We start from the raw sequence: 70,100 nt of genomic DNA, 5'->3' as shown, positions 1-70,100 counted from the left end.
AAAACTCTAACTGTTTTTCCAAAGAAGGGGATCCCCCATCCCAGGAATTGGGAAATCTCCCAATCCTAGGAACCCAAGAGCAGGAGCTTTGTACAGCCTGACCCAGCGAAACCCTCTCATCCCCAAGGACAGAATTCCTGTTGTGTGGGTTCTCTGATGTGCTGGGTGCCCTCACTACGCTTCTGGCCAGAATGTCTGCTGAGGGCAGCCAGGCTGCTGCAGGGGCAGTGACCTCACAGCCATCACCATGGCAGCCCTGTCCCCTGGGCCTGGCTCTGCCCTTTCCTCTGCCCCTGCCTTGTCTCTGCTGGCATGAAGAGTTTTCTCATTCATATCTTGTCCCCAAGGTGCTGGGGCCAATGGCTTCCCAGGCAGGCTCCTGGAGCAGAAGTGGCTTTTCAGAGCCCAGGCAGAAATGAGCCCTGAGGCAGCAGCTCTGCAGTGCTGGCCACCAGGCCAGGCTGCCAAGGGAGGCTTCTGGCCATGCCCTGCAAGCAGCTGCTGCTGCCAAGGTGCCTTTGGTGCCTCAGGCTCTGCCTGGCACAGCTCCCAGCACGGCACTCTGCCCTTGTGCCCGAGCCCTTCCCTGTGCTGGGGCTGGCCTGGGGCTTTTCCTGCAGCGGGACCTGCCCTGCTCCTGGCACAGGAAAGGCAGTTCCTGCTGGAGCAGGAGGCTCTGTCTGCCATGGGCTCCAACAACTCCAGCCTGGCCCTCTTGACTTCAAAATTGCTTCCTAGAGCACCATATTCCAATAATTGTTATAATTCCAGTACTATGGTGAAATAACTGTGGTTAAGATCTTTCTGACTAGTCATGATCACAATCCATCAGGGCTGTATTTAGGTAAATTTATCTGTCATTCCATCAGTAATCCTGTGGGACAAATTGCATTAAGGTTCAATTCCACCTGTCCAATCTTTACACCTTTGACAAAGTTTGGGGCTGGGATGGGATCCAACCACTCCCAGTCTCTTGTATTAAAAGGAATTTTAGAAGTCTAGGGGCCCTGCAGGGGTATGAGAATCCATGGTGGCTGTTGGGGGTCATTTCTCCACCTCATGTCTCAACAGAAATTTCTCCAATAAAGAAATAAAGCTTTTGCCTGAAGCTCCTACTCTGCCCATGACAGGAACCCCTGTGAGTGTCTGGGACATCCTGGCTCTTTGGCAGCCTGGGGACTCCTGGGATGTCACCGTGGAGCTCCAGTGCGTGCCTGTGACAGATCGGTGCCTTTGCAGCCCATGGTACCCTGGGATGTCACCATGGAATGGCTGTGACTGCCTCTGACCACACAGCTCTTTACCAACCCCAGAAACCCCTGGGAGGTGTCCATGGAGCCCCTGTGTCTGCCTGTGGCATTCCAGCTCTTGAACAGCCTGGAGACTCTTGGAAAGTCCCCATGGAACCCCTCTGAGGGCCTGTGACAAATCTGATCCTTAGTGGGCAACCATCACCAGCCCCCTGTTGCTATGGTCAGTTTTCATGGCAACCATCACCAGGCCCCTGTTCCCCCAGATCCACAGAACTGGCTGAGCTGGGAGGGACTCATCAGGATCCTGGAGTCCAACTGCTGGCCCTGCACAGCACACCCCAACAATGCCAGCCTGGGCCTGTGTCGTGGTTTGGCCCGGAAATGTGTTTTTGGAAAGGTCTAAGTCGGGCCAATCAGTGGCCAAATTCAAAATTGGCATGTAATGTAGCCACTGAGGATCTGGATACGCCTCTGAGAACACACGGGGGTTAAAAGCAAGAGATTCCCAGAGAACTTCCTCTTTGGGAATCCGGCGTTGGTGAGTAGAGTCTGGCCTCTCCCCTGCCCAGCTGCGTCTGGGTGGGGGAGGGGGAGGCCATGACAGGGAGGATGCCGGGAGCCCCAGAAGGTGCAGAGGTGGAGGAGAACATGCAGGGGTGGATGAGAATTGAGATGTCTGGGCAGCCCCCCCGGAGAGAGGGACAGAGATTGTGCTGGCAACTCAGCCGGCCAGAAGCGGGGGATGCATCGAGAGAGGTGCCCGGCAGATGCGGGAGTCCTTGGGCAGGCAGAAGTGAAGATTTTAACCCCTTTGTAGACTAATAGAAACCTTACAAATACTGAATCCTCCTGAATCAGGATGAGGTGAGAGAGAGATGAGAGATGGGCAAGCGTGAGGAAAGCTGGAAGAGGAGAGAAGAATCCTGAGTGGAAGAGATGATGGAGTGGCCTTGGGCTGGACTCTTTCTTGTATAGCCATGGACAGACCCGTGTTTTTTCCCTGTGACCCAGAGACTGTATTTAGGGGGAGGCAACACCCGGGAGTCAAGAGTGAAGCAGCGGCGTGAACAGAGATGGCTGAAGGGGGTGTGAGATGCCCTCTGTCTCCACAGAGAGGAAGATCTCTGTTCATGAGGCCCCTCGGCCCCAGGGGGTGAAATTTGGGGGGGACTGGTGTCCCAAAGTTGAGAGACTGCTGTTTCTGGAAGTGAGTGGAGCATCTTTAAACGGAGAGCCCTAAAGGCAGTCCTGGCCCGTGTCCAGTGGTGAGAGCACTGGACATGGGGGGGGGGAGAAGTCACGAGGGCTGATGTTCTCTGAGTGGGGCCATGGGTGACATGGAAGCACAGGAGGTTTTAATTGTGCTTCCGGGGGAGGCCTATGAGGCAAGGGGGGACTCCTCTCTCCCTGATGGATTTGAGGGTTGATAATTTGAGGGGTGGTGAATCTGTGGAGAAAAGGGAGGGGGAGGAGGAAGGTATCTGGAAGGTTTTTATTTTTAGCTTGGTATGTGTTCCTTTCTAGATTTGTATGAATAAAGTGTTGTGTTTTTCCCTCCATCCCGAATGGGAGCCTGCTTTGTTCTGTTCCCGGGTCACATCTCACAGCAACCATTTTGGAAATATACCCTTCATGGGGGCCCTGGCATTGTGCCAGGGTCAAACCATGACAGCCTGGCAGCGCTGGCCAAACGCTGCTGGAGTTCAGAGAGCCCTGGAGCTGGGAGCCTTCCCTGGGGAGCCTGGGCACTGCCCCAGCAGCCTCTGGGGAAAAACCTTTTCCTGAGATCCAACCTCAGCCTGCCCCGACTCAGCTGCAGCCGTTCCCTCCAGTCCTGTCCCTGGGCACCAGAGGGAAGAGGTTCCCACAGCCCCAGCCAGGGACCCGCACCCAAGGCTGTTGCCATGGCCACTGTGATGGGAATACGACCTTTTTGTTCACTAAAAACAGGAGGGAATATATTGTAAATAAGTAACTGTCAGTTGGAATGTGATAACTGTGAGGGGAACACGACCTTGTTGTTCACTAGAAACAGGGGGGAATATAGTGTAAATAAGTAACTGCCAGTTAGAATGTGATAACTAGCTTACGAACTTGAGAAACCGCAAAAGACAAACACTGTTGAGCTAATCAACCACAAGTTGTTCCAAGTCTTAGGCTCAAGGACTTCATCAGCGACCACCAGAAGGCAGGAGAAGACCCCCTGGCAGCAAGGCGAACATGCGCGGAGAGAGACACCGGAAGGAGGAAGGATGGGGGCATAAAAGGAGAACGGAACGACCCTCAGCGCGGTAGTTGGTGGAGCGAGGACTCCCCTGCCGCCCAGCGCTGCATTTTGCTTTCTCTTTTCTGTAATAATAAATTGGCTTTTAATTGGCTCCGATAGCCTGTTGTGCTCATTTATAACAGCTTGGTGCCGTGACTCGGATCGGAGGCTGCGGGGGATTCTCAGTCGCTGGGGGGGCGCCCCACCAGCTTGGTGGCCCCAGTGGCTGAAGAGTTCAGCCTCGGCCCCGACCGACGAACCCCGAAAAGAAGGAAAAGAGAAAGCAAAGGGAGATTAAGGGCCCAGGAAACCCCTTAAAAGTTTTGTGCACAAAGTCCGGACGAAGACGCGGGACGCGTAAGTATTACGGGATCCGTCCGGGTGGGGTTGGGATCCCGGAGTGCGGCGAGTGTGTGGTGTGTGAGAGGAGAGCTGGCAGCCGGACTCTCCAAGCGAGTGTGGACCCCCAGTAGTGCGGTTCCCACAGATCCGCGAGGGCTTGGGCCACGAATCAGGGGAAGCGAAAGTTGATTGTGTGAAAGAAGGCACTCCGGAAGAATGGGACAGGGGAAGAGTAAGCCCCCTGTCGATGTAAAACTCCCTCCGATTCCTAGGGAGAGTCCTTTAGGATTTTTAATAGAAAACTGGCAACATTTTCCAGGCACACAAGGCAAGGATAAGGCTAAAATGATTCACTACTGTGTTGAAGTATGAGGAGGAAAGGATATTTCAAAAAGTGTATTTTGGCCTATATTCGGATCCTCAGAGGATTGGGTAAGGCAAATCCTGAATATTTGGGTAAACAGCAAAAGACCCCCCTGTACTGAAGAAGAAAGTGATTATGCAAAGGTATGGGTGGAAAAACCAGAAGTGTTTCTTTTTAAACTCTCTGAAGTGCCAAAAGGGAAAAAGAGCAGGAAAAAGGGAAGTAGACCAGAAGAAACCCTAGTGCCTCCCCCACCCTATGTACCCCCACCCCATGTACCCCCACCCCAGGAACAGGAAGTAGCAGCCCCTCCGAATGCACCGACAGGGACAGACTCAGATTCGGATGGACCTGAGTATACAGGACCAGCGACCCGAAGTCGAATCAAAAAGGGTTTATACCCCTTAAGGGAGATGCCTATGGGGGGACCACAGGCAGGTATAGGGTTTGTGTCGGTGCCCCTGAGCTCGGGAGATGTCAGGGAATTTAAGAAAGAAATGGGACACCTCTTGGAGGATCCGCTTGGGGTTGCTGAACGGGTAGACCAATTTTTAGGGCCCAACATGTATACCTGGGAAGAATTACAATCTATACTGAACATTTTATTTACGGCAGAAGAGAAAAATATGATTAGAAGGGAAGGGATGCGCATTTGGGATACGCAGCATGCACAGGGGCCGGCAGCAGACATAAAATGGCCATTACAAAACCCCAATTGGGACCATCAAAACCCGGCCCATAGGGTCCACATGCAGGATCTCAGAACGATAATCGTGCAAGGAATCAGGGAATCTGTTCCGAGAGGGCAGAATATTAACAAAGCCTTTAATGAAAGACAAAAGAAGGATGAGACCCCCACCGAATGGCTGGAGAGACTGAGAAAGAACTTTCAGTTATACTCAGGAATGGATCCGGATGGGCAGATGGGGCAGGCAGTATTAAAAGTACATTTCGTTTCCAAATCCTGGGAGGACATCAGAAAGAAAATACAAAAGTTGGAAGATTGGCAAGATAGAGGATTAGATGAGCTGTTAAGGGAAGCTCAGAAAGTGTACGTGAGGAGGGAAGACGAAAGAGATAGGAGGCAGGCTCGAATAATGGTGGCAGCAGTGCGCGAAAGCCAGGGGTTAGATAGGAGATTCGAGCAGAGCAGAAGGGAACCGAGATGGAACGAACCATCCCCAGGGGGGTGGAAAGGTCCAAGGGAAAAGCAGGAGTTAAAGGTGTGCTTTTACTGCGGGAGAAGAGGACACTTTAAGAGGGAGTGCCGGATGCGGATCCGAGATGAGAAGGAGTTCAAGGAGGATTAGGGGAGTCAGGGGCTCTACCTCTTGGGGACCCAGAAACATCAAAGGGAGCCCTTGATAAAATTGAAGGTGGGTCTCCAGGGCCAGGAAGTTATCTTCCTGGTCGACACTGGAGCTGAGAGATCTACGCTCCAGTCGTTACCCAAAGGGTGTAAATTATCAAAAGAAACTGCCACGGTAGTGGGAGCAAAAGGGGAACCTTTTGAAGTTAAGATAATAAAGGAAGTACCGGTGGAATCAGATTCCAAGATGGGTATTGGAAACTTTTTATTAGTACCAGAATCAGACTATAACCTATTAGGTAGAGACATGATTGTAGAATTAGGCATTCAAATCGAAGTGGTAGAACAGGAGATTCGGATCAAGTTGTGCCCCTTAAGATTAGAGGATGAGAAGAAGATTAACCCTGAAGTATGGTATAGTCCTGACAGTGCCAGAAGACTGGAAATTACTCCCTTTAAAGTAACAATTAGAAATCCAGAGATTCCAGTAAGAATAAAACAGTACCCGATGTCCTTGGAAGGGAGAAAAGGGTTGAAACCAGAGATTGACCGACTAATCAGTCAAGGATTGTTGGAACCTTGCATGTCTCCTTATAATACTCCAATTCTCCCTGTAAAGAAACCAAACGGGTCCTATCGCCTAGTACATGACCTGAGGGAAATAAATAAGAGAACAATAGCTAGATTTCCGGTGGTAGCAAACCCTTATACATTATTGAGTAAACTAAGCCCGGACAACCACTAGTATAGTGTAATAGACCTAAAGGATGCCTTTTGGACTTGTCCCTTGGATGAGGCAAGTAGAGATTACTTTGCCTTTGAATGGGAAGATCCAGAAACTGGAAGGAAACAACAACTCAGATGGACAGTATTACCCCAAGGATTTACAGAATCCCCGAACTTATTTGGACAAGCCTTAGAACAAATTCTAGAGAATTACCAGACAGATGCTGGAGTAACCCTGATACAATATGTAGATGATTTATTATTAGCAGGAAAAGAAGAGGAAGAAGTAAGAAGAGAAAGTATAAGGCTTTTAAATTTCCTGGGACTTAAGGTTTAAAGGTTTCAAGGGCTAAATTACAGTTTGTGGAAGAAGAAGTAAAGTATTTAGGGCACTATTTGAGACGGGGTGAGAAAAGAATAGACCCAGAAAGGGTACAGGCTATTTTATCATTACCAATACCCAAGAATAAGAGACAAATCAGGCAAATCTTGGGGTTAACAGGGTACTGTAGACAGTGGATTGAAAACTACAGTAGCAAGGCCAGATTCTTGTATCAAAAATTGACTCAGGATGGATTGATGAAATGGACTCAAGAGGATACTGAAAATTTGAAGGAACTGAAGGAAAGTTTAGTACATGCCCCTGTTTTAAGCCTCCCTGATTTAAAAAGACCCTTTTATTTATTTGTTAATATAGAGGGAGGAGTTGCCTTCGGGGTACTTACCCAAGAATGGGCAGACAAAAAGAAACCTGTAGCGTATTTATCAAAACTTTTGGACCCCGTAAGCAGAGGATGGCCCACATGTTTACAAATATTGGCTGGGTGCGCCTTACTAGTTGAAGAAGCTAAGAAAATTACCTTCAACAGTAGCCTTAAGGTTTACTCTCCCCATAATATCAGGAGTGTAATGCAACAGAAAGCAGACAAATGGATATCCGATGCTAGGCTCCTAAAATATGAAGGGATTTTACTAGAAGCACCAAATTTTACCCTAGAAACAACTGCAATTCAAAATCCAGCTACCTTTTTGTTCGGGGGCATAGAGCAAGAACCTTTAACACACAATTGCTTGATAACTATTGAGGAACAAACCAAGATCAGGCCTGATCTGGAAGAAGAAGAATTAGATAAAGGAGAAAGGTTGTTTGTAGATGGATCCTCCCGAGTGGTAGAAGGAAAACGGCAATCAGGGTACGCCATCATTGGGGGCAAAGGCTTGCAAGTAGTGGAATCAGGGGCCTTGGATAAATCTTGGTCAGCACAAGCCTGTGAACTGTACGCCATCCTTCGGGCTTTAAAACTTTTAAAAGGAAAAGAGGGAACAATATATACTGATTCTAAATATGGGTTTAGGGTAGTACATACCTTCGGAAAATTATGGGAAGAAAGGGGACTAATCAACTCACAAGGGAAGGGATTAGTTCACCAGCAATTAATAGCTGGAGTGTTGCAAGCCCTGAGGGGGCCAAAAAGGATAGCTGTAGTACATCTGAAAGGCCACCAAACAGGGACAGACCTCAAGACTAGGGGTAATAATGCAGCAGACCAGGAGGCAAAACGGGCAGCAGCAAGGGAAATGGTTTTAAGGGAAAACTCAGGAGAGCAAGATAGACTAAGGGCAAATACGGAATTAGTCTTCACCCCCAAAGAGGAGGATAAGTTAAAAAAACTAGAATTGTCCAAGGATAATGGGAAATGGGTAACCCAAGATGGGCGGGAAATATTGCCCAAAGCAGTAGCCCAACGAATTCTGTATAAATTGCACCAAAGCACACACTGGGGAGCCCAAGGGTTAGCAGACCATTTCGCAACTAAGTACATGACTATTGGGTTACACGACATTGCTAAGTATATCACCAAGAGCTGTCCCACTTGTTTACGGGTTAATCGAAGTAACTTGAGGAAATTACCTCCTGGAGGGCGACCTTTAGCAAAAAGGCCATTTTCGAGTATACAAATTGATTTTACAAAACTACCTAAAGTGGGGCGAATCAGATACCTTTTGGTGATAGTAGACCACCTTACACACTATGTAGAGGCGTTCCCAACTACTAGAGAAACTGCCCAAACTGTAGTAAAAACCTTGCTAGAAGAAATAGTACCAAGGTATGGGGTACCTGAGACTATAGATTCAGATAAAGGGCCACATTTTACCTCAAAGGTAACACAAGATTTGGCTAATGCACTGGGAATAAAATGGGAACAACATACCCCCTATCATCCTCAAAGCTCGGGACGGGTGGAGAAAATGAACGGGGAAATAAAAAAGCAATTAACCAAATTAGTATTAGAGACCAAGTTGTCGTGGGTAAAATGTATACCGCTGGCCCTGCTGAATGTTAGGACACAGCCACGAGCAGATATGGGCCTATCTCCTTTTGAAATGTTGTATGGGATGCCTTATAACCTAGAAAAGGTACAGTCAAATCCCAATATAAGTGATCAGAATTTGAACCACTACTTAACTATTTTGACAAAGTACAGAAAAAGTTTGTGGGAAAAAGGAATGTGGGCCCAGAGACCTCCTCTAAATCTTGTATTACACCAGGTTCAGCCAGGAGACTGGGTGTTAATCAAGAGCTGGAAAGAAAACCCTTTAACCCCAAAGTGGGAAGGCCCATATCTCACCCTGCTTACCACAGACACTGCTGTACGGACAGCCGAAAGAGGGTGAACTCACGCCAGCAGAATAAAAGGACCAGTGAACCCTTCCAACTTCCCTGAGCATCCACAGAATCCTCAGTGGAAAATAAAAGGACCCCCAGACGGCCTAAAACTAACTCTCACTAAAACCCCAGAAATGGGACATCACCCTGATGACTGAGCAATGGGAAAGACTGGGACGGGCTGACCAAAGGAGAGTCCAACAGAAACTGTCATTAATTCTGCAGCCATATTTACTAAGTTTAGCACGCTTTAATTCGGCAGCTCGAGAGGCCATAACGAACCCCCCGGACAACTGGGTTTAGTAAATTGAGACTTATAAATATCAGGAAGAACCTTCGTTCCGACCCCTTAGACGCAGTCCATGTTGTAATTGCGGCAAGGAGTGCTGCGAAGCATGGGTAGCGTTCAGGTGCGGGGGTTGCCATAAAGTGTATTGGACATTACAAAGGGTATTGAATGAATTGCGGTGTGGGCAATGTCGGAGTAGAGACCTCAGAGAAGACGACTGGAGTCTTGCACTAGAGCAGGAAAATAGAGTACCCTATTCTCAATTTAGGGCAGTTTATGAAACCCCAGAACAATTGTTATTAGCCTGGGCTCGATGGGAAATCAAAGGATGGCTGCGTAAGTGTTCAGAGATAGCTCACTCTCTCATAGTGAGTACTAAGTGTTTATATACGGTTCCCTCCCTGAGAACTTCAGTAATAGAACCTATCCCAGAAGGCAAGACTCCAGAGGATGCTTTAGCAGACCGGGTTGCGAAATTATACTTATAGCTGATAACTGTAAACTTAGTTGTAAGGAGAAGTGGTAGATTCACTGCCAGAGGGGGAGGGGTTCCCCGAGGTGTACACCGACCCTGTCGGGAATAATAGAGGGATCTAACCAACCGGGGTTTTGAAATATAAAGTAGCCACCTGGGAATTAAGAAAGAGACCCCTTGCGGGGCGGAAAATTTATCCTAAAGAAATGGATCCAGAGCTTTACTGTTATCACCCTATCGAGCCCTTTATTCTGCCTGCTGTCGATATTTTAGAGACCAAGTGCCGGAAAGAAAGTGGGAGAGAAGAGTTGAACCCATCCCCGAAGAAAATTCTTGCTGCCGAGAAGATGAGTTACCCCGTAGCTCGAAGCAACCGGGTTGACGGGTTAGGCAGAGGAATGATCCATGGGGAAGAGCGACTCTTACACGGCACCAGAAATAAAGACCACAATATGACGATGGCGAAACTGGGTGAGGGGAATAACAGAGGAAAGAAGGCAAAACAGAAAACTAATAGAATGAACCACTCTGGCAGTAGGTCCTTCCATTTTTCCAGGTGGGGCTGGAACGTGTGGATAATGCTAATGATGTCTGGGGCAAAAGCCAGCGTGTCGCACGAGCCCTTTAAATGGTCTCTAGTTAGATGGGAAGATCAGAAAGTAATCAAGAACCTTACCCAACCAAGAGCCCTGGCCTTTTGTGTTTACTTAACTGAATTGCTCACCATATGGCCCGGAGATGTTCCAACAAGCCCCCACAACCCCCAGAGACGATATAAAGCCTTTTACATGTGTCCAACCTCGAATCCCAGGAAGTCTTATTGTAATTACCCTGGATATAATTATTGTGCATATTGGAGATGTGAGACTATAGCACTGGGATTCTCCCCCGGAGGAGGGCCAGATAGATACTTAAGGGTGAACCGTGGGCCCCCAGGATGTCAGGACCCACGTTATGGGTATGATGAAATAATAAAGGGAGGAAACTCGCGGTAGTGCCAATATATATGTTTAAATGTAACACAACCTGAAGATTCTAGTTGGTTCATAGGGAGAACATGGGGTCTACAACTCTGGAAACCAGGAAGGGATAGAGGAGGGATGATTTTGATAAAAAAGAAGGCAGCACCAGTAGATAGTCGAGCGGTGGGGCCTAATAGCTTAATAACTGAAGGAATACAGAATATACAGAATGCAAACACTTCCGAGGTAGAAAATTCCACCGCGGGATCAAGTGAGTGGCCACTAACTGACCAAACTACCCAAGAGCATAGCGGGTTATGGAAAGTAATGCAAGCAGCATTTAGAGTTTTAAACCATACAAACCCAAATTTGACAAAGGAATGTTGGTTGTGCTTTGCTGTTGCTCCTCCCTTCTACGAGGCTATAGGTACTACAGCAGAGCTTCGCAGAATTAATGGATCTAATCCACGAGAATGTTATTGGAAAAAGGGAACAGATAAAACTCCAGGTATATCAGTAGCTCAAGTAACAGAGAAAGGGAAATGTATAGGGAAGATCCCCAAGGACAAACAACATTTGTGTAACATCATAGCAGACACCAGAAAAGAAAAAGGACAACCCGCTCAATGGCTCCTCCCGGCAGAGAATGCCAAATGGGTGTGTAATACTTTGGGAATAACTCCATGCATATCCATACCTCATTTTAACGAATCTTCCGAGTACTGCATACAGGCGGTGATACTCCCCCGGGTTATATATCACCCAAAGGAGTACGTATACGAACATCAGACCGTGTCCGAATATCATTTGATGAAAAAGGAGCCCTTCACAGCCTCAGCTCTCACGCTAGCTATATTGCTAGGGATAGGAGGAGCAGGAGTAAAAACAGGGGCAGCCGCTCTAGTAAACCAGCAGAAGGAAATGAGGGACCTAAATGTGTCAGTAGATGAGGATTTAAGTAGAATTGAAAAGGCCATAGATGGACTAGTAAAATCAGTAAGATCATTATCAGAAGTAGTGCTCCAGAATAGACGAGGGTTAGACTTACTGTTTTTGCAACAGGGAGGGCTGTGTGTAGCATTACGAGAGGAATGTTGCATGTATGCAGATCACACTGGAATAGTAATAGATACCATGGCCGAGCTCAGGAAGCAATTGGAAAAACGTAAAAAGGAAAGGGAAGCGCAGCAAAGCTGGTATGAATCATGGTTCAACCACTCTCCTTGGCTCACAACACTCTTGTCCACTATAGCAAGACCTCTAATATTATTCATCTTAACATTGACCTTTGGGCCCTGTATTTTCAACAAACTAATTAACATAGTAAAAGGAAGATTAGAGGCTGCCCATCTCATGCTCATTAGGGCGAAATATGAACCTTTGAATGAAGAGAAGACAGAGGATTACCTGGAACTCAGCAGAAGGGAGCTTGCCAGATTCAGTGAACAAAAAGAGTAAAATAGAAGAAGGGGGGATTGTGATGGGAATATGACCTTTTTGTTCACTGAAAACAGGAGGGAATATATTGTAAATAAGTAACTGTCAGTTGGAATGTGATAACTGTGAGGGGAACATGACCTTGTTGTTCACTAGAAACCGGGGGGAATATAGTGTAAATAAGTAACTGCCAGTTAGAATGTGATAACTAGCTTACGAACTTGAGAAACCGCAAAAGACAAACACTGCCGAGCTAATCAACCACAAGTTGTTCCAAGTCTTAGGCTCAAGGACTTCATCAGCGACCACCAGAAGGCAGGAGAAGAACCCCTGGCAGCAAAGCGAACATGCGCAGAGAGAGACACCGGAAGGAGGAAGGATGGGGGCATAAAAGGAGAACGGAACAACCCTCAGCGCGGTAGTTGGTGGAGCGAGGACTCCCCTGCCGCCCAGCGCTGCATTTTGCTTTCTCTTTTCTGTAATAATAAATTGGCTTTGAATTGGCTCCGATAGCCTGTTGTACTCATTTATAACAGGAATTTCCCTCCCAGAGCAAGGCTGTGGTGCAACACATCCCCCAGAAGAAGCCTGGAGCAGCACAAGGCTGTGTGTGGGCAGGCAGAGGCAGGCAGGAGGCAGAGCTGTCAGCAAAGGAAGGGGCCAGCCAGGTGGGGCAGCCAGGGGATGACGACAGCCTGCAGGGACAGAGGCAGAGGTTTGCTCAGCTTCAGAGACACTTTTCCCTCGCTTGACCCCACCTGTCATCACTGCTACCAGTGTTCTGCTCTACCTGGAACATGGGGATACTTTTTCAGACCTGTCCCTCAAAAGGATCTATTTTAAGTATGAGAAACATCAGTGTTTCACTCCCTTTTGAGTCCCTGAGAAGTTCTCTGAGCACACTCTGAGGGACTGAGTCTGATGCAAAGAGCACCCAAGCCCCAGAGGGTCATTCAAGTCCTTGTGCTGTGTCTGTGCTGCTGAGCTGGGCTGGGCTCCTGGCCCAGAGGCAGCTCCTGGCAAGGGCAGCGCTGCAGAGAGACAGCTCTGGCCAGGAGCAGCTCCTGTGCACAGCCCAGCAGGGCTGGGGCACTGCCAGGGCAGCTCAGGGACACCAGCAGGGCACAGACAGAGCTGACAGGGGCTCAGCACTGGCAGGGGCTGGGGGATGTCCCAGAGGGGGCTGTGTCACAGCAGCACCTCTGTGGCTGTGTCCTAGAGGCACAGAGCAGCTGTGATGTCAGCAAGGGGCTGTGTGAGGTCACAGGTTGGGCTATGACATCACAGAGTTTTTGTGTGAGGTCATTGAGGAGTTGCACCATCATAGAGGGGACTATGTGACATCAAAGAGCAGGCTGTATGACATCATGGCATGGCTGTATGGCATCACAGAGCAGGCTGTGATGTCAAAGTGCGTGCTGTGATATTACAGAGTGGAAGTAGAACCACAGAGAGGGATTTGTGACATCACTGAGGGAGTTGTGACATCACAGAGCTGGCGGTGACATCATGGAGTAGGATGTGAGGCCATGGAGCAAACTCTGCCATCACAGAGGGTGGCTGTGTGACATTAGAGAGTGGGTTGTGACATCACTGGGTGACTGTGTAGCATCATAGAGCAGGTGGCTGTGTAGCATCACAGAAGAGACTGTGATGTCACAGGGTGACTTTGTGACATCACAGAGTCTTCTGAGATCTCACAGCACAACTGTAGGACATCACAGGGTGGCATCACAGTGTTGGCACTGTGACATTACAAAGGTGCTGTGTGATGTCCAAGAGTGGGCTGTGACATTACTGGGAGGCTGTGTGACATCACTGGGAGTCTTTGACATCACAGGGTGACTGTTGCATCACATACGGCTGTGTGACTTCACAGAGATGTCTGTGTGACATCACAAAGGGGCTGTGTGACATCACAGGGGCTGTGTGAAGTCACTGGGGAGGTCACTCTGCCCCAGCCCCCCTCACAGTTCCCCCAGAGCAGTCCAATGCTGCTCGTGCACAGCGGGGTCCCCTGTCCCCCCGGGTCCCCCCGCCCCCGGCACCGCAGCCTCCCCCAGAGGATGTTCCACGAGATCGACCCCAGAGCCTGACACGGGGACGGGGGGCCGGGGCTCTGGGGGTGGGACAGGGGACAGGGACACCCCTGCAGCGTCTCTGTGTCCCCCAGGGCCAGAGCCTGGGCCAGTGCTCCTTCACCCTGTTACGATCGGGGGCTTGAGAACGCTGAAAAAATCCCCGGCAAGAGATCAGCAACAACCAGATTTAATATTAAGTGACAGCACCACAAAGTTCTTTGGCAAGAGTCACTCTGTTCCGGACTGGACACTTCAGGCACACCAAAGAAACAAAGCAACAAGAAAACCAAACCAAATCAAGGCAAATAAAGCAGAAATGAACCAAGAACTGTCCTTGTGTGACACAAGGACAGTGAGGACAAGGATAAAAGGAATATGATCTAAAAGCTGAAAGGAGCTCAAACTTAACAGGACTTAACTTATACCTTAACCTTAACTGATACCTTCAACTTCACAATTTAGCAAAAGTACAACACTTAACAGTCTTTAACCTCATTTATAACCTATGACTAAATAATTTAACAGTGAAATAAAACTTAACAATAATCATCTTAGCTAATAACGTAAATTAAATTAACAAATTAGCAAAAGAGCAACTCTTAGAAGCAATTAACTTAGACCTTGTAACTTAACCACACTTACAGGCCTGACTTGACTCAGCTATCCAAGGCACTCCAACCCCTCAGAGAGCAGCATTTCTGCCCCATTTCCCCAGCACAGGCACTCCTGTGTGCACACAGACACAAAGAGTCAGTGCAAGGCACCTGTGACAAATTCCCCTGAGGGCAGGAAATGCTCCCTGTGGATGCTTTGGCATCTCCCCAGCGGGTGAAGGGTTGAGCCTGGAGGAGTGGGGGGATCGGCCCAGGCTCTGTCCTTGTTCAGGGATCCCCGAGTGCAGCAAACGGGAGAGTTCCCGGCTGGGAGAGGCCCCACTCAGAGGGAGTCGCTGGCCCAGGAGAGCTCCAAGGGGCTCCTTTTGCAGCGCTGTTTGTAGGGCCCCAAGAGAGGGGCTGCAGTCACAGCAATGGTTCATCCTGGCTGCACTTGGCATCAACAGCTTTCTTTGGCAGTGTGAGAACAGGGATGTTGTGCCACTGAGGGAACAAAAGCAGTTCCCAGGGCTGCTCCTCCAGAAACCAGCAGCTGGTTGGGCAGCAGCAGTGCCTGGAGCATACAGTGTTTGTGCTGAGCTGCAGAGGAGCTGAGCCCAGGGGCTGTTGGCCAAGGCTGAGGCCCAAGGAGCATTTCTGAGCTGGCAGGGCGGCCTGAGAAGGGGAGGGGGGAATGCAGCAGCACAGGGCCCATGGAAGCAAGGGACCATGGTGACACTGTGAGGCCCTGTGACACCATGGGACCATTGTGACACAGTGGGGCTTCATGGAAGCAAGGGGATCATACTGATGCTGTGTGATTCCATGGAATGTTGGGATCATTGTGACACTGAGAGGCCCCATCAAACCAAGGGTTCATTGTGACATCGTGAAGCCTTCTGGAACTGTGGAGACCATTATGATGCTTTGGGGTGTCATGGGACCAAGAGGCCATTGTGACACTCTGGGACCCCATGGAGACAAAGGTCCATTGTGACATTGCAAGGCCTCGTGGAACCATGGAGGCACCATTAAGTGACTTTACAGCCTCATGGAACCATGGGGCCGCTGTGACAAGGAGGGGACTCATGGAATCATGAAGATACTATGGGGCCCTATGGAATAAGCAAAGCATTTTGATACTGTGAGGCCTTGTGGAACCAGTAAGACCATTGTGACCCTGGGGGTCCCCACAGAACCAAGAGGACCATTGTGATACTGTGGGGCCTTGTGAAACCAAGAGGTCTTTGTGACACTGCAGGGTTGGAACCAAAGTTCCATTGTGACATTGCAGGGCTTCATCGCATCAGTGCTCCATTGTGACACTGGGCAACCAAAGGAGACAATTGTGACACTCCAGGGCTGCATGGAACCAAAGCTCCAGGTCGACACAGAGGGGCCTCCTGTCATCAATGGTCCATTGTGACACCGTGGAGCCAAAGGAGACCATTGTGACACTGCAAACCCCCAGGGTCCAAAGTCCATTTTGACATTGCAGTGCTCATGGAACAGAGGAGTCACATGTCATTGTGGGGCCTAGGGAACCACAGAGACCATTGTGACAATGCAAGGCTTCATGGAACCCAGGCATCGTTGTGACATTATGAGACACCATAAAACTAAGGGAACACGGAACAAGTCTGGCTGGTTTGGCCTTCCGGGCCCCCTGAATGGTCCAGCTGAGCTTGGTATGTTGAGAGTCTCCTGTTACCTCCTACTGAAACACTGGGGCTCCGTGCTTTCCTTCCTATGGAAAAGAACTCTCCTTCTCCTCCAGGCACACATGCCCAGAATTCGGATTTCATCTCCAAATTTCCTTATATCAAGGAATTCTTTCCACAGGAATATTGCCAGGACAAGTCTGCCTGGCAGTGGTTTCATGGTCACTTCCCATCTGTCCCCAAAAGCTTGGTGAAGGCTCTGTGCTTTCCTTCCTATGGGAAAGAACTGTCCTGCTTCTCCAGGCACCCATGGCCAAGACTGGGGCTCCATCTCTAAAATTCCCTAAATCCAAAGAGAGCTCCCAGACAAAATCTGACATTCCTGAAACTCTGCTGGCCTTGGCCTAGTGAGGCTCTCACCTGCCTTCCAAACACTGCGGCTCTATGCTTTCCTTCCTATGGAAAAGAACTGTCCTTCTTGTCCAGGTGCCCATGGCCAGAATTGGGACTTCACCTCCAACATTCCCTATTGTGACAGTCTGGAGGAGATTGTTGGCTGGAAACATTTTGTGTGTTGGGGAGGAATGGGCACGTCCAGCCTTGCCCTGCCATGGAACTCCAGTCCCCCCAGATCCTCTATCCCAGCCCAGCAGTGGCTGCCAGTCCCTGGCACAGCACAGGCAATGCTCCACAGCCACCTCTGGAGCCCCCAGCCCAGCTCCTGAATGACCAAATGACCCCAAGTCTCACCTGGCGGAAGGGCCCAAGAAGACCAATGGGTATTGAAGGCTGACCACAAGGCAAGCACACATCTTGACCCTACCTCCTCTTGGAATTTCCATCTGAACAGTGCTGGAATCCAGGAGTTGGTAGTTTTGTGTTTGCTCCTCTGTATCTTTTTTGTATTTCTCCCTTTCTGTCTTCTCTTTCCATTTCCATCCACTACTAAGCTTTTTGCCAAAGCTTTTCTGATTTTCTGAAGTTGCCAGTAAAGGCTGTTTTGTTGTTTTGAGCTCCTGAGGATCTCTCGTTGGTATTTCTCCAGTGCATCCAATTCAAAGTACACAAATAACTGTAATTCCTTTTAAATGTCACCTTGAGAGAGTTTTTTAGTGGATGGGAGTCAGGGCTTGTCTGTCCTGCTTGGCACAGCCCAGGCAGGGCTTTCCCAGCCACATTCCACGCTCCATTTCCCAGCTGGAGCCGCTGCTGCCTCTGAGTTCTGCTGGCCCAGTCCCAGGGACGCTCTCCTTGTCTGCCCATTCCCCCACAGTCTCTGGGCAGGGATGGCCTCAGTGGGGGCAGCTGACATCCTCATCAACTTGGAGGCTGCTGCTGCATTTCACTGCTCCAGAGGCTTGTTCAGCCTTCAGCTCTTCAGTGCAGGAATTCAGGGCTCATTAACATTCAGAATACCTTAACAAACCCAGTATCAGGGGAAAATTTGATTTCAGATTTCAAATCATTTGTGGCTAATTAGACAGATTTCAGTAGTGTATTTAAACTGAATATATTCTATTTAAAAAGATAAGGAAAAAATGTTTTTTAGGTCCTGTTAGTGGTTTTTTTTTCCTGATCATAAATGGATATGTGCAATCTCCAACTGATATTGAATCCAAGTACCTCCTTATGAAGTTTGAATAGATATGAAAATCAAGAGCCTTCATGGCTGACAATCAATCAGACTCTGTCCCTACCCCCACCCCACCATTTCCCCCATCCAAGCCCTGGCACTCAGAGCAGCCTTGTGCAAATCTCAGCTCCCTCCAGCCCAGGCTGCACCTGCAGCTTTCAGCTCCTTGGCTCCAACTCCCACCTGCTTTCCTTGGAGAAGGAGCTGCCTGAGACACATAGGGATGTTCACTGATTGTCAGCCAACAAAGCCAAGGGAAGGCACAGCTCCATCAAATGCAAAAGTCATTCTTCTCCCTGGCTCTGCCCTGCCCCTGATCCCCACAGCCTGTCCTGTTTCCTTCATCCCTCCTTTGCCAGGCACTTTCTGGGACAAGGGCGCTCTGCTCTGGCTATGGAGGGAGGTCCAAGTGCAGCCACTGGAGTGGGAACCAGAAGTCATCAGGTTTGTGTCTTTTGAGGGACCAGGAACCGGTGAGACTCAGAGGCACAGAAGGGTTTTTCTTCATGGCCAATATAATAAATGTGAACATGATAAAATTTATTAAATTTAATAAACATTGAAATGCTTCCCTGTGCTCCCTGTGACAGCAACATCTGACATGTCCACCATCCACAAGGGATTGCCATATGGGAAGGAGTTTAGACAAAGACATAGGAAGAGGTGATATAAAAGATAAAAACACAACTAAGATGCTGACTAAGAAGGTATTTAAAGTTTTGAAAATTTGGGCAACTCCCTGATGCTCAGAGCATGGAGCCAATCGAAGGACACACATTGGAATAACCTGAGAACTGCTGCAGGAAGAAATCTGGGAGCAAGGGGAAGGACATAGATCCAGCTGCTCTAAATGAAGAGATGTCCTTAGACATGGCCATTTAACCAGGAGAGCTGGAAACAGCTAAAGGAAGAGGGCCGTGAAATACTAGACTGAATGTTGCTGGCAAATGTAGAGGGGAAGATCAGTATTTTTTTCTCCTGCCATCAGGAGAAGAATCCATGAGATCCAGAAAACTCCTGTTCCTGGTGGGAAAACTTTGCCATTTTTTATAAGTACTCAAGTAATCCAGATAAAAAATATTTTCTGGTATATTATGAAACTAACAGGTGTTAAAACCTGTGCCCCTTTCCAGGCAGACATCAGCTGTGTGCCCATGAACAGGCAGTGCCACTTGTGCCCTGAGGTGCCCAGCTGGGATTGGATCTCTCTGAGAGCACCTGAGGGAGAGCAGAGCACCTTGCAAGCTGCAGGTCCCTGCCAGCCCTGCAGGGCTCCTGTCCCATCAACATCTGCTCTGCTGCCAATCACAGCTGGGATAGCACTGCCCCTGCTGTGTGATTGACAGCTCTGCCAGGGCTGGGGGCGGGGCTCTGTCCCACCACAAACCAAGGCCTGACCCGGCCCTGGCCCCACACGGGCATTCCCAGCATCCCGAGGTGTCTCGGGACATCGATCTCATCCAGCCTCTGACAGCGACCACAGTGACACTCCGGAACCTCATGGAATCAAGGGTCACTGTGACAATGCGGGTCCAAGGAAACTATGGTGGGACTGTGGAACTTCATGGAATCAAGGAAACCATTGTGCAGTTCAGGGGCCCTGTGGAAGCAAGGGTCAATGATCAAACTGTGGGGCCCATAGAAACAAGGAGCCATTGTGACACAGCAGGGCCGCATGGAGCCAAGGGACCACTGTGACTCTGTGGGGGCTCATGAAACCAAGAAGCCATTGTGACATTGCGAGACTTCATGGAATCAAGGAGACCATTGTGATGGTGTGGGGACCCATGATATCAGCGGAACATGGAACATGGAACAGGTCTGCCTGCTTTGGCCTCCTGGGGCCTGTCTGACAGGTCCCGCTGAATTTGACATGTCAAGGGCCACTTCCCATCTGACTGTGAAGCACTGGGGCTCCGTGCTTTCCTTCCTATGGAAAAGAACTATCTTTCTTGTCTAGGCTCCCATGGCTGAAATTAGGATTCCACCTTTAAAATTCCCTATATCCAAGGCTTTCTCCCAGACAAAATCTGCCAATACAGTCAAGTCTGGCTGGCCTTGGCCTCTGGTGACTGCCTCTCATCTGCCCCTGGGGCTCGGCTGTTTTCTTCCTGTGGAGACCACTGAGACACCGTGGGACGTTGTGGAGCCAAAGGGCGTTGTTACACTGTAGGAACTTATGGAACCAAGGGGATCATTGTGACACTGTGGGATCTTGAGGAACCATGGGATCATTGTGACACTGTGGGATCTTGAGGAACCATGGGATCATTGTGACACTTTGGGGTCTTGTGAAATTCAGGGGCATTGTGACACTGCAGAGCACCATGGATCCAAGGGACCATTGTGACACTCAGGAGCCTCACAGAACCAAGGACATCACTGTGGTTCTGTTGAGCTGCATGGTCCCAAGGGGCCAGTGTGAAGCAGCAGGGCTTTGTGGAACCAAGAGGCCATTGTTGCATTTCAGGGCCTCATGGAGCCAAAGGGCCATTGTGATCCTGTGGGGCACCATGGATCCATGGAGACCATTGTGGCACTGCAAGGCCCCATGGAATCATTGTGACACTCTGGGGCCCCACAGAACCAAAGAGCCATTGTGACCCTGCAGGGCCTCAAGGAGGGAAGGGGTCATTGTGACACTGTGGGAAGTTGTGGAACCATTGTTGCACTACTGGGCCCCAACAGAACCAAGGGCCATGGTGACACAGCAGGGCTTCATGGAACACAAAGACCATTATCACACTGTGGGGCCTTTGGGAACCATGGAAACTATTAAGATCCTTAAGGACTTGTGTAACCAAGGGGCCATTATGATGCCACAGGACATCATGGAAGCAAGAGAACCACTGTGATGTTGCAAGACTTCATGGAAGCATAGAGCCATTGTGACAATGCAGGGCCCTATGGAACCAAGAGAACACAAAATAGGTCTGGCTGCCTTGACCTCCCAGGAGTCACCTGACAGGTCTGGCAGACCTTGGAATGTGGAAGGCCACTCCCATCTGCCCCTGAAACACTGGGGCTTTGGGCTTTCCTTTGTATGGAAAAGAACTGTCCATCTTTTCCAGGTATCCATGGCCAAAATTAGGATTCCACCTCCAAATTTCTGTGTATCCAAGGATTGCTGCCAGAGAAAAGCTGCCAGGACAGACAGGTCTGGCTGGTCTTTAACTCCCGAGTGCCAGCACTGACCTGTTTTCCAAACACTGGAAAGGGCTCTATGCTTTTCTTTTTATGGAAAAAATCCTCCTTCTGCAGGCACATATGTCTGAAATTAGGATTCCACATTCATAATTTTGAATATCCAAGGGTTGCTCCCAGACAAACCTGCCAGGACAGACAGGTCAGGTTTGCCTTGGCCTCTGGTGGCTGCCGTTCATCTGCTCCTGAAACATGGGGGTTCTGTGGTTTCCTTCTTATGAAGACCAATGTGACACTTTGTGGCCTTGTGAAATGAAGGGGCCATTGTGACACTGCAGAGCACTATGGATCCAAGGGACCATTGTGACACTCTGGAGCCTCGTGGAACCAAGGACATCACTGTGGCTCTGTTGGGCCCCATGGTCCCAAGGGTCCAGTGCAAAGCAGCAGTGTGGGAGTTAGCCCGGCTGTAACTCAGAGTCAGCCAGATTTTGTCCTGGAAGAACCAGGAATGAGTTTTAAGCCCTGGGAATCATTTATTTAACTTAGGATGAGCTTGGGAGATCTCCCATAAGCCTTTAGTGTTGTTATGCTAAGTTGTCCAAGTTCTGCTTCCCTACTGGTTACTCGTTTCCCCTATATGGGTATTGTTCTAGAGTGTTCTACCCCCAGGTGTATATATTGTTGCTTTGTCTCAGGTCTTTGGATCCTGCCCCTCATATTGGGCTTGACTTCCCCATGCTTTTTGTTGTTCACCCCATTATTGAATTTCTTTTTGGGCAACTCCATTGAACCTGCTCCTTTTCATTTTTGCCACCCATGCCCTGATGTCAGGGAACCAGAGAGGTTTGTCGCAGCCACCCTCACTGTGACATCTGGCCCCTGAGCAGGGACCCTGACATTCAGTTGCGTCAGCTGGGGTTAGCTGAGAGATAGGCCAGGGCCCCCTGGGATTGTGGATTGTGCCTGGCCCGGTGGATTTCCCATCACTTCAATGACCTGAGCCAGCATTAGTGGGGATGATGACGGTTTCCTCCTGTGGAAGATTGCAGGTGGGTTTGGGAAAATGCAGGACATTTATCACCCATTTTGCCACCGTGTTTTTAAAATATGGATCCACATCCCATAATTGATTTTGTGATTCTGTGGGATTTAAATTGTAAACCTTTTGATCAAAAGGGACCCCACTGTACCCCGCATGCTCCCCTTCTTCTACACCATCCTTGAGACCCACCAGCAAGCTGCGTGTTAAAAACTTGATCCATCAGTCACTCCTAACCCGGGACCTCCCCTGAAACCTGCCTTTCTTGGACTTTCCATGATGGTCCAAGATGGCAATGGCCACGCTGTCTTGGAGCATTGTGCCCTGGAGACCCAAGATGGAAGAAGCCCGAATGTGGCTCGGGAGCCTGACCATCCTCCCTCCATCTTGGCTCCTCCACTTCCTGCTACCACAACCTTTTCTTCCACTCTGAACGAACTTCCAGACTCCACCCCTGTGCCTGCAGGTCACGCCTCCACTGTCATTCATTCCACCCCCACCCTGGGCCACAGCTCCAGAAAATGACAAAATGGCAGCGCCTTTTACTCACCCTCCGGCAACAATAGAAACCCCATGGTCAAGGATATTAAGACAAACTGTCACACTATTTCTAATCCAAGTGTTTCTGCTCCCAGTTATTCTTCCTCCCCAGAAGACAGTTTGGATTCCCCAGAGCCACCTCTTCCCTCAACCCTAGAAGATCCCTGGGAAAGGATCTGGAAGGAACCAGTTAAGGAAGGAGACTGGCAAATAGTCTTGAAACTCCTCATTGCCCCAGGACATTATGAAAGAAGGGAGCAGAATCCCAGGTATCAGCCATTGATTTACGGGGAAATCAAGGAGCTGTGCAGGGCAGCTAAAGACTAGAGGCAGGACTCACCTTGTTTTAATGGCCTAATGAGGGCCATGTTTACAGCACATGTAACCCCCTATGATTTAAAATATATTATGACCATGTTTTTATCACCTACAGAATGCACCCTGTGGGAAAGGGGGATGGAAGTGTTTACTAAATCAATTAATAGCAGACTATGCTAATAATGAGGCAAGGGCTCAATTGACAATCAGCCATCTAGCTGGAGAAGGACAACACAGCCTGCCAGATGATCAAGCAGCAGGTATCCCCAGAGAAGTATTGGATGATAGAAAAGAGATGGCTTTGAAAGGTTTAATCCAGGTACCGGATGGTAGCAGCCCCAGTTTGGACTATGTAAACATAAGACAAGAACCCGGAGAGCCCTGCATGAAATTGATTGATTGCCTTAAACAGGCACTAGAGAAACAAGTCCAGGATGAAAAGACTCAAAATGAATTACTAAACTCATTGGGGGTAGCCAGTGCCAACCTGGAATGTAAGAAAGGGCTGCGTGCCCTTCCACTAGAGATGGAACCCACACTCCTGCAGATGACTGAGGCTGTAATTGCCTCAGGACAGCAGAACACGTAGCGGCCGTACAAGCCCAGGCCATTGGGCAAGGAGTTGCAGAGGCCCTAGTGGCCATGCCATTCCCCTTTAAGGCGCCCCAGCAACAATTACAGGGCCCAAAAATATGTTTCCGGTGAGGTCAACAAGGACATTTTAGAAAATATTGTCTCTGGGGTTGGGGGGCATCCGGTCCCTAACAGAAATCAACATCAAACTAGGCAGAATTTCTCATTTTGCAATGGCCCAGTGCAGTTTGGGATGATGATCCACCCTCACAGCTGGCCCAGGGCAGGCTGGGAGTGGCCTTGGTGACACCTGGGTGACACCTTGGGCTTGGCACAGCCTTGAGGATGGTCTATGTTTTCAACAGAGACACTCAAGAGTTTTAGATTGCTTCAAAGAATTAAAAAGACAAAACCCCTCTTTGGCTGTATGCAGTCAGATCTCCAAGCAAAGCAGATGCCAGGTGAGTGAGGAGAGACAGGATGGGGATGGGGAATGTGGAGCAAGGTTGTTGACACTGGGTCAGAGCTCAAGGCACAGCTTCTCTGACCAGGCCAGACCTCCTTAGGAGAGTCCCTGGATCAGTATCAGTCACTGAATGCTTCAATCACCTCTTGTGTAATAAGAAAAAAAAAATATATCCTTGAAAATAGGAATACATATTTACTAGAAAATCTTTCAAATATTTCTCCAAGAGGAAGACTTCCTGATGAACAGCACTAGAGCAGAGGGAAATCAAGGCAGAGCCATGGTTTGTCAGCACTTGCTTGATGCTAATAAGCCCCATGGTACATTTGGAGCTGAGCCCTGGAACCTCAGGGCCTGAGAGGAGATTGTACAAACCTGTCCAGGAGTCCAAGCCAGAAGAAAACCCAAAGTGTGTCAAGACATGAATGGGCCCAATGAGGTCCATCCCCAACACAGGCTCCTCATGGACTCCTTGGAGGAGAGAATTGGAGGCCAGGATGCCACAAAAACCTCTCAGAGACTCAGTGTGAAAAGGAAAATCCAAAGTACTTTAAAAACCTTGAGTATCTCAAAGTATTAATGAGCCTCACTAAGTGTCAGTGCAAAGCTCTCAAGGGAGTCATTAAAGCAGATAATTGGGGCCATGATTGCAGAAACCTCTCCCAAAGTCTGTATCAAAAGGGAAACCCCAAGTACCTTAAAATAACTGAAGTACCTTGAAGCATTAATGAGCCCCACTGAGTGTTGTTACTGACAAAGGCTCTCCAGGGACTAATTACAGCAGATAATTGGAGGCCATGATTGCACAAACCTCTCAGAAAGTCAAGGTAAAAGCCAAAGCCTAAGTCCTTTGAAAAACCTGCAGTCCCTGGGAGCATTTGGGAGCCCCCAGGGCCATTGGTGAGCAAGGCTCCCCAGGGACTCCTTCCAGCAGATCCTTGAGGCCACTGGGATGTGGGCTAGGGGGGGATGCTGAGGGCAGGACAAGGGGCTGACAGTGCCCAGCCTGGCTGGGGCTGTGCCAGGAGGCCCCAGGGCCTCAGGACAAGGTGTCTCCTCCCAGCCCTTGCTGGCACAGACCCTGCTGCTGTGCCCCAGGACACCAAGACTTGGCTTCTCTTTGTCCCCACCTGGCATCAGTGCCTCCAGTTCTCTGCTCTGCCTGGGGCCTGGGGACACTTTCTCAGTCGTGTCCCTCAGTGGGACCCATTAAAAGTCCAAGAAACCTTGGAGTTGGATTCTGCCTTGGAGTTCTGGAGAGGTTTCTTCAGCTGCCTCTCAGGGACTGATGTTCAGGGCCTGAGCACAAAGCCCCAGAGGGTCATTAAAGTCCTGATGCTGTGTCTGTGCTGCTGAGCTGGGCTGGGCTCCTGGCCCAGAGGCAGCTCCTGGTAAGCAAGAAGAGCTTCAAAAGCACATTTCTCTTGCTGAGCAGCTCTTCTGCCAGCCCAGCAGGGCTGGGGCACTGCCTGCAGCCCGTGCGGGCACAGCCCAGAGGCACAGAGAGCTTCAATCAGTCAGGGCTGGGAAGGTGCTGAGAAGTGCCTGGGGCAGAATCACTGCCAGCCCTTGGCACAGGAACCTCTGGCTGCAGGACAATGCAGCTGCAGCTCCTGGAGCCATCTCCTAAAGCTGGAACATCACAATGCCTACAGACTCTGTGAGTACATTCTCTGATTTTCTCTGGTGCAGAGCAGCCAGGGGTGCCCAGGGCTGTCCTGCAGAGCAGGCTCCTGCAGCCCAGGGCACTGTGCTGGTGCAGGGACTCTGCTGCCTGCCAGGGACAGCTCTCAGCCAGCCCGGGGAGCTGCTCCCAGCACTAGAGGACAAGATCTGGGAGGAAGGAGACAGCTGGTAAGGCTTTGAAGTGTTCTCCTTGTGTGGTGAGGATGCTGCATTGGTCAGGATTGCTCCCAGCATAACATTTAACTGCCGAACATCTACAAGTAGATTATACAGCTAACACAGCTAGTCAGGGGCTGGATAAAAGGGAAAATCCTGCTTTTTAAATCTACTGCTGTTGGTTGCCTGGATCGGAAATTCCATATAGATGTTAATCTCAGTTCAGGTGAAGAAAAATAAAAACAATTTTCTCAAATCTGAACAAACCAGGCAGTGACAGCAATCACCACAGTTCACTTTAAAGGCAGCATCAGTGTCACTTTTCCAGCCTGCTCAGGGTTGCTCTGATGTTGGCATCAGAGCCTGCAGAACCAGAGCTGCCCCTGGGCAGTGCCAGAGCTGGGAGGGGTCTGCAGGGCAGAGCTGAGCCCCCAGGGCTGGGCTGGGCTCTGGCAGCACTGGCAGGACCCAGCCCTGGGCACAGGGAAGCAGCTGCTGGCAGGGACAGCTCCAGGCAGCAGAGCCCTGGGCAGGCAGCGGGGGGAAAGTATCCCCACCCCGTGCTGGGATATTTAAAATCCTCTCCTAATGCAACTATTCTATGATTAATTTTTATACAGATCCCCATGCCAAGGCACCACAAATGTCCAACAGCAGCTCCATCAGCCACTTCCTCCTGCTGGCATTGGCAGACACGCGGCAGCTGCAGCTCCTGCACTTCTGCCTCTTGCTGGGCATCTCCCTGGCTGCCCTCCTGGGCAACGGCCTCATCATCAGCGCCGTAGCCTGCGGCCACCACCTGCACACGCCCATGTTCTTCTTCCTGCTCAACCTGGCCCTCAGCGACCTGGGCTCCATCTGCACCACTGTCCCCAAAGCCATGCACAATTCCCTCTGGAACACCACCACCATCTCCTACACAGGATGTGCTGCTCAGGTTTTTCTGCTTATCTTCTTCCTTGGATCAGAGCTTGCCCTCCTGACCATCCTGTGCTATGACCGCTACGTGTCCATCTGCAAACCCCTGCACTACGGGACCCTCCTGGGCAGCAGAGCTTGTGCCCACATGGCAGCAGCTGCCTGGGCCAGTGCCTTCCTCTATTCACTGCTGCACTCGGCCAATACATTTTCCCTGCCCCTGTGCCATGGCAGTGCCCTGGGCCAGTTCTTCTGTGAAATCCCCCAGATCCTCAAGATCTCCTGCTCACAATCAAACCTTAGGGAAATCTGGCTTCTTGCTTTTAGTTCCTGTTTAGGATTTGGTTGTTTTGTGTTCATTGTTTTCTCCTATGTGCAGATCTTCAGGGCTGTGCTGAGGATCCCCTCTGAGCAGGGACGCCACAAAGCCTTTTCCACCTGCCTCCCTCACCTGGTTGTGGTCTCCCTGTTCCTCAGCACTGCCATATTTGCCCACCTGAAGCCTCCCTCCATCTCCTCCCCATCCCTGGATCTGGCCCTGTCAGTTCTGTACTCAGTGGTGCCTCCAGCCCTGAACCCCCTCATCTACAGCCTGAGGAACCAGGAGCTCAAGGCTGCAGTATGGAGACTGATGACTGGATGGTTTCAGAAACATTAAACTGCTGGCCAGTGTCTGCAAATCACATCTAATAAAGTCATCTTTGATACTTCTTATTGGTATAGTTGTTGGGATTTTTTCCTTTGTTTTATATTTTTCACATTGACTACAAATAAATGTCATTGTCTGTGCCATTTCACATTTTGTTTCTCTCCATCTCCCCTGTGGCATTGACACAGACTGTGTCAATGACAGGCTGCATTCCTGGTGGCTATAATGGAAATAAAAGATCTCCCAGCAGAGTTTTCTGCAGAGATGCCCTTTTGTTGCCTTCTCTGGAGCTGCAGCAGCAATGTCTGTGTGCAGAGCTGGGGCAGATCAGTGCTGGCACAGCAGCTGTGCCCAGCAGCAGCAGCAGCAGCACTTGGTGTTGGCAGTGCTGCTGCCGTGGCCCTGCCCCGCTGCCCTGGTGGCCCTGGTGTTGCTGCAGGGCCTGAGTGCTCTCGGGGCCGGGCACAGTCCTGGGGGTGGCAGTGCTGAGGCTGCAGCAGGGACAGGCCATGGGCACTGCTGGGGCAGCGCTGACGCCTCAGGCCAGGCCCTGGGGGCTGCAGGCTCCTTGCCCAGGCTCTCTCAAGAACACGGCCAGGCCAATGCTCAGCACAGAAAAGCCCCAGGGTGAGCAGCCCCAGGCTGGCCGTGGGCAGGCTGGGGGCAAACAGCATGGCTGGGGCTCTACAAGGGCCCTGGGGGAGACGGGAAGGAGCAGCAGACCAGGGGCTGATCCATCCCCAGTGCGCTGCACAGCCCAGGGCAGCGTCTCAGGGCATTCTCATGGAGCTGCCAACAACATCCCCCCTCTGCAGCCCTGGCCTCTTCCCCAGCTCACACAGGTGCCGCATCCTTGCAGGCACAGCCACGGCAGCACTGGCTCAGGAGCCCCTGTTTGCATTGCACAGAGCAGGCGGGAGCACCCCCATGCTGCTGCTGTGGGGACATGAACCTGAGGGAGCACAAATGCCATCAGGCCCTGGGGCCAGCAAGGGCTGGGGAACACCAGGGAAACCACTCAGCTTTGTCCTGGCCTCTGCAGTCAGCAAGAAACTTTGTTCCCATCAGCTGGGAGTTTCCTGTGCCACTGCAGGCGCTGTTGCTCAGAGCAGGGCTGCCTGACAGCCACCCCCAAACTGCCCTCAGGATTTCCTTTGCTTCACTTTTTCTTCTTTACTCCTAGCAGTACAAATTTCTTCCTATTACTCATCCCTGTCCCCTCCTCTGCAAACAGCCCATCCCTGTTTGCCCTTTCCTCTTTGGCCCCACTCCCCATTTCAGTTCCTGACTTGGCACCATGGGTAGAATCACTGCCCTGCTCCTGCTGGCCTCACCATTCCTGATCCAGGCCAGGAGCCACTGGCCTTCTTGGCCACCTGGACACACTGCTGGCCCATGTCCAGCCTGCTGTCCATCAGTCCCTGCAGGTCCCTTTCTGCCTGGCTGCTGTCCAGCCACTCTGTCCTCAGCCTGTAGTGCTTCAGGGGTTGTTGTGGCCAAAGTGCAGGACCCGGCACTTGGACTTGTTAAACCTCACCTTGTTGGATTTGGGCCCTGGATCCAGCCTGTCCAGGACCCTGTGCAGAGCCCTCCTCCCCTCCAGCAGATCCACAGTCACACCCAGATGGTGTCATCTGCAAATTTGCTGATGCTGGACTCAATTCCCTCACCCAGATCATCAGTGCAGATATTGAAATCCACCCTGGCTGGCTCTGATCCCTCGGCTATCCTGTGGGTGCCCTGTGATGGCTCTCAAGGTGATCTGTTCCATAACCTTGCCAGGCACCCAGGTCAGGCTGACAGACCTGGAGTTCCCCAGATCCTCCTTCCAGCCCTTCTTGGGGATGGGCTCACACCGACACCTCCAGTCCTCTGGAACCTCCCTGCTGAGCCAGGACTGATAGTAAATGATGGAGAGCAGTTTGGGGAGCTCATCCACCAGCTCCCTCATCCCCCTGGGATGGATCCCATCTATTCCCAGAGACACCTGTGAGCACCTGAGTGGCTCAGCAGGTCCCCATCTGCTTCCTCCTGGATTCCAGGGGCTGTTCTGCTCCCTGTGCCCATTTACCAGCTCAGGAGAACACTTGTCCTGAGGATGGCCTGTCTTATTGTTGAAAACTGAGGCAAAGAAGGGGTGAAGTACCTCAGCCCATTATTCATCTTTGGTAACCATATCCCTCACAATAAGAAATGCAGGTTATCCTTACCCCTCCTTTTGCCATTAATGTGCTTATAAATACATAATAATTATCCTTCACAGAAGTATCCAAGTTAAGTCCTAATTGATCTTTCACCTCTCTAATTTTTCTTTCTGCACAAACTAACAACATCCTTAAACTTTTCTTGATTTACCTACCCCTGTGTCCAAAGGTGCTGCACCCTCTTTTTAACCCCTAAATTCCTGCAAAACCTCTATGCCCAGCCAGGCCAGTCATCTCCCCCTCTGGGTCATCTTTCTGCACAAAGGGACAGCCTACTCTTGCTCCATCAAGGTTTCTTTGCTGAAGTGTGTCCATCCTTCCTGGAACCCTGTGTTTTTACGGGCTGTTTCCCTTAAAAGAATCAGTTCCTGATTTGGTACTCCCCAAATCTGCATCCTTAATAGGCCAAAGTCTGCCCTTAAAAGTCCAGTGTAGAAGATTTATTGATGCCCCTCCTTCTTTCATGGAATATTTAAAAACTCAATAATTTCATGGTCTTCATGGTCACTGTACCCCAAATAGCCTCTGACCAGCACTTCTCTCACCAGCCCTTCTCTATTTGTGAGCAGCAGGAGACAGAGCTTTCCTTGGGAGTGGGAATTTCAGGAAACCTCCCCAAAGTGCAGCTTGGAAGGTTCAGGCTGGAGCTGAGGAGAAAGCAAAGTCCCTGCCAGGGTAGAATTGTGGTGCTCGAGGTGTGGCAGCGTGAGGCTGGGCCATGGCCAGCTCTGTGTGCCAGGAGCCGGCAGCGCTGGGTGCAGGGAGCACAGGGAGGGCACAGAAACGCTGGCTGAGAAATGCTGGGGCACAGCGAGAGGGGCGAGTGCAGCCGGCCAGGGCACAGGAGCAGCACGCACAGGGGGCACAGCCTGCAGGACAGACGGCCAAGGGCTGGGCAGGGCTGGCAGGGCCACAGGCACCCAGGCCTTTGTGCCCTGGGCTCGGGCAGTGCCTCTGGAGGCCCCACAGCAGGAACTTTCCTGGCAGGGGCTGCACTTTGGCTCTCCCTCGGCCTCCCTGGCCAGGCTGGCAGGGGCTGCAGGTTGATGGCATTTGTCCTTGCTGCCCCTCACATCCCCCTGCCCCACAGAGAGCCCCGAGCCACCCGTGAGGGACAGGCCCTGCTGGCCCAGGCTGGGCTCAGGGCTTGGCCTTTCTGCTTCTCCCAGCCAGCCCAGGCCTTGCTCAGCATTGCAGTTCCCTGCCCAGAGCCTTGGGCTCCCCGCACTCCTGGCCTCAAGGATCTGCTCTCAGCAGTCCCTGGGGAGCCTTTGGCTCTCCCTGCCCTCACTGGGGCCCAGCCATGCTCCAAGGCACTTGGAGTTTTGCTGCTGACTCCTTGAGCAGCTTCTTCATCCTTCCCTCAGTACCTGAGGCTCCTGGACCCAGCTCCAAATCCACCGTGGGGCTGATTAAAACACAGAAAGCCCTCAGGAGCTCTTTGTCTCCCTTCAATTGTCTTCAAGTCTCCAGGGCTTGTGCAGTGATTGGAGTCAGTTTGGAGTTCTGTTAAGGAGGAAAATGTCGAAGTGCACCAAACACATGATGTTTGGATTTAATCATATGGGTGGTTTTCTATTTATCAGTTCAGAAAAGAGGTGATAGAAACATTCCTGAAGTGATCTTGATGCTGAATGTCTCCTTAGGAGGTCTGGGCATGGAGAAGAACAAGCCCCTTTTGGGCTGACCCTGTTTGTACAGCCTGCTGCTCACCCCAGCCTCACCATGTCTGACATGGCCCACCTGGGACTGACATCCTAAAACATGCAAAAATGTTGCTGCAATTTTTTATTTTATTTTATTCTGTATCAAATTATTTTGTGTTATTATTTAACTATGTATATATTTATTATATTCATTTCTATTTATAATAATAACATTGTTTTTTCTTACCTAGTTTTTATGTTGTGAAATACAAAGCTATGTTTTGTGTCAGGTACATACAGGCAACCTGTGTACCTGTGATTGGGATATGTGTGGAAACTGATCATGGGACAGTTACAAAGACAATTCCAATAAATAACTGAGGAAGTAAAGCATGGAAGAAGGCCTTTGAACCTATCCTTTGTTCGCAATTAACCTTTATAATTCTTCAGTTGATTTAGGACCATTCAAATTAAAGCTTTAAGGATGTTGCTGCTTGACAGGAACTTTCTGCTTCTAGCTAAAATGAGTTTTGCAATAATAACCTTTTGAAGTATCATTTTAGAATATTGCTTGTAGTAAGGATCTTTGGAACTGTAGCTTTAGAATATATCAAAAGGAAACATGCTTATCTCGACACCTTAACAAAACAGTGAAAAGCAGCTGGAGAAAGGAAGATGAACATCAACTCTATCAAGGACTGATAGTTTCAACAAAGGGAAGCTGGACATCACTGTTATGAGATTTACAGTCCTTGCAATTAAATGTGGACCCACATCTGGAATCTGGACCTCACCAGCTGGGAGACTTCTTTCTTCTTTCGGAAGCTGGACCCCACCATACGGGGATACTCTTTTCTGGGATACATCCTGAGAAAAACTAAATCACAATAGTGTATAGAATTGTGACATAAAAATTGGGAACAGAAACTGCTGAGAAAGCTTATGAGTACCCCTACAAATATCTGTAAGCCCCAACTATCGGCGTGCAGTTGGAGGGAAAATTTCCCCCACTGTACCCAGTGCTGTATTGCTCATACTTTACCATATTAATTAATAAATTGATTGCTCCTTGAATATTGGCCTAGTCAAGCTTCTCATTTATAACATTTCACATCCTTTTCTCTTGGATGCAGTTGGCAAACTTTCTCATGCTGGCTGCCCAAGGGCAGTGTGCTTCTGCTATCAGGCACGTACACAGAGTTCTGTACACTATTATGATTCTATACACCGGCGCATCCACACCAGGGAGAGGCCCTACGAGTGTCCCCAGTGTGGGAAGAGCTTCTCCCAGAGCTCTCACTTGACCCGACACCAACGGAGGCACCGGTGAGGGAAGCCCTGCGAGTGCCCCGAGTGCGGGAAGAGCTTCGTGCGCTGCTCCAGCTCCATCCAGCTCATAAATGTATGAGAAATTCTAGTGGTGCTGGGTTTTGTGTTTAGTATGTTTGTAATACAAATTGTTTTACTAAGGAGTGTTAGATTGTATGTTAGTTTTATCTCTAGTACATTAGTTATTGAGTTAAAACTTTCAACAAGTATTTCCTGGTATATTATTTGCTTATTTATATTTATGGATAATGGGATACTAATAGTTGTTGATTTAGGTTGACTCATTATTGGAGTATTGTAAGTAAGAGTCAAAATTATAATATTTCATTTTAATTATAATTTATTTCTTTTTAATGATATTTTGTTGATTTAGAATTGTAATCTAATTTATTGATAGAATAGGAAGGAAATTCAAGGACAAGAACAGTTTTTCTTAGCTGGGAATTGGAATTCCAGACACTGGGTATGGGTGCAGGACCACACAGCCTGGGATCAAACATGGACTGGGATCAAATATGGACTGGGACCGTATGGAATGGGACCATAGAGATCAGGATGATACAGACTGGGATAAACTGGGTTGAGATTACATGGACTGGGGTTGCACACGCTGGGGTTGCACACACCGGGGTTGCACACACTGGGGTTGCACACGCTGGGGTTGCACACACCGGGGTTGCACACACTGGGATGGCACACGCTGGGGTTGCACACACTGGGGTTGCTCACACTGGGGTTGCACACGCTGGGGTTGCACACACCGGGGTTGCACACACTGGGATCAGACGGGCTGGAAAAGCATTGGCTGCCTTTGGCTGCCTTTGGCTCCATCCACGTCTAAAGGCGGCCACATCAAGTTGGCTTCATCCTGTTTGGGGGTCCCATCCCCCTCTTTTCCGCGCGCTCCCGTCCCTTCCCCATCGTTCCCCCCATCCCCAATCCCCTCCCCCGTGTTTGGGTTTGGGGGTTCCAGCCCCTCCTGCTCCGTTTGGGGGTCCCGACCCCCCTCTGGTTTAATTTGGGGCCCCGCCCCCCTTCTCCCCGCGCCCCCCGCTCCCCCCGCGGCCGGGGGCGCTGCCAGCACCACCAGTGCCACCAGTGCGGCCCCGGCTGTCCCGGCACGCCCCATCCCCATGCCCAGGGTCACCTCCCCCCTCCCCAAATTCCGCTGCCGGGGAGCGCTGGGCGCTGCGGCTCTGCCCGGCAACCGATGAGTCACAGCCGCGCCGGGCGCTGATTGGCTGCACATCGCCGGGCGGGGCCCAAGCGCCGAGCTCCCGCCCGGCAACTGGATCGGCACCAGCGCCGCGCGCTCTGATTGGCCAGCATCTCTTTGGGGCTGGGGGCGGCAGGAGCTGGGCACCCCCAGGAGCCCCTCGGCTTTGGGGCTCTCGATCCCCGCTCGGCCCTCGGGCCGGCCCTGGGGCCACCCCAACACCCCCGCCATGGGCAGGCTCCCCGCAGCCCTTCGGAACCGCCAGCAATGGGCTGCGAGCGGCAGCAGCCGCCCCGAAAAGGGATTGAAGGGGCCGGGCCGGCGATGGGGGAGGCTCTGGCCATGGCTCCGCTCCGGCCTGCGCCGGGCTGCCATTGAGGGAGGCTCCGTTCAGCGCCTGCCGAGGGGCTGGCACTGCGGCAGGGGCTGGCACTGCGGAGGGGCCGCGGTTGTGGCCATGGGGCCGTGCCGGGACTGCGGCGGGGTCTCTCCCTGCCACTGGGCTCCGCCACTGGCTCAGGGTCTCTCCCCTTCCCGGTCCCGATCCCATTCCTGTTCCCCATCCCGATCCCGCCGCTGTTTCCAGGGAATGGCTCCGATCTCAACCCCGACCCCAAAGCCGGGGGCGTCAAACATTGGGGTCAAACACCCCAAATCCTGGGGTCAACTGCCCCCGACCCCAAATCCTGGGGGTTCAAACACTGGGGGGATCAAACACCCCCAAAAGCAAACTCTGGGATCTCAGCCTCCCCCCCCCAGCCCGAACCCCAAATTTTAGGATCAAACCCTCCAAATCCCAGATCCTGGGGTGTCAAACACTCCCCAGTTCCCAAAAGCTGGGGTTAAATCCCCCTGACCCCAAATCCTGGGGTTTGAAACATCCGGGGTGTCCAACTGCCCTGATCCTGAATTCTGGGGTCAGTCCCCCCAAATCCCAAACCCTGGAGTGTCAAACCGCCCCAAACTCCAAATTTTAGGATCAAACCTCCCCCAGTGCCCAACGTTTGGAGTTATGACCCCCCCAACTCCTACCTCCCCCAAACCCACTCCAGTCCCGAGGCACAGTGGGGTTTGTTTGGGGTTATTTGGGGTTTATTTGGGGCAGCTCCAGGTGCAATGTCTGCAGAGAGACCCTGGGTACAATGCTGGGAAGAAAAGGGGGGCTGGGGTGGGAACTGGGGGATTCAGGATGGGGAAAGATTCTGGGTGGGAAAAGGGGATTTGGGTGGGCAGGGAAGGAGTTGGGGCGGTGGGACAGAGTGTAGATGTTGCAGAGCAGGAATCCATTTCGGTGCAGGGGCAGTGCACATCTCTGGGTGCAGGCTGCAGCCCGCACACACAGCTGTGTGCTCCGAGCGCCGCTCTCGCACCGAGCCTTTGCTCGGAGAAACTGCTGCAGCCAGGGACACAGATACGGGGCTGAACTCTGCAGCAGCGGAGAGGCTGCTGCGGGAAAACAGAGCAGAACAACCCAGGAACCCCTGCTAATAAAAAACACGAGCAGCAAACGTCAGGCGAAATCCGTGGAACGAATATGTACGAACCCGCGGCGCCATTGCACACACGCGCATTCGAGAGGGAGACAGAAAGGGCTCTGGGGTTGCCGGAGGCACGCGTGTCACTCCCAGGGAGCGGCTCCCGGCGGCGCTGTCACAAACCCAGCGGCGGTGCAGCTTTCCCGAAGCGCGGAGTTTGTTCGTGCCGCGGATCCCCCGCGCTCCCCGCGCCGCCCGCGGGACCCGCCCGGCCCCGGCCCGGCCCCGGCCCGGAGGGGCTCGCTGCTCATTGGCTGCCGCGGCGCGGGGAGGCGGGCGGCGCTGAGGGGAGCCGCGCCCTCATTGGCTGGGGCGGGGCGGGGCGCGCCGCTATTGGCTGGGGGAGCCGGCGCGCGCGGCGGAGGCGGGAGATGGTGAGGGGAGGGCGGGGCAGGAGGGAGCTGAGGGGGGGCCGGGGGAAACCGGGGGGGTTTGGGGCGGGTCTGAGGCGGGCCTGGGGCGGCCTGAGGACAAACGGGGGATTTGGGGGGATGGACGGGAAACAGGGGGTGTGCGGGGGGTTTGGGGGCGTGAGGGGGTCTGAGGGGGCTTTGGTGGGTCTGAGGGGGCTTTGGGGAGCTTTGGGGGAGCTCGAGAGGGTCTGGAGCGTTCTCAGGTGGGTTTAGGGGGATCTGAGGGGAATTGCAGGCGTCTGAGGGGATTCTGGGGATTGTGAGAGGAACTGGGGGGAATTTGGGGGAGTGTGAGGGGATTTCCCGGGGTCTGGGGGGGATTGAGGGGTCTGAGGGGGATTTGGGGCAGTCTGATGGGATTTGGGGGGTTTCAGGTGAGTCTGGGATCAATTTTGTGGGGAACTGGGGGGTCTGAGGGTAATTGGGGGGGTTCAGGTGGGTCTGGGGTGATTTGGGGTCTGGGGACACCTGAAGGGGGGTGTCAGGGGGTGAAGGGGTCGCAGCCCCCCCGGCGCCCCCTGAAGCCCCCCTGTCCCCACAGAGGGGTCCCGGCCATGGCGGGGCAGGACCCCCGGCCCGAGCACAGCATCTGCACCAACAGCCTGGAGGAGAAGAGCCAGAAGGACGCTGGGGGGCTGAGAGTGTCCCTGGGTGTCCCCAGGGGCTCAGGCTGTGCCCTGTGTGTCCCCAGAGCTGCAGCGCTCTCTGTCCCCATTGTCACCTGTCCCTGTGCCAGCTGTCCCCGTGTCCCCAGAGCTGGAGCTGTTCCTGTTCCCGCTGGCACCTGTCCCTGTGTCCCCTGTGTCCCCAGAGCTGGAGCAGTGTCTGTCTGTGTTGTCACCTGTCCCTGTGTCCCCAGAGCTGGAGCAGTGTCTGTCTCTGTTGTCACCTGTCCCTGTGTCCCCAGAGCTGGAGCAGTGTCTGTCTGTGTTGTCACCTATCCCTGTGTCCCCAGAGCTGGAGCAGTGTCTGTCTGTGTTGTCACCTGTCCCTGTGTCCCCAGAGCTGGAGCAGTGTCTGTCTCTGTTGTCACCTGTCCCTGTGTCCCCAGAGCTGGAGCAGTGTCTGTCTGTGTTGTCACCTGTCCCTGTGTCCCCAGAGCTGGAGCAGTGTCTGTGTTGTCACCTGTCCCTGTGTCCCCAGAGCTGGAGCAGTGTCTGTCTGTGTTGTCACCTGTCCCCGTGTCCCCAGAGCTGGAGCAGTGTCTGTCTGTGTTGTCACCTGTCCCTGTGTCCCCAGAGCTGGAGCAGTGTCTGTCTCTGTTGTCACCTGTCCCTGTGTCCCCAGAGCTGGAGCAGTGTCTGTCTGTGTTGTCCCCTGTCCTTGTCCCCAGAGCTGGAGCAGTGTCTGTCTGTGTTGTCACCTGTCCCTGTGTCCCCAGAGCTGGAGCAGTGTCTGTCTCTGTTGTCACCTGTCCCTGTGTCCCCAGAGCTGGAGCAGTGTCTGTCTGTGTTGTCACCTGTCCCTGTCCCCAGAGCTGGAGCAGTGTCTGTCCCCTCGCTCTGTCCCTGTGTCCCCAGAGCTGGAGCTGTCCCTGTGCCCGTTGTAAACCTGTCCCCGTTGCTGCCAGAGCTGGAGCAGTTCCTGTCCCTGCTGTCCCTGTCGCTGTCCCCATTCTCACGGTGTCCCCAGAGCTGGAGCAGTCCCTCTGGGCCGTGTTCTCCCAGTCTGGGTGGAGTTTGGACATTTTGGCGTGGCTGTCCCCAGTGTCCCTGTGGTGTCCCGTGTCCCCGGTGTCACTGTGTTTCCTCTGTCCCCAGAGCTGCAGCAGTCCCTGGGCGCCATTTTCTGGCCCTTTGGGCAGATTTTGGACATTTTGGTGCGGCGCAGTCTCCGCCTGCGGGGCCAGGCCTTCGTCCCCTCCGAGGAGATGAGCAGCGGCACCAACGCCCCGCGCTCCCTGCAGGGCTTCCCCTTCCACGGCAGCCCACGGGAGACAGAGACTGGGGCAGTTCGGGCATCTTGGGAAAGAACGGGAATTCTGGGGAAAACCGCCCAAATCTGCCCTCAGATATCCCCAAACCCAACTTGAAATCCCTCCAAACTCACCCTGAACACCCCAAAGCTTTCCCTGCTACGACAAGCCCATGGTGAGACAGAAATCCTGGGAAAATCCTGGAATTCTGGGAAAAAACCCAAAATCCTGAGGGAAAAAAAACAACCCAGAATTCCCCTCAAACCCCATCAGGAATCCCTGAAATCTAATTTGACACACTCCCAAAATCCAACCAGGAACCCCCAAAGCTTCCCCTTCTATGACAAGCCCATGGTGAGACAGAAATTCTGGGGGGAAAAACTCAAAGTAAGGGAAAGATCCCCAAATTTGGGGGAAAAAAACTAAATTCCTGGGAAAAAACCAAAATCCAGCCTCAGATATCCCCAAATTAAACCAGAAACCACCTGAATTCACTCAAAATCCACCAAAACTTCCCCTTCTATGACAAGCCCATGGTCAGAGAGAATCCAAGGAGAAGTCCTGAAATTTTGGGGACAATCCTGAACTTCTGATTGAAAAAATCCCTACAATTCCTGTTAAAACCCCAAATCCAGCCTCAAGTATCCCTGAAATCCACACTAGAACTCTCCCCTAAGCTTCCTCTTCTGGGATAAACTCATGGTGAGAGCAGAATCTTGGATAAAATACCCAAATTTTGGAAAAAAATCCTAAAATTCTGGGGGAAAAAACCCCCACAATTCAGTTGGGAATCCACCCAAAATCTCGTGGAAAACAACCAAATCCAGCCAGGAACACCCCCCGGAATTCACCCTGAATCTCCCAAACCTTCCCCTTCTACTCTACAGTGAGACCCAAACCCAGGGACAAATCCACAGATTCTTGAAAAAACATGAAATTTTGGGCAAAAGCATGAAATCCAGGGAAGAAATGGAAATGCAGCCAGAAATCCACCCCCAATCCCCTGGGAACGACACCAAATCCTTGTTTGAACCTCCCAAATTCCTCTGAATTCCCCCCAAATCCCTCTGAAATTCCCCAAATTCCTTCTAGGACTTGCCAAAATCCCTCAGAAACGTCCCTAATTGCTCTTGGGACTGCCCCAAATCCTGTCTGGAACCTCCCCAAATCCCTCAGAAAGCCCCAAATCCCCTCTGGAACCTCTCCCAGATCCCCCCAAAATCCTCGGGAACAGCCCAAAACCCCCTGAACCATCCCCAAATCCCCCTAGAGCGACCCCAAATCCCCTGGAACCACCCCCCAGATCCCCCCTGGAGCCTCCCCAGATCCCCTCTGGAGCCTCCCCAGATCCCCTCTGGAGCCTCCCCAGATCCCTCTGGAGCCTCCCCAGGTCCCCCCTGGAGCCTCCCCAGATCCCTCTGGAGCCTCCCCAGATCCCCGGGCAGCCCCAGGTCCCCGGGCAGCCCCGCAGAGCCCTGGCAAAGCCCCAAATGCCTCTGGGCAGTGCCCGCAGTCCCTGCTGGAGATGCCCCAAGGGCCTGGCATGGCCCCGATGCCCCGGGCGGGAATGTGCCGTCCCAGCGGATCCAGCACGCCCGGCCGGGCTCGGCCAGCGCGGCCGAGGGGAAGGGAACGTTGGTGGAGCGGGAGCGGGAGCGGGACAAGCGCGGAGCCAAGGGGGGAGAGGCCCCGGCCCCAAAGAGAGCGGGGCCGGAGCGCAGGGGCAGCGCAGGGCAGGGAGGCTCTGCTGGGGCTGGGGCACTTTGAGGGGTCCCGGGGGATTGCTGGGGGGGCTGGGGGAGATTCTGTTGGGCTCTGCGGGGATTCTGAGGGAAGTTCCTGCGGGGATTTTTTGGGTGGAATTCCTCAGACTTTGGGTGGGATTTGAAGGGACTTGGGGGCACTTTGGGGGGATTTAAGAGGGGTTTGGTGGGATTTTGGTGTGGATTTCTTGAGTGGATTTGGGGTGGCTTTTGTGGGTTTTTGGGGAAATTTTTGTGGGCTAATTTGAGCGATTTGGAGGGATTTTTTTGTGTGGATTCCATGGGATTTTGGGAGGATTCTATGGTGGATTTTGGGGCAATTTTTGTATCATTTTTGTGGGGTTTAGGTGAATTTTGGGGGATTTTTGAGGATTCTTTGTGGAATTTTTGCAGGAATTTTGGGGGGATTTTTGGGTGGCATTTTGGGGGGTTTTGGTAGGATTTTTGTGAGAATTTTGAGGAGATTCTTATTGGATTTTGTTGAGGGTTGTTGGTGGGATTTTTTAAGGGAGATTTTAGTGAAATTTTGGTTAGATTTCTGAGGGGATTTTTGGAATTTTGGTGGGATCTTGGGCAGATTTTTGTTGGTCCTTTTTGGGATTTGTTTGGATTTGGTCGATTTTTGTGGGGGTTTTTTTAAGGATTTTTGGGGAACTTTTGTGGGGTTTTTTTAGGAGGGGATTTTGTGGGGATTTTAGTGTTGGGTTTTTCTGGTTTTTTTTTTGTTTTGGTTTTTTGTTTTGTTTTGGTGGGGGTTTTTTTTTCGGCATTTTTGTGGTTTTTTTCTCAGGATTTTCTTACGATTTTGGGCAGATTTTGGGTGTGTATCCAGAGTGACTTTGGGCAGATTTTGGGCCTGACTGGGGCAGGTTTGGGGCAGATTTGTTGCTGATTTTGGGGTTTTTCTGCCGTTTCCCCAGCTGTGGGAAAAGCCCTGAAGCACATCCTGTTCCTGCCCCAGCTCCCTGAGGAGCCCAAGGAGCTGATGCTCTCCGTGCTCTGCACCCAGTGAGATCCGGGGCAATCCCGGCATCCCGGGGATTCCGGGGAATCCGGGCGGGCTCTGGGCATTGGGGGATTTTGGGGCTTGGGGGTGAGAGGGGTGAGGGGGACTTGGGGCTGGATTGTTTTGGGAAAGGAGTGGGATTCTGGGGGAATGTCTGGGGTTTTTGGAGGGAATTTCTGGGGTTTTTGGGGTTGAATTTCTGGGGTTTTGGGGGAAAATAGCAGGATTTGATGCGGGGAGGAAATTCTGGATTTTTGGGGGGCAAATCTCTGGATTTTTTAGGGGGCAATTTCTGAATTTGGGGAGGGGACTTCTGGATTTCTTGTAAGGGGGAATTTTGGGATTTTTGGAAGAATATTTCTGGATTTTCTGGGGAAAGTTCCTCGTTTTTCGTGAGTGTTCCCGGATTTTTGGAGGGACCATTTCTGAATTTTTGGGGGAATGTTTCAGGATTGTTTTTGAGAACATTTCCGGATTTTTTGGGGAACATTTCCCAATTTGGGGGGGAACACTCACGGATTTTTTGGGGATCATTCCCGGGTTTCTGGGGAACATTCCCAGGTGTCTGGGGAACATTCCCAGGTTTCTGGGGAGCGTTCCCAGGTTTCTCAGGGAACATTCCCGGGTTTCTTAGGGAACATTCCCGGGTTTCTCAGGAACATTCCCAGGTTTCTCATGAACATTCCCAGGTTTCTCAGGGAACATTCCCAGGTTTCTCAGGAACATTCCCAGGTTTCTCAGGGAACATTCCCGGGTTTCTCAGGGAACATTCCCAGGTTTCTCAGAGAACATTCCCGGGTTTCTCAGGAACATTCCCAGGTTTCTCAGGGAACATTCCCGGGTTTCTGGGGAACATTCCCGGGTTTCTCAGGGAACATTCCCGGGTTTCTCAGGAACGTTCCTGGGTTTCTCAGGGAACATGCCCGGGTTTCTCAGGAACGTTCCCGGGTTTCTCAGGGAACATTCCCAGGTTTCTCAGGGAACATTCCCGGGTTTCTGGGGAACATTCCCGGGTTTCTCAGGGAACATTCCCGGGTTTCTGGGGAAAGTTCCCAGGTTTCTCAGGGAACGTTCCCGGTTTCTCAGGGAACATTCCCGGGTTTCTGGGGAAAGTTCCCAGGTTTCTCAGGAACATTCCCGGGTTTCTCAGGAACGTTCCCGGTGTCTGGGGCTCTCCTGGCCCCGTGCCCATCCCAGGTTCCCGGTTCCAGGAGCTGCGCTGGTGCCCGGGCGCCGCGACATCGCCTGGCTGCAGTTGGACACCGAGGTGCAGGCGGGCGCCGCCCGCGAGGCCCTGCAGGGCTCCAGCATCACCCAGAGCAGCGCCAGGAAGATCTCCTGCGCCAAAAGGTGACCCACGGCACCCCAAACCCCACCTAAACACCCCCGGATCCCAAAAAACGGGCCTGAAATACCCCAAAATCAAAAAAAAAACGCCTCAAACCCACCCCTAAATACCCCAAAACTCCCCAAATCCCTCCAAACCACACCAAAATCATTAAAAACTGCCCCTGAATACCTTAAATCACCTCAAATGCCTTCAAGCTGCCACAAAATCCCATAGAAATGCTCCAAAATTCCATAGAAGCAACCCAAAATTTCATATAAACACCGTAAAGTCCCTCCAGATCATCCCAAAATCTGATAAAAACACCTGAAAATCCCTCAAAACCACCCCAAAACACCCTAAATCCCATAAAACTGCTCCCAAATCCCACAGGACTGCCCCCAATTTCATAGAAATACCCCAAAATCCCAGAAAACTGCCCCAAAAATGGTTCTGACTCTGCCCCAAACCCCCCCTGTGCCCTTACTCCCCCAGGTAAGTTCAGCTCTGCCCAAATCCTCCTTTTTTAATCCTACATTGTCCTTTTTAATCCCAAATACTCCTTTTTTATCCCAAATCCTTATTTTTCCCCCAAATCCTTCTCTTTTAAACCCCAAAGCTTATTTTCATCCCAAATCTCCTTTTTTGACCCCAAATCATTCTTTGTGCACCCAAAATTTCCTTTTTCCACTGCAAACCCTCCTTTTCCCACCACAAATTTTCCTTTTTCCACCCAAATCCTTTGTGAGTACAAAATTCCTTTTCCCATCCCAAAATATCCCTTTTCCACCCCAATTCCCCACCCCAAATCCCATTTTTCCACCCCGAACCCTTCTTTGTGCATCCCAAATCCCTTTTCCCACCCCAATCCCCTTTTCCCCTCCCCAGCCTAAATCCCCCTTTTCCACCTCAAAATACCCTAAATCCCCTTTTTTCTACCCTAAATGCCTTTTCCCACCCAGATGCTCTTTTTCCACCCCAAATCCTTCTTTGTGCATCCCAAATCCCTCTCCTTTCACCCCAAACCCTCTTTTCCCACTCCAGATCCCCTTTCCCCACCCCAGTTCCTCCTTCTTTCACCCCCAAATCTCCTTTATCCATCCTAAATCTTTCTTTTTCCTCCCCAAATTTCTTCACCCCAAATCCTTCTTCTTTCACCCCAAATCCCCTTCTGCCACCCTGGATCCCCACCCCAAATCCCCTTGCCCAGCCCTCAGGGGTTTTTGGGGCTCCTGAGGGGTTTTTGGGGTTTTCCCCAGCATTGTACCCAGGGTTTCTCTGCAGACATTGCACCTGGAGCTGCCCCAAATAAACCCCAAATAACCCCAAATTTTGGGGACTGGGGTTTGACCCAAACTTTGGGGATTTGGAGAGTTTGATCCTAAGATTTGGGGGTTGGGGGGGGTTGACATCACAGGGTTCGGGGGTGGGAGTTTGACCCCAGACTTTGGGAATGGGGGGTGTTTGAAACCCCAGGATTTGGGATTTGGGGTTTTTGTCCCCAAAGTTTGGGTATTAGGGGTTTTAACCCCAAACTTTGGAGATGAGAAGGGTTGGACACTCCAGATGTTTCAAACCCCAGCAGTTGGGCACTGGGGTTTTTAATCCCAAATTTCGGGGGTTGGGGGTGTTTGAAACCTCAGGATTTGGGATTTGGGGGGCTGATCCTGAAATTTGGGGTTTGGGCTGGAGGGGGGAGGTTGAGATCCCAGAGTTTGCGTTTGGGGGTGTTTGATCCCCCCAGTGTTTGAACCCCCAGGATTTGGGGTCGGGGGCAGTTGACCCCAGGATTTGGGGTGTTTGACCCCAATGTTTGACGCCCCCGGCTTTGGGGTCGGGGTTGAGATCGGAGCCATTCCCTGGAAACAGCGGCGGGATCGGGATGGGGAACAGGAATGGGATCGGGACCGGGAAGGGGAGAGACCCTGAGCCAGTGGCGGAGCCCAGTGGCAGGGAGAGACCCCGCCGCAGTCCCGGCACGGCCCCATGGCCACAACCGCGGCCCCTCCGCAGTGCCAGCCCCTGCCGCAGTGCCAGCCCCTCGGCAGGCGCTGAACGGAGCCTCCCTCAATGGCAGCCCGGCGCAGGCCGGAGCGGAGCCATGGCCAGAGCCTCCCCCATCGCCGGCCCGGCCCCTTCAATCCCTTTTCGGGGCGGCTGCTGCCGCTCGCAGCCCATTGCTGGCGGTTCCGAAGGGCTGCGGGGAGCCTGCCCATGGCGGGGGTGTTGGGGTGGCCCCAGGGCCGGCCCGAGGGCCGAGCGGGGATCGAGAGCCCCAAAGCCGAGGGGCTCCTGGGGGTGCCCAGCTCCTGCCGCCCCCAGCCCAAAAGAGATGCTGGCCAATCAGAGCGCGCGGCGCTGGTGCCGATCCAGTTGCCGGGCGGGAGCTCGGCGCTTGGGCCCCGCCCGGCGATGTGCAGCCAATCAGCGCCCGGCGCGGCTGTGACTCATCGGTTGCCGGGCAGAGCCGCAGCGCCCAGCGCTCCCCGGCAGCGGAATTTGGGGAGGGGGGAGGTGACCCTGGGCATGGGGATGGGGCGTGCGGGGGCAGCCGGGGCCGCACTGGTGGCACTGGTGGTGCTGGCAGCGCCCCCGGCCGCGGGGGGAGCGGGGGGCGCGGGGAGAAGGGGGGCGGGGCCCCAAATTAAACCAGAGGGGGGTCGGGACCCCCAAACGGAGCAGGAGGGGCTGGAACCCCCAAACCCAAACACGGGGGAGGGGATTGGGGATGGGGGGAACGATGGGGAAGGGGCGGGAGCGCGGGGGAAAGAGGGGGAGGGGACCCCCAAACAGGATGAAGCCAACTTGATGTGGCCGCCTTTAGACGTGGATGGAGCCAAAGGCAGCCAAAGGCAGCCAATGCTTTTCCAGCCCGTCTGATCCCAGTGTGTGCAACCCCGGTGTGTGCAACCCCAGCGTGTGCAACCCCAGTGTGAGCAACCCCAGTGTGTGCAACCCCAGTGTGTGCAACCCCAGTGTGTGCAACCCCAGCGTGTGCAACCCCAGCGTGTGCAACCCCAGCGTGTGCAACCCCAGCGTGTGCAACCCCGGTGTGTGCAACCCCAGCGTGTGCAACCCCAGCGTGTGCAACCCCGGTGTGTGCAACCCCAGCGTGTGCAACCCCAGCGTGTGCAACCCCAGTGTGTGCAACCCCAGTCTGTGCCATCCCAGTCTGTGCTATCCCAGTCCATACAATCTCAACCCAGTTTATCCCAGTCTCTATCATCCTGATCTCTATGGTCCCATTCCACATGGCCCCAGTCCATATTTGATCCCAGTCCATGTTTGATCCCAGTCTGTGTGGTCCTGCACCCACTCCCAGTGTCTGGAATTCCAATTCCCAGCTAAGAAAAACTGTTCCTGTCCTTGAATCTCCTTCCTATCCTATCAATAAATTAGATTAAAATTAGAAATCAACAAAATATCATTAAAATGAAATAAATTATAATAAAAATTCAATATAAGAATTTTGACTCTTACTTACAATATACCAATATAAGTCAACCTAAAACAACAACTATTAGTATACCATTATCCAGAAATATAAATAAGCCAATTGTATACCAGGAAATACCTGTTGAAAGTTTTACCTCAATAACTAATATACTTTAGACAAAAAATATCTAGGAAAACTAACATAAAATCTAACACACCTTAATAAAACTATTCATATTACAAACACGCTAAACACAAAACCAAGCACCACTAGAATTTCTCATACATTTTAACCAAATAATAAAACTTTAATAACACCCTTAAGTACTCTCATATTATTTTTTAAAATTTAATTGTAGGTGAGTGCTTTTATTTGGATATTGGTTTTTGGATTGTTTGGGTTAGATGATATAAAAAATGGGATTTTTATAGCAAATGAATCAGCTGAGAAGGCAGCACTCTGCAAACAGAACTGACTGAAAATGAATGGGACAGAAATCAGTAACTCTGAAAGTTTTATTTGCTGTCAAATACATCCCACCCAGCCAGCCCCACACAATCGCCATCCCACCGCTCCCAACTGGGATCCCACTGCTCCCAATCCCCTTCCAACCCCATCTCACCCTGCTGGCTGTGGAATGGAGTGAGTTTGGCATTTGATTGAGATTTTGTGAGGATGGAACAGGAACCTGAGGAGGGATTGAGCCTTTATGGGTTAAAATTCAGTTGCTTTGAGTGGGATTTGAGTGGTTTTGAGGTGACAGATCCATCCCTCTTGGCTTTTGGAGTACAAAGAGAAGAAGAAGAGAAAAAAATTAAAGCCAAACCAAAAGGAGAAGCAGGCAGTTGTGTTCCCAACAGGGATCACAGGGAATGTGGGTCACCAGGGCTGTGCCCAGCGTGGCTCCTGCAGTGGGGGATGGAGCTGGAGCAGCGCACGAAGCTCTTCCCGCACTCGGGGCACTCACAGGGCTTCCCTCACCGGTGCCTCCGTTGGTGTTGGGTCAAGTGAGAGCTGCTGGAGAAGCTCTTCCCACACTGGGGACACTCGTAGGGCCTCTCCCCAGTGTGGATGCGCCGGTGCCTGACGAGGGTGGAGTTGTGCCTGATTCCCTTCCCGCAGTCGGGGCAGCAGAAGGGCCTCTCCTCTGTGTGACTCTGATAGTGCCGGAAAAGATGGGAGCGGATCCGAAACCCCTTCCCACACCTGGAACACTCGTAGGGCCTCTCCCCAGAGTGGATCTTTTGGTGCATGATCAGGTTGGAATGCTGACTGAAGCTCTTCCCACACTCCTCACACTCGTAGGGCCGTTCCCCAGTGTGGGTCCTCTGGTGCTGGATCAGGTGGGAGCTCCGGCTGAAGCTCTTCCCACATTCCTCACACTCGTGGGGCCTCTCCCCAGTGTGGATGCGCCGGTGCCTGACAAGACTGCAGTTGTGCCTGAAGCCCTGCCCGCAGTCGGGGCAGCGGAAGGGCCTCTCCTCTGTGTGCGTGCGCTGGTGCCTGAGGAGATTTGAGCTGCTCTGAAACCTCTTCCTGCACTGATCACACTCGTAGGGCCGTTCTCCAGTGTGGCTCCTCTGGTGGATGATCAGGTGGGAGCTCCACCTGAAGCTCTTCCCACACTCCTCGCACTTGTGGGGCTTCTCCCCATCAGGAACCTCCTCATGGACCACCAGCTCCGAGCTCTGGCTCCATCTCCGGCCGCCTTCCCGGCCCAGGCTGGCTCTTTCCCCCTCACATCCCCGCCATCTGCGTTTGCAGCCCCTCCTCGTGAGGCATCTCCGGGGCTTTTCCTCCCCGTTGGGTTCCTGCGCCGTGGAGCCGCTCAAAACGGCCTCTGCCACGAGGTTCTGCCGCGGGGATTTGTCCTCCCTGCTCTCCATGCTCAGCTCCTGCTCTGGGGGAGGAAGGACAAGGACAGGATGGCATTTGCCTCCGTGCCACAAGCAAGGGCAAGGAGATGCCCCCAGGCTGTCCTGCAGCCGGGGCCCTGCTGGGCTGGGAGATGGAGCAGGAGAGAGGGGAACGGGGCACTGACTTCCTCCTCACCTGCCTCAGTGTCCAGGGACATCTTCCTCTTCCTCACAGCCTCACAAGAACTGGCAATGGGAAATCTTGGTTTGGGGAAAACTAGGGATGAGCACATTGACTTTCAAGGTCTTTCTGCCCAAGTCCATCTCTACAAGTCACCGGCCATCGGGGCTCCAGAAAAACCTCCCAAACACCAAGATTCAGCCTTGAAAAAGCCTCCCAGAAATTCCCTGTACCTGGACCCTCCCCTCTGCTGTTCAGGGTTCCCCCTGTCCCAGCTGCTGGGGTCACGCTTACATTGGGGGTCCCCCTTCTCCTCGGTGCCTGCCCTCCCCAGCCTGCTGGCAGTCCCAGCAATCCCAAAAGCTGCCCCCTCTTCGCTCTGCCCATTCAGGGATGCTGGGGCGTTTTGGGCTCCCTTCTGGGCTCCCTTCTCCCCTCATGCTCTGCTCTGGGCTGCAGGGGCTCCAAGGAGTCCCCCCTGCCCCTCTCCAGCCTCTGCAGGCTCCCGCCCATGGCGGCGCTCCCCCCTCTCTGGGCTCCCCACTTTGGGCTCCTGGGGGACACAGGGCTCTGCTCCTCCAGGCTGCCTCTGCCGCCAGCCGCCACCGCCACCCCCCGATGTCCCCCCGAGGGGCCTTTTCCGCTCAGCCTTGCACTTCTTCATTCTCCAAACATCCCCCCAAATAACCCAACCCAGGCACCCCCCAGAATATTTGGGCTGAGCTCCACATCCCTGGGCACCTCCAGAGTTCCCGTGTGCCTGGCCCTGGGACGACCTGGAACACCTTGGACCCCCATTCCAGCCTTTCCCTGCCCCCAGGCCCATCCTTCTGCAAAAACCAGAGATGCCCTGAACTCCCCCTTCTGGAATATCCAGGGTGTCCCTATGCCATGTCCCACCTTTTTTGGGAAACCCTGGACCCCGCTTTCCTGGGCTCCAGGCCCCCTGGAACTCCGTTCTATCTCTCCCCGTCCCTGCCCCCCATTTCCGTGACCCTGAGCCTCCCCTACACCCCCATTCCTGAGACCCGAGACGCCCTTTTACCCCATTGCCCAGCACTGAGAACCCCCCTGCACCCCCTTATCCAGCACCAACTCAACTTTTTCCCGGCCCCCGCCTCTCCCAGCACCCAGCCCTACTCTTTTCCCTAACCTGAGATCCCTGGGCCCCCATTCCTGCATTTCCCAGCTCCCAGACCCTCCTTTTGTCACTCCCAGGACATCCCGGCACCCCCTTTCCTGGGCACAGGATTCCCTGCACACCCCATCCCAGCTCTCCCAGTCCCTGCACCCCCTTTTCTTGACTCTGAGCCCCTGAACCTCCTTCCCAGCTCAGCCAGCCCTTCAAGTCCCCCTTTCCTTGGCCTCTTGACCCCCCTGGATCCCCAGTCTCTCACATTCAGCCCCCAGCTCCCCCGATCTCGCTGTCCCCCCAGTTCTGCACTCCCTGCAGTACCTGGCAGTGGCGCTGTCGCAGCCCGGCCCTGTCGCCGCGTCCTCTCAGTGCCCGTTCGGGCCCTGTCCGCCCAGCCCGACACGCTCGACTGCGGGGGACACTCCCCTGTGCCCGGGCTACAGGAGAGCGGCCGGGGCTGCCAGCCCTAAACCACAGGAGCAGCTGGCAGACGCTGCTGCAGGAAGAAAGGGCCCACTCTGGGCAGGGGAAAGCCAAGGTTTATTTCAGGCCTCAGGGCAGCTCTGACCCTCAGGGCAACCTGCTGCACACAGCACACACTCAGCCCCTGCACCAGTTTGGAAAGGGGGGCGCAAACAAGGCAAAGATACATCCAACAACCAATGGGGGAAACGGGGCTGTGCAAACCGGGCAGATGGACATGAAGGAGCACAAATGAGGAAGCGCCTTAAGGGAGAGCCCTGACCTCTGCCCAATCACTCCACGCCCCTGGGGGAAGATTCTGGAAAGAGGGGAAGGGAGGCCGAGGGATTGACAGGGGCCCAGGGAGGAGACTGGGGAATGGCTCTGCAGCCACAGGGAGGATTGACATGGGTGAGGAGGGAAGGCACTTGGGGCAAAGCATTTTCAGGAAAGAAGCGGGGCTACATCAGGGAAACCATTGCAAACTGAGAACAAGGAGAATAAAACACAATACAAAACGGCCTGGGGTCCCCCAGTCCTTGATTGTGGGGGACGTGGACGGGACCCCTGCGAGCGCTGGGGCAGCGAGCGGGGCCGGATGGAGCCGCAGAGAGCGGGGATGGTGGGGGGAGCTGAGTTGGGATATTGGGATAGCCAGTGTTATGGAATGAACACAATGGGTCATAATGCCAATCAATAAAATGTTTAATAGAGGATAAAAGAAGCAAAGCACAGCGCTGGGCGACAGAGGGGAGTCACCGCTCCACCAACTGCCGCACCCAAGCCCGAGTCCCGTTCCCCCTTTTGAACAGTTCCTTTTCCGGGTTTCACGTCATCCTTCTGGTGCATCTGCGGTGAATCTGCGCATATTCTCCTTGTTGCTAGGGGGTCTTCATCTGCCTCCTGGTGGTCGTTCGATGAAGGCTCGTCCTCTTCCTCGCACGTATCCCTTTGGCTTACTTGACCTATGTTCTATAATATTGCTTAAAAAGGCACTCATGGTTAATATTGCTAAAAAGGCATCTGTGGTTATGGTCAGCTCAGCTGATTATGCTTGAGTAACTAGTTCCTGCAAGTAAATTTCCAATTCTTGCTCAACTATTTCATACTTTGCTATGCAATGCAGTTATACATTCAACGGGCAAAAAGAGGGGCTACCACCCCCTCACAATCCCCCCTTTTTCTTTATCAATCTTTTTGTCCGTTGAACCTAGCAAATGCTTCTCTACTAAGCTCTAAATATTCTTCCATTCCTCCCTCTGCCACTGGTTCATATCTCGCTCTTATAAGCATTAGGTGGGCTGCTTCTAATCTTCCTTTTACAATAGCAATTAATCTGTTAAAAATGCAAGGTCCAAAGGTAAGCGTTAAAATAAGCAAAATTAGTGGTCCTGCTATGGTGGATAAAAGGGTGGTTAACCAAGGGGAGTGCGTAAACCAGGATTCATACCAGCTTTGTTGCGCTTCTTGTTATTTCTTCCTTTGCTCTATTTGTTTGCGCAACTCCGCCATCGTATCGATGACGATTCCGGTATGGTCAGCATAGGTGCAACACTCTTCCCTTAGAGCTACACACAATCCTCCTTGTTGTAAAAACAATAAATCTAATCCCCTTCGGTTTTGTAATACTACTTCTGACAAGGATCTAACTGATTTCACTAGGCCATCTATAGCCTTTTCGATCCTACTTAAGTCCTCATCTACTGACATTCTCAGGTCTCTCATTCCTAATTGTTGCTGTACCAATGAGGCTACTCCTGTTCCCACCCCTGCTCCCCCAATAGTTAATAGAACCGCAAGTGTGAGTGCAGTGAGTGGTTCTCTTTTGATCAGATGGTGCTCTGGAGTAATGTGATTTTCATATACGTAATCCTTGGGATGATACGATATTCGGGGTACGATCAATGCCTGTACACAAAATTCTGTTGTTTCATTAAATTTTTCCATGTTAATGCACGGGGTCACTCCAAGTTTATTACAAATCCATTTGGTATTGACTGCAGGAATGAGCCATTTAGCTGGTTTAGAGGGGTTTCTAAGACTTGTCTTGTTCTGGCACAGATGCTCTTTATCCTCGGGGACATTCCCTATACACCTGCCTCTCCCGCTTACTTGAGCCAATGATAGCCCAGGAGAGCCCTCTTGTGGATTTACTTTCCACAAGCATTCTCTAGGGTTCGACCCATTTGCTCTTCTCGCTTTTGCAGGTGACCGTATGGCTTCGTAGAAAGGTGGGTTAACCAGATATCATAGCCAGCACCCATCTGTAAGATTTGGGTATGTATGATTTAAGACTGTAAATGTAGCCTGCATCACTTTCCAAAGGGTTTTGTTATCCGTCTGATTGGCGGGGGTGTTATCAGTGGTGTTTTCCTTTTTGGCTCCCTCAATCCCTGCAGATCCTATCACAGGATTAGGTCCTATAGGGTGTGGATCATGGGGAATTGGCTCCTTTTTTATCACAAAATGTCCTCCTCGATCCTTTCCCGGTTCCCACAGTCTAACTCCCCAGGTTTTTCCTATAATCCAAGTAGGATTGCCCAATTTTTCCTGGGTCACATTAATCTGAAGGCTTTTACAATTCCCAGTTTTTACTAACCCACCCTCAAAGTCAAGTTTGGGAGGAGTGCAAGACCGTGGGTGCCAACCGACTGTTATGTGTGGGTCCCTCCCTCCTCCTGGAACAAATCCATAGGGTATAGTTTCACACCCCCAGTATCCACAGTAAAATTCTCCGGGGTAGTTGCAGTATGACTTTCCAGGATTTGATGCTGGGCACATATAAAACCCCATATTTTGACAGTAAGGCCGTATGGCAATGTCACACAATTGACAGTTAAAGGAGGGGGCTCCTGAAGTTATAGTCTCTGCAAGGACCCGTTGATTTTCCCACCGAATGAGCGACCATTTGAAGGGTTCATGCGATTCTCTTCCTTCTACACAATGAACCAATAACAAGATTATGCATAGAGCTAGATGGTGCCCCTTGTAGGGTAAGGTTAATATCTTATCCTGGTTTTGGTTTCCCCCTCTGTTTACTTCTTTGTCACCTTTCCCCAAATTCCCTCGGACCCTTCTATCTTCGGGCGCTTTTTCCTCCTTCATGAATGATTCCCCACGCAAGACCCCTCTGCCTTGCCTGTCAACTTGGTTGCTACAAGCTACAGGGTAATCCATCTTCTCGGCAGCAAGGATCTTCTTCAGGGGCAGAAATCTCTCGCGCCCACTTATATTTCCGAGTGTTCCAATTTCGTTCTTTTAGTTGCGGGATATCGCATCTGAGCTCTTTAAAGAGCTTCCGACATTTGACCGTCTCTATATCGGTCAGGAATGGTCCAGAGGGCTCGTTGGGGTGGTAGCAATGAAGTTCGGGATTCATCCCCTTTGTAAAGATCTCCCACCAGGCAGGTGATCCCGCTTCTAACTCCCGATTGGCTATTTTCCAATTCAATGTTTCCCAAGTAAGTTTACGTTGCGCGCTCCAGCAGCGTTGACACACACTGCAGGGAGCTCTCCCTCTCCTACAATGAGTCCACCATTGCTCGCCGCAAAGTTTACAACTAAAGCATGCGAATGGATAACAATCACAATCAAGCCAGATACATTTTACCCTAATATCTTTGCGATTAGCATGGGTTCCTCCCGTCCATGCGGCCCCCTTATTTTCTAGTCTAACAGGTCGATAATAGGGCTGCTGAGCTAGATCTTCCAGATATTTACAATAGCCTGGTGCTTCAGAATCCCCAAGAAGCCATTTTTGCAGCTCCCAATTATCTCCTACCCATATATCGCCCGCCCCAACAAGGTCCATTAGAGTTGTGGCCTCCCCCGTTGCAATGTGAGCTTTAGACCTCCTGAATGTCTTTTCACTTTCCAATCCCCCTGATTCGTGTGCTCGTGTTCGAACTGGGTTGGGTCCACTGGTCCCTTAATCCGACTGGCATGTGTCCATCCTCTCTCTACAGTTCGTACCGCAGAGTCTGTGGTGATCAGGACCAGGTACGGTCCTTCCCACTTTGGAGTGAGGGAGTCTTCCTTCCAGCTCCGAATCAGGACGCAATCGCCAGGTTGCACCTGATGTAATACAAGGTCTAAGGGTCGTCATTGAGCCCACATTCCTTTTTCCCACAATTTCCTCTTATAGTTCATTAATACACTGAGGTATTTGTTAATATTTTGGTCAGAAACATTAGGGTGGGATTGGACCCTTTCAAGGGAATATGGCATCCCATACAGCATTTCGAATGGGGATAATCCTAGGTCCGCCCGTGGCCGAGTCCGGATATTCAGTAATGCTAATGGCAAACATTTCACCCAAGATAGCTTTGTTTCCAGCACAAGTTTTGTAAGTTGTTTCTTAATTTCCCCGTTCATTCTTTCGACTCTTCCCGAGCTTTGGGGGTGCCAAGGGGTATGTTTCTCCCACTTGATGCCTAAGGCATCCGCCAAGGCTTGGGTAATTTTTGAGGTAAAATGTGGTCCCTTATCGGAATCTATGATTTCTGGTATTCCATATCGGGGTATTATTTCCTCAAGTAACAGCTTGGTCACGGTTTGGGCTGTCTCTCGAGTCGTAGGGAATGCTTCTACATACTGAGTTAAATGATCTACCATTACCAAAAGATATTTTATCCTTCCTACCTTGGGAAGCTCAGTGAAGTCTACCTGTAGGTGGGAAAAGGGCATCTTTGCTACTGGCCTCCCTCCTAAGGGTGGTTTCCTCAAATTTCTTCTGTTTATTCGTAAACACGTTGGGCAGCTTTTGGTTATGTTTTTTGCTAAATCATGCAGACCTACAGTCATATACTGGGTCGCAAAATGATCAACCAATCCCTGAGCTCCCCAATGTGTTTTCTGATGCATTTTACTAAGAATTTGGCGAGCAACTGCCTTTGGTAAAACTCTTCTCCCATCATTTAATTGCCAATTTCCTGATACCTCTTTCACCCCTAATTGTGCCAGCTTCTCCCTCTCTTCTTCAGTGAATACAACTTGTCCCTGATGTGTTTCCTCTGATCTTTCCCCATTCTCCCTTAGAATTAAAGTTTCCACTAACGCAGCTCTTTTTGCCTCATGATCTGCTGCATTATTGCCTCTGCTTCGATAGTCCAACCCACGCTGATGTCCCTTCAGGTGAACTACAGCTATCTTTGTGGGACCTCTCAGGGCCTGTAAAAGATCTATTATTAGTTTTTGATGTACTAAGCCCTTTCCTTGTGAATTTATTAAACCTCTTTCTTCCCATAATTTCCCAAATGTATGCACCACCCCATATCCATATTTGGAATCTGTATATATAGTGCCTTCCTTACCTTTCAGTAATTTTAAAGCCCTTAGAATAGCATATAGTTCGCAAGCTTGGGCGGACCAAGTTTTGTCTAAGGTCCCAGACTCTATTGTTCTTAAATCCGCTCCCCCCACTATAGCATATCCCGACTTCCTTTGGCCCTCTACTACCCTGGAGGAGCCATCTACAAAAAGTTTCTCCCCAGTCTCCAATTCTTCTTCTTCAAGATCGGGCCTAATTTTTGTTTCTTCCTCTATGGTAATTACACAGTCATGGGTCAGTGGGCCAACTTCGGGTTCCCCAAAGAGAAAAGAGGCAGGGTTCTGTATTGAGGTGGTTTCTAAAGTAAAATTAGGAGTTTCTAACAAGATTCCTTCATATTTAAGTAATCTTGCATCTGATATCCATTTTTCTGCTTTTTGTTGCATTACACCCCGAATGTTATGTGGAGTGAACACCTTTAAAGAGGCATTGAAGGTGATTTTTCTGGTTTCTTCCACTAACATTGAACACCCTGCAATTATCTGTAAACAGTTTGGCCACCCCCTGCTAACAGGATCTAAAATCTTTGATAAATATGCAATAGGTTTCTTTCTCCCCGCCCACTCTTGAGTAAGTACCCCATATGTTACCCCGTCTGCAATGTTAACAAATAGGAAGAAAGATCTATTCAAGTCGGGAAGGCTTAAGACCGGAGCATGAACTAAGGTTTCTTTCAATTTCTGGAACTGGAGTTTTTCCTCCTCTGTCCACTTGAGGTGTCCCTCTTGAGTCAATTTATGATATAAAAACCTCGCTTTCCCACTGTAGTTTTCAATCCATTGTCTGCAATACCCTATAAGTCCTAATATTTGTCGGATTTGTCTCTTATTTTGAGGTAGAGGAAGATCAAGAATCGCCTGTACTCTTTCTGGGTCAATGCGCTTTTCACCCTTTTTCAGATAATGCCCCAAGTACTTTACTTCTTCCTCTACAAATTGCAATTTAGCTTTAGAGACCTTTAGCCCCTTTAGTCCTAAAAAATTTAAAAGCTTGATACTTTCTTCCCGGACCTTAGCTTCCTGTTGTCCTGCAATTAACAGATCATCTACATATTGAATTAACTTTACTTCAGGATCTGGAATATAGTCCTGCAAAATTTGTTCCAATGCTTGCCCAAATAAATTAGGGGACTCCGTGAACCCCTGGGGGAGCACGGTCCATCTTAACTGCTGTCGCCTTCCTGTGTCGGGATCCTCCCACTCAAAGGCAAAGTAATCTCGACTGGCTTTATCCAAAGGACATGCCCAAAAGGCGTCTTTCAGGTCTATCACACTGTACCACTCGTTTTCTGGCCCTAGTTTACTTAAAAGGGTGTAGGGATTGGCCACTACGGGAAATCGGGCAACCGTCTGTTTATTGATTTCCCTCAGATCATGGACTAGTCTGTAAGATCCATCAGCCTTCTTTACTGGTAATATTGGAGTATTAAAAGGTGACATACAAGGTTCTAGCAGTCCTCTAGCTAAGAGCCTTTCAATCTCGGGCTTGAGTCCCCTCCTCCCCTCCAATGAAATAGGATATTGTTTTACCCTTACAGGGACCTCTGGGTCCCTAATCTTCACTGTAAATGGTATAATTTCCAATTTACCCACTGTCCCGGGATTATACCATACTTCAGGATTTATTTTATTTTCGTCCTCTAGTCGGAGAGGACAGAGTCGAATTTTCAACTCTTTCTCTACTACTTCAATTTGGACTCCTAATTCTATCATTAAATCTCTCCCTAGTAAGTTATAATCAGCTTCTGGTACTAGTAAAAATTCACCCACCCCTATTTTACTTCCAGATTCTACCACTACTTCTTTAATAACTTGTACCTCAAATGGTTCCCCCTTTGCCCCAACCACCGTAGCCGTTTGTTTTGACAGTTTGCAACCTCTAGGTAAAAACTGGACGGTGGATCTTTCTGCCCCAGTATCGACCAAGAATTCTATCTCCTGGCCTTGGGGACCTACCTTTAATTTTATCAAGGGCTCTTTTTGATGTTTTTGGGTCCCCAGAAGATAAAGCCCCTGACCCCCCTAATCGTCCTTAAACTCCTTCTCATCTCGAATTCGGATTCGGCATTCTCTCCTAAAGTGCCCCTTTTTCCCGCAGTAAAAGCAGGTCTTTGGTTCCGCACTTTCCTTCAAATTCCCCACTTTCCCATACTCCCGGGGCCGCTTCATCCTCTGCTCCTGATCCTGTCTCCTATCTTCTCGTACCGCAGCAACCATCATTCTAACTTGCCGTTTGTGACTCTCTTCCTCTCTCCTAACATACACCTTCTGAGCCTCTCGTAACAACTCGTCCAATCCCCTGTCTTGCCAATCCTCCATCTTTTGTATCTTTTTCCTAATATCCTCCCATGATTTTGAAACAAAATGTACCTTCAATACCGCCTGCCCCATCTGCCCATCCGGATCCATTCCTGAATAGAGTTGGAAATTCTTTCGCAACCTCTCCAACCATTCTGTGGGAGTTTCATCTTTCTTTTGTCTTTCATTAAAAGCCTTGTTGATGTTTTGGCCTCTCGGGACTGATTCCCTAATTCCTTGCACAATTATTGTCCTTAAATCCTGCATATGGACCCTATGAGCCGGATTTTGATGATCCCAGTTTGGGTTCTGGAGGGGCCATTTTGTGTCAGCTGCTGGTCCCTGGGCATGTTGTGCATCCCATATACGCATGCCTTCTCACCTGATCATGTTTTTCTCCTCTGCTGTAAACAGGATATTTAATATGGATTGCAACTCCTCCCAGGTATACATACTGGGTCCCAAAAATTGATCTACCTTTTCAGCCACCCCCAAGGGATCCTCTAAAAGATGTCCCATTTCCTTTTTGAATTCCCTGACGTCACCTGAGCTTAAGGGAACCGAGATAAACCCAATCCCTGGTTGAGGCCCCCCCATGGGCATTTCTCTTAAGGGATACAATTTGCCACGCGTTTGGCTGCGTGTTACCGGGCCTGTAGTATTACGGGGCTCAGTCAGTTGATCCTGGTCCGAATTGGAATCCTCATCCGACGAAGGGTGAGGAGTGTTAGGTGCAAGGGGGGGGCGTAAGGAGGGGGTGCGATGATCAAATCTCCTTGTCGTCCCTTCCTTTTCCCCGACTTCTCAGAAAGCTTAAAAGTAAATACTTCCGGACGTCCTACCCACACTCGGGCATAATCGCTCTCCTCAGGATCCGGAGGCTCCTTGCTGTTTACCCATATATTCAGTTGTTGTCTCACCCAGTCTTCTGGTGATCCATATATGGGCCAGAAGACACTCTTGGAAATTTCCTTTCTTCCCCATACTTCCATACAATAGTGTATCATCTTTGCCTTATCTTTCCCTGATGTCCCTGGAAAGTGTTTCCAATTTCCTAGCAAAAATCCCAGGGGACTATCCCTGGCAACTTGATTCCTGTAGTGGGTTTACTCTTCCCCTGCCCCATTCCTCCGGAGTGCCTTCAATCAGTTCACAAATACCAGTCGCTTCCCCTGGTTCGTGGCTCACTCCCTCGCGGGAACCGCACTACTGAGGGTCCACACTCGCTTAGGGAATCTGGCTGCCAGTTCCCCTCTCACACACACACACCTCTCGCCACACTCCGGGATCCCGACCCCGCCCGAACGGATCCCGTTTATACTCACGCGTCCTGCGTCTTCGTCTGGACTCTGTGCACAGATCTTTTAAGGGGTCCACCTACCCCTGGGCCCGGTTTTTGGTTTGCTTCCTTATCCTCTCGTAACCAGGTTCGTCGGTTCATCGGTCCTGTTTAGAGGCGGACTCCGAGAACTCAGGACCCGCCAAACGAGAGGGGGCGCGCCTTCCCAAGGAGGAGTTCGCCGCAAGTCCAGGATCCGAGTCACGGCACCAAATCTGTTATGGAATGAACACAATGGGTCATAATGCCAATCAATAAAATGTTTAATAGAGGATAAAAGAAGCAAAGCACAGCGCTGGGCGACAGAGGGGAGTCACCGCTCCACCAACTGCCGCACCCGAGCCCGAGTCCCGTTCCCCCTTTTGAACAGTTCCTTTTCAGGGTTTCACGTCATCCTTCTGGTGCATCTGCGGTGAATCTGCGCATATTCTCCTTGTTGCTAGGGGGTCTTCATCTGCCTTCTGGTGGTCGTTCGATGAAGGCTCGTCCTCTTCCTCGCACGTATCCCTTTGGCTTACTTGACCTATGTTCTATAATATTGCTTAAAAAGGCACTCGTGGTTAATATTGCTAAAAAAGGCATCTGTGGTTATGGTCAGCTCAGCTGATTATGCTTGAGTAACTAGTTCCTGCACAGTAAATTTCCAATTCTTGCTCAACTATTTCATACTTTGCTATGCAATGCAGTTATACATTCAATGGGCAAAAAGAGGGGCTACCACCCCCTCACAGCCAGGGCTGGGATATTGGGATAGCCAGGGCTGGGATATTGGGATAGAAGTGGGGGCAGCTTTTGGGATTGCTGGGACTGCCAGCAGCCTGGGGAGGGCGGGTACCAATGAGAAGGGGGACCCTCAATGCAAGCGTGACCCCAGCAGCTGGGACAGGGGAGCCCCTGAACACCAGAGGGGAGGGAGCAGGGGTGTGGAACTCCTGGGGAGGGTTTTTCAGGGCTGAATCTTGGTGTTTGGGAGGTTTTTCTGGAGCCTAGGTCGCTGGTGACTTGTAGAGATGGACTTGGGCAGAAAGACCTTCAAACTCAATGTGCTCATCCCTTGGTTTTCCCAAATCAGAATTTCCCATTACCAGTTCTTGTGAGGCTGTGAGGAAGAGGAAGATGTCCCTGGACACAGAGTCAGGTGAGGAGGAAGTCACTGCCCCTTTCCCCCTCTCTCCTGCTCCATCTCCCAGCCCAGCACAGCAGAACCTCGTGGCAGAGGCCGTTTTGAGCGGCTCCACGGCGCAGGAACCCAACGGGGAGGAAAAGCCCCGGAGATGCCGCACGAGGAGGGGCTGCAAACGCAGATGGCGGGGATGTGAGGGGGAAAGAGCCAGCCTGGGCCGGGAAGGCGGCCGGAGATGGAGCCACAGCTCGGAGCTGGTGGTCCGTGAGGAGGTTCCTAATGGGGAGAAGCCCCACAAGTGCGAGGAGTGTGGGAAGAACTTCAGGTGGAGCTCCCACCTGATCAGGCACCAGCGGACCCACACCGGGGAACGGCCCTACGAGTGTGATCAGTGCAGGAAGAGGTTTCAGACCAGCTCTGATCTCCTCAAGCACCAGCGCACGCACACAGAGGAGAGGCCCTTCTGCTGCCCCGACTGCGGGCAGGGCTTCAGGCACAACTCCACCCTCGTCACCCACCGGCTCATCCACACTGGGGAGAGGCCCCACGAGTGTGAGGAATGTGGGAAGAGCTTCAGGCAGAGCTCCCACCTGATCCAGCACCAGAGGACCCACACTGGGGAACGGCCCTACGAGTGTGGGGAGTGTGGGAAGAGCTTCAGCCGGCGTTCCAGCCTGATCGTCCACCAAAAGATCCACACTGAGGAGAGGCCGTACGAGTGTTCCGAGTGTGGGAAGGGGTTTCGGATCCGCTCCCATCTCCTCCAGCACTATCAGAGTCACACAGAGGAGAGGCCCTTCTGCTGCCCCGACTGTGGGAAGGGATTCAGGCAGAACTCCACCCTCGTCACCCACCGGCGCATCCACACTGGGGAGAGGCCCTACGAGTGTCCCCAGTGTGGGAAGAGCTTCTCCAGCAGCTCTCACTTGACCCAACACCAACGGAGGCACCGGTGAGGGAAGCCCTGTGAGTGCCCCGAGTGCGGGAAGAGCTTCGTGCGCTGCTCCAGCTCCATCCCCCACTGCAGGACCCACGCCGGGCACAGCCCTGGTGACCCACATTCCCTGTGATCCAGGGTGGGAACACACCTGGCTGCTTCTCCTTTTGGTTTGGCTTTAATTTTTTTCTGTTCTTCTTCTCTTTGCCCTCCAAAATCCAAGAGGTATCAATCTGTTGCCTCAAAACCACTCAAATCCCACTGAAAACAACTGAATTTTAACCCATAAAGGCTCAGTCCCTCCTGAAATTGCTTGTTCCCTCCTCAAAAAAACTCAATCCCATGCCAACCTCACTCACTTCCACAGCCAGCAGGGTGAGATGGGGTTGGAAGGGTGTTGCCATGATATTTTAGTGAAAAAGCCTCTGCTAGGATTTTTCCTGTCCTGAGGAGCTGAGGGCCTCAGGAAAGAAATGTAAACAATAACTATCTGCTGCTGTGGAATGCCACAGGTGCATCTTCCATTGGTTCATGTGGATTGTTTTCAATCAGTGACCAATCACAGCCACCTGTGCCAAGGCTGTGAGCAGTCACAAGATTTTTGATATTGATTCCTATTCTATTCTTTTCTTTGTAGCCTTCTGATCTTCTTCTCTCTGTTCTTTTTAGTATAGCTGTAATGTAGTATTTTAGTATAATATATAACATAATAAATCAGCCTTCTGATGAAAATGGAGTCAAGCCTCGTGTCCTCGTCCAAGGGAACACAGTTTAAACAAGACTCCCCGACACATGAAATGTTTTGAGCCAATAATCTCCTCCAGTCTCTCACAATAGGCAATGTTGGAGGTGAATCCCAGTTCTGACCATGGGCACCTGGAAAAGGCAAGTTCTTTTCCATAGGAAGGAAAGGGCAGAGCCCCAGTGTTTGGAAGGCAGGTGAGAGTCTCACTAGGCCAATGCCTGCCAGACTTGTCAGGAATGGCAGATTTTGTCTGGGAGCAGTCTTTGAATTTAGGGAATTTTGAAGGTGGAAGCCCAATCTTGGCCATGGGCACCTGTAGAAGGACAGTTCTTTCCACAAGAAGGAAAGCGCTGAGCCTTCCCCAGTGTTTTGGGGACAGATGAGAGGTGACCCTCATGAAACCGTTGTCAGCCAGTCTTGTCCTGGCAATATTCCTATGGGAATAATCCCTGGATATAAGGAAATCTGGAGATGAAATCCCAATTCTGGCCATGGATGCCTGCAGGAGAAGGACAGATCTTTTCCATATGAAAGAAAGTATGGAGCACCAGTGTTTCAACAGCAGATGAGAAGAGGCCTTCAACATGCCATGGTCAGTTGGACCAGTCAGGCAGTCCATGGGAGGCCAAACCAGCCAGACCTCTTCTGTGTTGCCGTGGTTTTAAGAGGCCCTGCAGTATCACCATGGTCCCCTTGGTTCCACGGGGCCCCACAGTGTCCTAATGGTGATTTGATTCCATGGGGTCCTGCAGTGTTACAATAGTGCTTTGGTTCAATGGGGTCACACAATGTCACAATGGCTCCTGGGTTGGAGAAGGCCCCGAATGTCACAATGGTCCCAACGATTCCATGAGGCCTTGCAGTGTCACAATGGTCTCTGTGGTTCCCCAGGCCCCACAATGACACGTGACTCCTCTATTCCATGAGACTGCAGTGTTACAATGGACCTTTGGACCACGGGGTTTTGCAGTGTCACAATGGTCTCCTTTGGCTCCACAGAGACACAATGGACCACTGATGACACCAGGCCCCACAATGTCACAATGAACCTTTGGCTCCATGCAGCCCTGCAGTGTCACAAAGGCCTCTTGCTTTCACAAGGCCCCACAAGATCACAATGGTCCTCTTGGTTCTGTGGGAACCCCCAGGGTCACAATGGTCTCACTGGTTTTATGAGGCCTCTCAGAGTCACAATGCTTTGCTTATTTCATGGGGCCTCATAGTGTCACAATGGTCTCCATGTTCCCCTGACTCCATTGTGTGTCACAATGGCCCCTTGGTTCCATGAGGCTGTGAAGTCTCTTAATGGTCCCTCCATTGTGCCATGAGGCCTTGCAATGTCACAATGGACCTTTGGCACTATAGGGTCTCACAGTGTCACAATGGACCTTTGGCACTATAAGGTCTCACAGTGTCACCATGCTCCCTTGGTTCCATGGGCCCTGTGCTGCTGCATTCCCCCCTCCCCTTCTCAGGCCGCCCTGCCAGCTCAGAAATGCTCCTTGGGCCTCGGCCTTGGCCAACAGCCCCTGGGCTCAGCTCCTCTGCAGCTCAGCACAAACACTGTCTGCCCCAGGCACTGCTGTGCCCAACCAGCTCCTGGTTGCTGTAGGAGCAGCCCTGGGAACTGTTTGTGTTCCCTCAGTGGTGTTATAAGTTTGGTTTTTTTATAAAGTTGGGGTTTGCTTGTTGTGGGGGAAGGGAAGTGTCCAGGACTTGGTGGGGGCTGGAGGTGGATGGTGATTGGACCAGGGCACTGACCAATCACTCGACGCCCTGAGGAAATGATTGGTCCAGAATGAACACCAGTAAGGACCAATCAAAGCGCCCGAATTCCACCAATCGGTGCGCGGATCCAAAAACCCACCAATCCTGGACCACGGTAGTAATAAAAAGCGGGGTTTTCAGTTACTTGGGGGTTCTTTCAGTTTTGTTGTTGTTGGTGTATTGTTTTGTGGAAGAACCCAACGTGTGTCTCACACGTTGTTAGATGTTTTTGAGCTGTTGTGTGGGGATTCTGGGCTTTTCCCAGGTCCCTTTGTTCTTACTGGCTTATTTTTTTAATAAACGAGAACCTGTTCCTGCTCTGGAATCTGGCCTCGTTCAAATTTTTAACAGTGGCACAACATCCCTGTTCTCACAGTGCCAAAGAAAGCTGTTGATGCCAAGTGCGGCCAGGACGAACCATTGCTGTGACTGCAGCCCCTCTCTTGGGGCCCTACAAACAGCGCTGCAAAAGGAGCCCCTTGGAGCTCTCCTGGGCCAGCGACTCCCTCTGAGTGGGGCCTCTCCCAGCCGGGAACTCTCCCGTTTGCTGCACTCGGGGATCCTGAACAACGAGGGAGCCTGGGCCGATCCCCCCACTCCTCCAGGCTCAACCCTTCACCCGCTGGGGAGATGCCAAAGCATCCACAGGGAGCATTTTCTGCCCTCAGGGGAATTTCTCACAGGTGCCTTGCACTGACTCTTTGTGTCTGTGCACACAGGAGTGCCTGTGCTGGGGAGTTGTGGCAGAAATGCTGCTCTTGGAGGGGTTGGAGTGCCTTGCATAGCTGAGTCAGTCAGGCCTGTAAGTGAGGTTAAGTCACAAGGTCTAAGCTAAGTTAATTGCTTCTAAGAGTTGCTCTTTTGCTAATTTGTTAGGTTTAATTTAAGTTATTAGCTAAGATGACTATTGTTAAGTGTTATTCCACTGTTAAATTATTTAGTCATAGGTTATAAATGAGGTTAAAGACTGTTAAGTGTTGTTCTTTTACTAAATTGTTAAGTTTACGGGAGAAGTTAAGGTTAAGGTATTAGTTAAGTCCTGTTAAGTTTGAGCTCTGTTCAGCTTTTAGATCATATTCCTTTTATCCTTGTCCTCACTGTCCTTGTGTCACACACACACACATACGCAGGGACCATTCTTGGTTCATTTCTGCTTTATTTGCCTGGATTTGGTTTGGTTTTGTTGTTGCTTTGTTCCCCCGGTGTGCCTGAAGTGTCCAGTCAGGAGCAGAGTGACTCTTGCCAAGGAACTTTGTGATGCTGTCGCTTAATATTAAATCTGGTTGTTGCTGATCCCTCGCTGGGGATTTTTTCAGCACTCTCAAGCCCTCGTTCGTAACAGGGTGAAGGAGCCCTGGCCCAGGCTCTGGCCCTGGGGGACACACAGACACTGCTGGGGGGTCCCTGTGCCCCTGTCCCACCCCAGAGCCCCAGCCCCCCGTCCCCGTGTCAGGCTCTGGGGTCGATCTCGTGGAACATCCTCTGGGGGCGGCTGCGGCGCCGGGGGCGGGGGGACCCGGGGGGACAGGGGACCCCGCTGTGCACGAGCAGGGTTGGACTGCTCTGGGGGAGCTGTGAGGGGGGCTGGGGCAGAGTGACCTCCCCAGTGACCTCACACAGCCCCTGTGATGTCACACAGCCCCCTGTGACATCACACAGGCCCATTGTGATGTCACACATTCCCTGTGATGTCACAAAACCCCAGTGATGTCACACAGCCCATTGTGATGTCACAAAATCCCAGTGATGTCACACAGCCCATTTGTGATGTCACAGCCCTCATTATGATGTCACAGATAATGTTGTGATATCACACAACCTATCCTGGATGTCACACAGCCATTCTATGATGTCACAACCCCTCTGTGATGTGACACAGATACCCTGTGATGGCAGAATCCATTCTATGATGTCCAGCCTATGATGTCACAGAGCCTACTCTATGAAATCACTGGCAACTCAGTGATGACACACACAGCTGCTCTGTGATGTCACAAAGCCCCTTCATGGTATCACAGGGCCAGTGCTGGGATATCAGTCTGTGATATCATAAAGCTGCTCTGTGATGTCACAGAAGATTTGGTGATGTCACAAAGTCACCCTGTGATGTCACAGTCTATTCTGTGATTGCACACCTGGCTCTATGATGTTGCTCCATCACCTGGTGATGTCACAACCCACTCTTATGTCACAGAGCCACCCTCCATGATGGCAGACTCTGCTCCATGGCCTCACACCCTACTCTATGATGTCACAGACAGTTCTGTGATGTCACAACACCCTCAGTGATGTCACAAAACCCTCTCTGTGATGTCATACTGCCACTCTGTAATGTCACAGCACACACTTTGACCTCACAGCCTGTTTTATGATGTCATACAGCCATGCCATGATGTCACAGCCTGCTCTGTGATGTCACACAATCCCCTCTATGATGCTGTGGCTGCCCAGTGACCTCACACAACAAACTCTGTGGTGTCATAGCCCAACCTGTGCTGTCACACACCCCTTGCTGACATCACAGCTGCTCTGTGCCTCCATGACACAGCCACAGAGGTGCCGCTGTGACACAGCCCCCTCTGGGACATCCCCCAGCCCCTGCCAGTGCTGAGCCCTGTGAGCTCTGTCTGTGCCCTGCTGGTGTCCCTGAGCTGCCCTGGCAGTGCCCCAGCCCTGCTGGGCTGTGCCCAGGAGCTGCTCCTGGCCAGAGCTGTCTCTCTGCAGCGCTGCCCTTGCCAGGAGCTGCCTCTGGGCCAGGAGCTCGGCCCAGCTCAGCAGCACAGACACAGCACCAGGACTTTAATGACCCTCTTGGGCTTTGGTGCTCCTTGCATCACACCCAGTACCTCTGAGTGTGCTCAAAAAGCTTCTCAAGAACTCCAAGTTAAGCTGAATGAACTGGTTTAGGACAAATTAGGGGAAAATATCTCCAAAGGAGCCCCTTATAGGAAACAAAACCTTCCGCACCTTCCCCCCTCCCCACCACTGGGTTCGGGAAGAATTTCTTCAGAGGGGAAGTGGAAAAAGCTTGTTTATTAAAGAACAACAAAAAAACACTCCCAGCACAAGAGAAATAGCCCGAGATGGCAACAGATGTTTCACCAGTCCAAGGGGTCGAGCCGTTTCTCTCTTCGCTGCGGAGGGTACAAAGCTTCTCTTGCAGACCCCGGACAGAGCCCCTTGCCCGGCGCCGGTCCGATATCTTCGGGGGGGGAAAGGGGGGGGGGGGAAGGGAAGAAAGGGAACAACAGAAACCGGGGAAAGAAAAAAAAAAGGCGAAAAAGCAAGCGAGCTAAAAAAGCAAGAAAAAAAAAAGAAAGAGAAGCAAAGCTAGAAGAGCAAGCAAGCAGCCAGCTGGCCAAGCAGCATGCAAAAAAGCCCAGCCCCAAGGCAGGGGCGGGGGGAAGGACAAAACGATAGACACAACAAACGGAGCAGGGAACAGAAACCACGATTTGGGATAATAAGCATGAAAATGTCCTGTCCCCACAACACTGAAACATAGACATTTCTTGTAGTTTAAATGGGGTCCACTGAGGGATAAAACTCATGTGAAAGTGTCCCCAGGTTCCAGATAGAGCAGAACACTGGAGGCAGTGATGACAGCTTCAGACAAGCAAGGGAAAGGTGTCTCTGGTGCTGAGCAAACCTGGATGTGTTTCAGGAATGCAAAGGGCCAAGGCCTGAGCCCCAGCCCCTGGCCAGGCAGATCCTGTCCCTCCCTCATTGCTCAGGGCTCTTCCCGGGATGGGCTCTGGCATGTGGGGATGTGCAGTGCCAAGGGCAGGACCATGGGGCGGCCCCTGCCAGGCTGCTGAGCAGGGACAAGGAGGCAATGAGGCCCCAGGCCTGCCAGGGTCACTTGTCCCCTCCTTGTGGCCTCAGGCCCAGGGCCAGCAGCCATGGCCAAAGTGCTGCCCAAGGTGGCTCTGTCAGGGCCTGGCAGCTGCTGCCCATCCCTGTGCCCTGTGCAGCCCAGGCTGTCCTACGGTGTCCCTGCCCTGCGCCTCTGTCCCTGCAGGCTGTCGTCATCCCCTGGCTGCCCCACCTGGCTGGCCCCTTCCTTTGCTGACAGCTCTGCCTCCTGCCTGCCTCTGCCTGCCACACAAAGCCCTGGCCTGCTCCAGGCTCCTTCTGGGGGATGTGTTGCACCACAGCCCTGCCCTGGCGAGGGAATTCCTTTCTCATGGCATTCAGTCTGGGCCTCCCCAGCTGCCCTTGGTGCCATTATTGCCTTCTCATGCTTATATTCTCTATGAAGAAAAGCTCCAGCCTCTCTGAAACCACCCTTCACTCCCTCCCAGGCAACTCCTGTTCTGTCCTCAGTCTCCACACCACTGAGCCCAGAGCCATCAGCCTCTCCCTGCTGGTTATGTGAAGAGGCCTCCAAACCCCATCTTGGGAGATTTTTCAGTCTTCTCCAAGGTCTGTGAAAATGGAAAAATAGTAGTCAAAGTTATTTTCTCCCAAATCTTGCAGTGACAGGACAAGGGCCAACATCTTTCAACTGAATGAGGGTAGATTTACATTTTTTAAAAGAAGAAAATATTTTAAAATTATGGGAGTGGCCCAAAACTGCAACTGTTTTTCCAGAGAATTGTCCAAGAGCAGGAGCTTTGTGCAGCCTGACATAGCGAAACCCTTTCCCCTCCCCAAGAACAGAATTCCTGTTGTGTGGGTTCTCTGATGTGCTGGGTGCCCTCACAACGCTTCTGGCCAGAATGTCTGCTGAGGGCAGCCAGGCTGCTGCAGGGGCAGTGACCTCACAGCCATCACCATGGCAGCCCTGTCCCCTGGGCCTGGCTCTGCCCTTTTCTCTGCCCCTGCCTTGTCTCTGCTGGCATGAAGAGTTTTGTCATTCATATCTTGTCTCCAGGGTGCTGGGGCCAATGGCTTCCCAGGCAGGCTCCTGGAGCAGAAGTGGCTTTTCAGAGCCCAGGCAGAAATGAGCCCTGAGGCAGCAGCTCTGCAGTGCTGGCCACCAGGCCGAGCTGCCAAGGGAGGCTTCTGGCCATGCCCTGCAAGCAGCTGCTGCTGCCAAGGTGCCTTTGGTGCCTCAGGCTCTGCCTGGCACAGCTCCCAGCACGGCACTCTGCCCTTGTGCCCGAGCCCTTCCCTGTGCTGGGGCTGGCCTGGGGCTTTTCCTGCAGCGGGACCTGCCCTGCTGATGGCACAGGAAAGGCAGTTCCTGCTGGAGCAGGAGGCTCTGCCTGCAGTGGGCTCCAGCAAGGCCCTGTTTACAAAGCCCCCAGCGGGAAATGAAGGAGGGGGGTCATGCTGCTTTTGGATGAATAATGCCGAAACCCGCCTGACTGCTCCATTCCAAAGTTACACATCCTCAGAGGGAGCTGAAGCTGTGGCAGAACTGAAAAAATACCCAAAGGAACAACCAAGCAACACCACTGAGAGCTTCTGCAGAGCTGCTGAGCTGGCCCAGCCTGGGCACATCTGACTGACAGGGCAGCACTTGAGAGGAGAAAATCCCCGTCCCAAATTTTAATGGCAGCATCTCCTGACATTTCCCTTCTTGGGGGTGTGGAGATTCCTCCCTGCAGTGGGGACACCACTCAAGGTCATTGCTGCAGACTAAGCCAAAGGGATTTGCCCCTGGTCATTGGTCTGGGGGAGTGACATCAATCTCTGCTTAATTACTGGTTTTGTTTTAATACAGTTGCTTTGAAATCACTTCTGAGTGCTCTATATAAGATAATATGTTATAATATGTTACAGCTCTTATATCTTGGAGTAAATATTTCTGATTAAGATAATTTTGTCTCATCATTACCATAAGAGATATTTATATAAATATCTCTGGTTTGCTATCCTTAATCCTGTGGGACAAATTCTATAAAGGTTTAATTCCAGCTTGAAAATTCTTTCCACATGAATGCTTGAAAAGTCTGGGGATGGGACTGGACAGATGCTCCAAGGCTCCTCTCTCAGAAGGAGTTTAGAAAGCCTAGAGGTCCTTGGGGGTGTTTGGGTGTGGATATGACAGTCTGGTCAAGACAGAGAAAGCTAAATAAGCTTTCCCATGCATTGGTCTGGGAACTGTTAGGGAGCTGGAGAGAAAGAATTGTAAACAAGTGGTTTACTGAAGGGTGTTATCTTAATTAGCCAGTCATGTGAAATGTGTTGATTAAATGACCAATGAAGTCCACCTGTAGCAAGCCAAGGTATAAAAGAATAGGCTTGAATAAATGGGTGGCTTTTGGCCCTTAGCCTTCTCATCTGAGTCTGTGTCATCTCTGACTCAACAGTGACATTTGGGGATTTATGTGGGCTATTCTTCGCCTTGTGACCCAACAGGAGCTTCTCTAATAAACTTTGCCTGAAGCTGCCACTGTGCCCATGACAAGAACCCCTGTGAGTGTCCAGGACATCCTGGCTCTTTGGCAGCCTGGGGACTCCTGGGATGTCACCGTGGAGCCCCTGTGAGTTCCTGAGACAGATCGGTGCCTTTGCAGCCCAATGTGCCCTGGGATGTCACCATGGAATGGCTGTGACTGCCTCTGAGCACACAGCTCTTTACCATCCCCAGAAACCCCTGGGAGGTGTCCATGGAGCCCCTGTCTCTGCCTGTGACATTCCAGCTCTTGAACAGCCTGGAGTCTCCTGAAATGTCCCCATGGAACCCCTCTGAGGGCCTGTGACAAATCTGATCCTTAGCAGGCAACCATCCCCAGCCCCCTGCTGCTATGGTCAGTTTCCATGGCAACCATCCCCAGCCCCTGTTGCTATGGTCAGTTTCCATGGCAACCATCCCCAGCCCCCTGTTGCCATGCTCAGTCCCTTGGCAGCTCCATGCAGACCCCAGGCCAGTGGTGGTTGCCATGGACACCAGCTCAGGCCTGCAGCCAGAGCCCGTTGCCATGGCAACCATTGGCAGCCCCATCCCCAGGGTCATGGGATCCCAGATCCACAGAATTGGCTGAGCTGGGAGGGACCCATCAGGATCCTGGAGTCCAACTGCTGGCCCTGCACAGGACACCCCAACAATGCCAGCCTGGGCCTGGCAGCGCTGGCCAAACGCTGCTGGAGCTCAGAGAGCCCTGGAGCTGGGACCCTTCCCTGGGGAGCCTGGGCAGTGCCCCAGCAGCCTCTGGGCAAAAACCTTTTCCTGAGATCCAACCTGAGCCTGCCCCAACTCAGCTGCAGCCGTTCCCTCCAGTCCTGTCCCTGGGCACCAGAGGGAAGAGGTTCCCACAGCCCCAGCCAGAGACCCGCTCCCAAGGCTGTTGCCATGGCCACCAGGGCTGGGACCAGCTGGGATGCTCAGTTTCCATGGGCCAGGGTTCAGGAATGGGATTCCCCAATTTCCTGTTCTCGCTAAAACCGTGCTGCTGCTCGCTGCCCTCCCACCTCCCATGGAAAGCACAAAAATAGAGGATCCTAGGCAGGGATAAGAACAATTTACTGGGAACAGCAACAAGATAAAGAACAAACAAGAACAAAAACAATACTGGTAACAGAAGGGAAAAGAAAAACTATTTACAGGGAAAACCAAAACACAACTCACTGGATCATCCTGGCCACGTATTTCCTCCGGCCTGGGAAGGACACCTTTCTCCTCAGGGAGAGAGACCCT

General features: G+C 51.6%; 3 protein-coding genes and 1 pseudogene across 3 annotated transcripts; 3 read left to right on the top strand and 1 right to left on the bottom strand.

Moving 5' to 3' along the window:
* Positions 1–26,627: 26,627 nt before the first annotated feature.
* LOC135287704 (olfactory receptor 14J1-like) lies at positions 26,628–27,560 on the top strand. Its single transcript, XM_064400927.1, has one exon. It carries the CDS (start codon positions 26,628–26,630, stop codon positions 27,558–27,560), a length of 933 nt encoding a protein of 310 aa, XP_064256997.1.
* An 8,888-nt stretch (positions 27,561–36,448) lies between these two features.
* LOC135287556 (U1 small nuclear ribonucleoprotein A-like) lies at positions 36,449–41,932 on the top strand. The gene is made up of 6 exons (XM_064400848.1): positions 36,449–36,535; positions 37,663–37,811; positions 37,969–37,984; positions 39,391–39,532; positions 40,493–40,580; positions 41,776–41,932. The coding sequence occupies exons 1-6, from the start codon at positions 36,449–36,451 to the stop codon at positions 41,930–41,932; spliced, it is 639 nt and encodes a 212-aa protein (XP_064256918.1).
* A 3,164-nt stretch (positions 41,933–45,096) lies between these two features.
* LOC135287699 (zinc finger protein 239-like) lies at positions 45,097–47,647 on the bottom strand. Its single transcript, XM_064400923.1, has 2 exons — positions 47,394–47,647; positions 45,097–47,241 (listed from the first exon to the last, which is right to left on the bottom strand). Exons 1-2 carry the CDS (start codon positions 47,488–47,490, stop codon positions 46,319–46,321), a joined length of 1,020 nt encoding a protein of 339 aa, XP_064256993.1. The 5' UTR covers positions 47,491–47,647; the 3' UTR covers positions 45,097–46,318.
* Positions 47,648–50,494: 2,847 nt separating this feature from the next.
* Positions 50,495–68,950, top strand: LOC135287555 (zinc finger protein 70-like; annotated as a pseudogene).
* Positions 68,951–70,100: the final 1,150 nt, after the last annotated feature.

Source organism: Passer domesticus, chromosome 30 (assembly GCF_036417665.1).
Source record: "Passer domesticus isolate bPasDom1 chromosome 30, bPasDom1.hap1, whole genome shotgun sequence".
Classification (NCBI taxonomy): Eukaryota; Metazoa; Chordata; class Aves; order Passeriformes; family Passeridae; genus Passer; species Passer domesticus.
This window is presented reverse-complemented; position numbering and strand designations above follow the sequence as displayed.

Bases quoted from the DNA above. Each gene is read 5' to 3' on its own strand.
- LOC135287556 (XM_064400848.1), top strand. From the start codon at position 36,449: ATGGCGGGGCAGGACCCCCGGCCCGAGCACAGCATCTGCACCAACAGC. The intron at 39,533-40,492 runs GCAGCGCAGGGC...CCGTTTCCCCAG, and splicing joins AGCGGGGCCGGAGCGCAGGG to CTGTGGGAAAAGCCCTGAAG. The intron at 40,581-41,775 runs GTGAGATCCGGG...TGCCCATCCCAG, and splicing joins CTCTCCGTGCTCTGCACCCA to GTTCCCGGTTCCAGGAGCTG.
- LOC135287704 (XM_064400927.1), top strand. From the start codon at position 26,628: ATGTCCAACAGCAGCTCCATCAGCCACTTCCTCCTGCTGGCATTGGCA.
- LOC135287699 (XM_064400923.1), bottom strand. From the start codon at position 47,490: ATGTGCTCATCCCTAGTTTTCCCCAAACCAAGATTTCCCATTGCCAGT. The intron at 47,242-47,393 runs GTGAGGAGGAAG...TTCCTCCCCCAG, and splicing joins GTCCCTGGACACTGAGGCAG to AGCAGGAGCTGAGCATGGAG.